The following is a 72089-nucleotide window of genomic DNA, read 5'->3' on the forward strand; positions in this document are numbered from 1 at the left end:
GCAGTGGCCCAATGGCCGTGTCATCTACTGTCACCTTATTGGATCAATTGTGGGAGTTTGATCATTAAAAAAAACGATAATTAAACAGCGCGTCATGACAATCAGTAAAAGTCACAGACTAGGTCGATCCATGTGCTGCTGTCCTTGTGCTGGTTGTTCTACTTTATTTTATTTTTTGAAGAAAACGATGCAAATTCGGAAGTAGTCCTATTTTGTTTTTCTACTTACGTGCCGTGCTTCTGCGTCTCCACGGTCCCGGTCCATCTCCGCACGCGGTGCCGGTGCCGGCTGCACTCTCCGGTAACGAGTAGACATAGAAGCACAACAAGTGATTTCACCCAATAAGGCATCATGCGCTGCACGGAATTCCACAGGTGAGTCCGAAAGCTCCGTTCAATCCACAGCCTTCCACAGACCGGCGCATTGTCGTCTCAGTGACGAGCTGCGAGCGCGAGAATGGTGCTGATGAGAGTCATTGTGCCAAGAAGATGGAGAGTTATAAATGAGCCTGATAAGAGTTCACTGCACTTCACGATGGCTACGCTATACCGCGCTACCGCGTCCACACGACCTGCTCTGGTGGAGCGAAAGGGTGGGAAAGTGGTGGTCGTGCGTCCTTGCGCTTACCCGTGCGCGCCCGTCCGTCAGCAGTGCGCGCTCGAAGGGCGCCTCCTACCTGGCAGGCAGTGCGTGCGTATGTCTGTGCACGTGCCCGCGCGTACGGTCCGAACATCTGCCCAGCGAGGCATGCAAAACGGGATTATATTGGCAGTAAAAAAGTACATTGTGATAGGCATGACATGCATTTCATAGGGGGGGGATCATGTGTGCATGCTGGAAGTATAGCTTATATTTTAATGGTTAAAACAATTATAGGCCAATGCTATTTTATTGATATGTTATCAAGGTTATGGTGGGGGGGGGGGTTAAGATTGCAGCAATGATGCAGCAATGGTTTTCCTGCAGTAGGGCTAGTTGAGGAGTGAAGCTCTCAAGTAGCCTCTCAGCAAGACCACTAGTTAGGAGACGGAGTGAGCATGGCAGATGCGCATCCCTTTGAAGATTTACTGGCTGCCCCTACACATGTGTCGTATTTCCCCGGAACTGTGTAGCCTTTGAGCAAAGCACGGCTCATCAGGGATTTAACAGTGTTCCGCTCTGGCTCAGCGTGAGCTGGCTCCTTGGCAATGTGTCAGAGAGCATAGCATATGTAAAAAAAACGAGACAAACCCAACTTTCTCTAGGACTTTCTCTCAATGTTTTAGCAGAGGAAGATTTTGGTTAATTTCAACATGTCCTCTCTGTCCATAGGGTATTTTTTAAGTCAAATTAATATTATGCATTGCATTTTGGATTTGTAACCTACAAAGGCAAACAGTTCAGAATAAATGTTTTATTTCATAAAAAAGGGAACAATCTGGTCACATCCCCTAGATGTATACTCCAGGTCATTGTCATAATATATGATGAGTGATAGTTCTGGCAATGCCTTGTTACACACAGAGGAGACAACAGGCTGAGGTCATGTTGTGTTCATTGTGATTCCGGTGTTGTATGCCAGAACCATCACCACCACCACCTCAAGTATATCTGGCCGACTCCCCTCCCTCCCTCCCTCCCTCCCTCCCTCCCCCCTACCTCCCCTTGGATGGAGGGCTCTCCATGCCAGTGGGGGACCAACCTACTCCTCTCACCTCTGTGCCATCCGCATTCACTCAACGGCAAATTGGCTTCACAAACAGCCTCATTTCCTGCCAGGCGGCCGGCTAATACATCATGCATGGTAGGAGATGGGAGTGTGTTTGTGTGTGTCCATGGTAGTGGTAGTAGACTGCTGTGGGGAAACACATCTTCACCTTAACTGCTCCTTTACCACTTCTCCTTTCTCCAATCACATCTCAAGGTTGCAGAATATATAGGCAGTTTCCCCCTTCCCCACAGACAGCACCTTGCATTGTTCTAATTGTCTTGTATTATCTGTTCTGTTATTCTTAAGCACTTTGTAACTTTGTTTGGAAAAGGGCTATATAAATAAAGTTATTGTTATGTTCCCTAGGGTTTAGTGCATAGCACGATGATATTGTTTTAGGCCAATTACGCGATTTCCGAGCACAACCAAACCGCTTGTCATCTGCGAGAATGTCTAAATGTCAGACGACGAGGGGCCGTGGAGAGGGTGGTTAGAGGCGGCCCTTAAAGCCTTCCAGGTTTGGATTCTCTCGACCTAAAGGTTTGGGACAAACCTCTTTGAACAAATTGTGTGAGCACAGTGACACTCGAATGCCTCCGAGAGGCTTCTGGTTCTGCCGACGCCCCTTACAAGAGGACAAAATTACATCAGGAACTAGCAGCAGTGATACGGCAAGAGTCAAGAGGCATTCCGCTCGGTGACTGTAGATAACGCTGCTTGGAAATCGAAAAAATCAACAGAGAGGTTCCGGACCGATACGCATGTCGGATTGGTCCGGCGATGTCAGGCTAACCATCGGGAACAGTGTGGTTAACCTGACGTCTGAATCCTAGCCTTTTGAAACTAATGTAACTTTTCCTTCACCCTTTGGCATAATTGCTTGTGAACTGTATTGCCAGACAAAACACTTGCAGTACAATCATCCATTATGAAATATAATATCTAGTATAATCTATCTATAAACATGAGCCAACAGCTGGCGCCTATGCCGGTGTCGATTCATCTCCAGCGGCTGTGAAGGCTCATCCTTTGACCCCGACGGCTCCCGCGACGCATTAGAGCCAACAAAGGCAGAGAGACCGGCTTTGCTCTCATTAGAAATGCCACATAAGTTCCATTCACTCCCAGGACACGCCGCACTGAGCGGCATCGAATCCCAGGAAATAAAACCGAGTCACAATGACAGGTTGTGTTAAGCTCTCACTGCGGGAGCCTCTGGTATTTCACAGTCGTAATATGGAAGGATGGGCCTTTTGTTGTCCTCACAGTGGGGGACCTTGACAGCATTTAGCAGGGCGACAAACACACTTGATGAAATGGGTTAACAGCTTATAAAAGGTCGCTCTCGGGGGAGCCTGTACTTCAGACATACACACTGAGACGGCGGTTTACATTACATCAAGACCCATCTATGTTGACTTGGCGTGATCCTGTGTGACACTCATTATATAGAGATCTATTGGCAAGCCATGCATCATGATGGCATCCACTCTGTTCCTTGAAAACAAGGATTTATGAATGATGGGCTCGGTAAAGTCATAAAAAAAGTCAAAGTCATACAAACTTTAATTTATAGTGGGAAACCACAACTCAAACACAGGCACCGGTAATAGACTGATTCATATTTTTTCTAGGAACAAGTGCCATAATGACCATATGTTCATTATAAATTTTAGAGAAAACTATTTTCTTTAAGCGACTCATACTTACTTCATTAGCATAGAGTACTTACAAGCCAATGTGTGTGGAGCCTGCCAAATGGGCTGGGTGTTGGAAACGTGTTAGTCCCACGATACCAGACGATTGAGATCTAGCCACCTACCAATGATCAGGGGATTTCTAAAGGCAAGTGTGTTGTTTGAAAGGTGGCGAGAACGGCCACGAATAGATGCAGCGAAACAAGTTGTAACAGGGAGAGAGCTTTTAATTAAAACATTTATTTTTTTATTAGTTCCAACACCACATTATTTGATTGAATGCTGTTTGTTTTATTGGGTCTGCAAGGAAGGTTATTTTAAACTCTGTAGTTGTTCCATCCGGGTTGAGAAACCTGGGTGATGGTCCTCAGTCTCCAGTTGAACGAAGCATTTGTAGACTGACCTGTGAGTGGATTCAACCGGTAACTCACATGGGTGGGACTAGCAATACCTAGTCTGTCCTGATACGTCTCCACAACATTGCAGGAGAAGGGCTTGTGAGGCTAAGGAACAAGACCAGGACAGGAATGAACCAACCTACAAGGGGGAGGGGGCCAGGAGGAAAGACCAGGGAAGGGGAGCAAAGACGGACGTCCGAGTCGGCCACACTATTCCTCCTGGAGGGCGGTGGGCCGTCCCTCAGTCATGAGCTGTTCCACTGGGGGCAGACAACAGAATCCATCTCTGCCAGCGGGGAGAAGAAATGGATGTGATGATTCCTGTTATGTTGGTACTTCAAAAACAACCAGACACTTAGAGACACGGGGATTTTAGATTAGTTCAAGCAAACCCAGGAACAAAACAACGCTGTCAAAAGAGAACATTGAACTCACTCGACTGGAAGTGCCAAAATAGCAGAGCATGAAAGGGTTCAGATCATCACGACGACTGAAACAAAGAACGATTGAAGTTTATGCCGCCGTTGCTACAGCATTGAACTTCCTTTTTGAAGTCAATATGCAGCTTAACGCATACTTCCAAGTGGCTCAGGTATAAGTGCACTGTATTATCACTTGGCCAGTTCGGTGGGCAAAGGCTGCTTCAGGACCACAGCCCACAGCACACCCAACAGGGTGATGTAATGCAGTTTATTGGCTAAATAGGATTTGCATGAAATATACCATTCAAAATTAGTCATTTAGTTTAAAACTATCAACACTCCTTTAAACAAAATAGCCTAGCCTTCCAGCCTTTCTTTTTGCAGTGAAACAAAATTACCTCCTGACTTAAATCCGAGCAGGAGAAGGAGGTATTTTGATAAGAACCTTTACTTGTTTGCTTGTTAAATGGGTCTCTGGTAAAGGTTAACTAGCTGGGATACGACCGTGTTTAAAGGAAAACACGCTACTTTATTTATCATTTCTTATCAGAAAAACCCAGCCGTTTGTGGAATTAATTCGCTTCCTTTTTTCGTCTCTCTCAATAAGCAGGCGTTGCACTGAGCATGGAAGTATCGCTGGTGAGGGCCTCCAGGAATCTATCTATTTGTTTATAAATGCAACATATTATTCCACCACGCATGATGGTTAGATGGATGTATTGTTCAAGGAAGAGAGGATGCAGTGCATTTTAAAATAAGGTCAAACTTTTAATGCAATTCTAAACACAGATCAGCACAGATGGAATCCTTGGACGTGGGGCTGCCGGTCCCTTTCACATTTTCTGTGACTGGCAATCACCAAATTCTGCAATAGAAATTCCTGGAAAGGTCATTTTCTGAAGTAATTTCCATGTGTGGGGAACTTCCCCCCCCCTTATATTTCCCATTTGTAGCTAAATTAAATAACAACGAAAAGCAACCATATGAGCTGATGATGTGGATTATAGTAATTATGATGTCCTGCTACGCGCCAGCAAAGCTTTCCATTTTACAATTTTATGTAAAATGTGTTTCGGTAAATCACAGATATTTACGGTTTTCCTATAGAGCTACACAAAATCATACTCTTACTTCTTCAATAACAATTTAGTGTAAAATCCACCCGTGTATATACCCTCCACGGAATCCTTGGCCTCTCCCTTCTAAGTAAGATGCTTCTGTAAAGTGCCTTGGCCCCATGCACAACAGTCCTCCCTGGGTATGTCAGACACTAGAGACGTAGACTGCCAGACCTGGTGAGACACCAAAGCCATAGTTCAAGCCAGAATTCTGCGATAACAGTTCAAGTCAGTTAGACTCTGCGTTGCATTTTCACTGCAGCCATCTCTTTTGTCCGTAGCCATGAAAAGAAATGCTGAATAACTATATGATCCATCCACCACCGCCTCCAATCTATTTAAGAAAGGAGAATGCCCTATCACTGCCTTGACCTCCCTACCCCTTACACAACCGCCTCTGGTACTTAACCTGCAACCTTTCTTTGACCTTCCTCTCCATAGAGTTGATGAGAGAATACGCTTCATTAGAGTGTTGGTGGATAGCCATCATTAGCCTAAACAGCAAACCACTTCGAAGAGGAAGCGTTGTGATGTCATGCTGCCGGTTTAAATAAGGACTCTTGTCTGTGTATTTTCATTTGATCTGAAGCTGTGTACACTTTTATCGTGTACTCAAAAGTAGACACGCTTCTTCAGAAAATGTTTGTTAAATAGAAATAACACACCCAGAGGTGAAAAAAAGGCAACAAATAATGAAAAGGATCTTCTTTCCAAAATGAAAGCGTTGACAAGGAAATCCCTGGGATTCACCTGGAGCTGCTGGTGGTGGTGGTGGTGAGGGCGGAAGGAGAGTGATATCATAGGACAGGCCTGCAGGAAACCAGTTCTATATTAATGTTAGGTAAAATGATGTGACATAATGTGCACAAACACACATGCATACACATAGACACAGACAGACACAGACAGACAGACAGAACCACACATAAACACACACAATCAATCAATTTGGTGTTGTGTACGTCCTATCTTTTGGTAAAATGACATGCACAAATGTACAATGATACAGAGTAGTATCTGGAACACAAGATTAGAATTTCAATGTATTTCTCAATGTAGCCTCCCTGGAAATAGATTAACCTTCAATGTGATTTTGGGCTGATTATAGTTTGTTTTAAAGTACAAAGGATCAAATGACAAAGAACTTAAAAGGAAAATACTGTGTGATTTATGAAAGATGTCAGCATATTGATTATCTTCTCTTACTACTGATCATGATCTATGTTTCTTATGCTCACAAGAATCTTAAGCATTCCATAGACCTTTAGCAGTGAATTGCTTACTGTGATTTATATTTTTTACTTACTTGCTTTCTCCTATGCTAATATATTTAATAATGCTTATCAATGTATTAACTAATGTTAATTAATGGTTACTAGACATGAGTTAAGTGCTAATTAACTGTTAGTTAGCTGTTAGTTAATGTTTATGACTGCATGTTAAGTCATGTTAAGGTGAATTGTTCATTATAGGGCCCTAATTGTAAAGTGTTATAAAAATATGTTTCCTTTGTTCTAACTCTATATTTAAAAGTGAAGAATAGCCCAAAAAATTATTTCATCACATCAAATAAAATAACTAGTTTACTTTAACACACAAATACATGCATGCACACGCACACGCACACACACTGTGGCTTGCTCTGGGTGTAATTTCCTACCTTTTTAACATTCAGCGGGACAATTAGATAGGGAATGTTTGAAAGGCCTTGCTCTCCATCCGGAATGACTAAAGCTACTCGCCTACCACACAATACCAACATGCAGCAAAGTGCAGGCACTTAGAAGCCATCCGTAGAATTGTATTTGGCACATCAGTAGTGCCTCTGTGTTCCACCCTTGCTCGCCCCTCCTGATGGAGCTTTTAGTTCTGTGAGTAACCCGCCAACACAGGGTTCTGCCGATCCACAGGCCACACACACAGGGATTCATACAGAAAAACAAAACAGTGATTGTCTAAATCCATTATCCTGTTTCTTTTTGCGTCATTGTGTCGCTGCGTCACCCAGCCCTGTATGCCAGTGGCCGCCATATCAGCATTGGGATTTCCACTGTTCAGTGGGGCGTGTGCAAACATGTGAGAATGATTAAAGTCGATTGAAGAGAGCATTAAATTCCTTTGAAAAATCATCCCACTTTATTTCCGTCTAAAGCAAAACAACGGGAGAATAATGCATTTTTTCTCATTTCTATTGGTAGTTGAAATCCCTTTTCCAAACAGATTGTTTTTTCTGGCTCGCTCTCTAGACAGAATAATTGTGTTATGGTACATCATTTATTCATTGTTTGCACGATTAATGAATTGTGTCCTATAACATAATTATCCTGTCCAGTTGAATACAGAAACTACACTGCCTAAACCTTGTTTTACCGTCGCCAACTAGAAGCGGCTGACCTTTCTGGTGAACCAGACACCAGACAGCCATTAAGTGACCACCGCTTGCTCTTCAGTACACCCATCTACCCCTCACCCTCCGTCAATGACCCCCACACAGGCGTCCATCTGACAGGCTGGTCTCCCTCGACTGGGAAGTCAGTTGGTTGGATTTAATCCAACTTTATTGGCAGGGCATCCAGAATGTGTCCTAACCTACATGAGCATCGTAAACAACATATGGCAGCTCAACCCCCAGGTCTTCTACAGTAAAAATATTGAGTACATCAATATTTGTACTTTTATGGGAGAAGTTGACCGTGGGTTTAAAGGAAGTACAAGCATTATCTCACAGACATGAGTGAAATAAGTGTGGATAAAAAGAGTCAAGGATGGCGTAAATTCCCAGGGACATCCACCTGTGGGACTTATTCACACCTTCTGCTGCCACTCAGATTAACTTTTTTTTCTAAAATGACTCCGAGTCATCCCCTGAAGTGATGAACCTCTCTGTTTCTGGCCCACCCCATCCTGACAGGAGGAGACTTCACTGATACTGACTTATATGTTAAGGTTTACTAGTTAAAGTTACACTCAAAGTCAAACAGTGTCTGCTTTATGAATGTATTCCACAGTCAGGTACGGGGGTATTGTTGTCGATTGTTGTTGTTATTTTTACTTATATATATGTGGTATAGGCATTTGTTTTCATTGATTAGACTTTGTTACTTTATTCAAGATTGTTTTTGTCACACATGTCAACCACCTCGAGCCATTGATCACTGGCAGACAATTTACTCTCATAAATACATGAGGATTATAATGTATTTCTTTATATCGGTTTAGCTGCTTTCACATATGGACGTACAACCGTCTATTATCCCACTATTCTCTCGACGGGCCTTATATGTGAATGACATATCCTGACGTTGGACCTCCTGAAAAAAGACTACACCTCAGGTAGTATTTTAACCGGCAGAAATGTTAATTACCTTATGTGAATGAGCAGTAAAATCGGCATTCAGACCAGTTGAGTGGGCGTGTTGATGACGCTTCGGTCTACGTTTGCACGTCAGTGGGTGGTACCCGCACCCTAATCGATAATCAGCCTGCATGCCTTTTGTTCGCTGAATGGTTTAAAAAATATTTAAATGTGGCACTGCTTTTCAGAGTCATTTGTGGTGGACGCTAAATGATAGGTCTTATCGTAACCCTCAGAGTACACTGTAAAAAATAAAAAGTGAATTCAACTTGAAATTTCAAGGAAACTGTCTGCACAGGATTTTTGGGTTTTCATGTCAAGTCAAACCACGTTTTGAAGAAAATATCACACAGTTGTGCAAACTTAATTATTATAGTTGTATCAGCTAATTTCAAAGTTGAGACAACTACGTTTTTTTGGTCCAAATAACTTGTCTTTCATAACAATGAAAGCTTCACAAATCTAGTTGTACACACTAATAATTCTAAGTCAATATTATATTGAATCGTTCATGTGTAAAAACATCCATTTTGAGTTTTTCTTACAAAGGAAATCCTATTAACAATTACACAAACAGACAATAAACCAGCTTTTTCATTTTAAACCATTTTGCATGTTTATTTTTCACCATGAGGGTAATAAACTGCTTTAAAACTTAGGATACCATAGGATTCATAGGATCCCATATGTGACATGCTGGCTCTATGCATGCATATATATGCATGCATAGAGGAGGAGGAGACCGGGGGAGACCACGCTGTTTCAAAGTGTGGCGCAAGTCAGTATAAATGAAAGTAACCAAAAAGGTCATGCGAAGATCAGTCCATGTGTTAGAAACAAAGGACCAAAGGAAATCAAATGCCTGGAGGAGGGAGAAGCCAGGTCTGTTGTCTGGGCAGGCTCTATATACTGCGGTCCTGGTCCAACCTACGCCTGCCGACAATCTCCTAATTAGTAGGGAGAGAAACACAGGCATACAAACAGCAGGCGCGGGGTCAAAGACCCACCTGGGTCGTCACATCCCCCCCTTAAAACAGAAGCCCACCTAGATGGGATTCTGTACCAAAGAAACAATCAAAATAAATCAATCAATAACCAATCAATCCAAAACAAGTAGAAACAACCAAAAACAACAAAAACTAAACCACCACCAGCTATCTCCAACCAACATTCATACACACTACCACTCCTCTCGCCCACCAGTCTCCCGACCTCCTGTCCCACAGCAAAACCGGGCCCGAGCACTTTAAGATGGACAGGGGAGGAGTCAAATAATAACATGCATGAAATCAACCACCTATTCCACCACCTCCGGGCACTAACGCATGGGAAGTTGGAACCATAGGATTCAATTCTTATTTGTTTATTTTGCCAACTCAGTTTATGCAGTGAGATCAACTTTTAACCAGAAACGTTTGGAAGTTAGTTGAAACAGCTCAAATAAACAGTTTACAGTGCAACTTGTAGTTTTATATTCACTCAATGTAAAAATCCTTTTAAGACCAGCAATTTCAAGTTATCGTTTTTTACAGTGTACACATCATACAATAAATTACAATACATGAGTTCACAGCTAGCCTGCACGCGTATATAGAAAACTTAATATAAAACTTAATATGAAAAATAAATATAAAACTTAATTTTATATTTATTTTGTTACAACTTTCCTGCTGTCGGCTCCCAGACCGTAGTTGAGTAGCACAGGGGAGACGTTCCCTCCAGCGCTGTTGGATGTTCTCTCGGGGGTAACGGCAGTGGGTCTGCTTATAGGTTTGAATATTGTCGGAAGGAAGCGGCCACCGATTCTTGACAGGCTGGGTACTTTATTCTCAGTTTGACTAACTTTACAGTACACGTTTGCACAGATACAACCGGACTTGTTCTTTACTTCACTAAACTGACACACGCTACCACTCGCTCTCCTCGCTCATCCACTCACTCTACATTTGTCCCAGTGTTTGTTAGATGTGAAATTAAGCCAAAAAAGACGCTCTCTTCCTCCGGCAACAGTCGTTCGCGAGCCTTTCTTGTTCGTCGTTTCTTCTATTTGTCTCTAACTCATGGTACAATCTTTCATCGATCAATGCGGATGTTGTGGATGCAACGGTATATATGATGCATCGCTGCAGCAACATTTTAGATGATCGCGATGAGTTCTGCCCATTCTACCTCCGTGCTGTCTGCGGTCAAACCAAAACAAACCTCGACCCTACGTCATATCCTACCTCTTGCAAGCCCGCCCCCCTAAACCAGCTCACGATCAAACCTCCTGATCCACAGGATCAGTTAATGTAGAACTGAAGTAGGGGACATGGGAGGGGCCTAATTCCTAGGCCCAATGCAGTGTTTGCATTCATGTATTGATTTGTCAGTACATGAGTTATTTGCAAACCAACTCAGGTATTGTCGTTGCTGTTACAATGGATAAAGAAGTATTTATCTTTAAAATCCTTTTCTTTCTTGATCTCTCTAATTTTGAGAATGTTGTGTTTTATATATAGCGTTATACAGTGTTGTAATGTAACGAAGTACAAATACTTTGTTACTGTACTTAAGTACAATTTTCACATATCTGTACTTTACTTTGTTATTTTTATTTCTGACAACTTTCACTTTTACTCCACTACATTTCCTAAATAAAATGTGTACTTTTACTCCGATACATTTCTCCTAACCATCTTCGTTACTCGTTACTACAAATTAAAATCAGAAGAAGTTTGAGTTGGTGACGTAATGTCCGTTTGTTGTCATGTCAACCGCCAAGCGCGAAGAAGAAGAAGTCCCGCTTGTCCGGGCATGTCACATTATTGATGCCACCATGGAAGCACCTGCTGCAGGCTCTGCTGCTAACGTTACCACTCCGGTAGCAGATGACGAGCATCTCGACTACAGTGGCGAACTTGGCGAACTCCGTGGTGGTGACGAAGATAACGTTAAACACCTGTGGCCGTATTTGCAAGAAATATTTTAACCAATATATAACCCTCTAATTCACTTAAAAAAAAAAAAAACCTTTACTTTTACTCTTACTTTTAATACTTAAGTACACTAAATGTCAGGTACTTTAAGACTTTTACTCAAGTAATATTTTAAAAGGTGACTTTAACTTCTACCAAAGTCATTTTCTGGTAAGTTACTTGTATTTTACTCAAGTATCGCTTTCAAGTACTTTATACAAGACTGGCGTTATACAACCGGATAACGCTTTTGGGGTGGGAGTCACAACACCCTGTAAGGGGATAATGATGTTGGGGTGGTAGTGTAAGATGATAATGATGTTGGAGTGGTAGTGTAAGATGATAATGATTTTGAGGTAGTAGTGTAAGATGATAATGATGTTGGGGTGGTAGTGTAAGATGATAATGATGTTGGGTGGTAGTGTAAGATGATGTTGGGGTGGTAGTGTAAGATGATAATGATGTTGGGTGGTAGTGTAAGATGATGATGTTGGGGTGGTAGTGTAAGATGATAATGATGTTGGGTGGTAGTGTAAGATGATAATGATGTTGAGGTGGTGGTGTAAGATGATAATGATGTTGGGGTGGTAGTGTAAGATGATAATGATGTTGGGTGGTAGTGTAAGATGATAATGGTGTTGGGGTGGTAGTGTAAGATGATAATAATGTTGGGGTGGTGGTGTAAGATGATAATGGTGTTGGGGTGGTAGTGTAAGATGATAATGGTGTTGGGGTGGTGGTGTAAGATGATAATGGTGTTGGGGTGGTAGTGTAAGATGATAATGGTGTTGGGGTGGTAGTGTAAGATGATAATGGTGTGTGTAAGGGGATAATGATGTTTGGGTGTGTGTGTCTGGGGGGGGGGGTTAGCTGGAGGTAAGTTGCTTCCACTGTGCAAAGTGTCTGAAGACAGTTGCAGCAATGCTCCAGGACATGTGATTGGGGGTCCTTAAAGTACGGCCGCCATTGTCATTCCACCAGTGCTGTGGCTCTTTCACATTGAGCAGATGGAGTACAAAAGTAAAATTGTGATTTCCTTCATCAGCTTCTTCCTTCATGTCTGGGGGATCTCAAGCGCGGCAGAGGAGAACTGTCCTGGTTACTGATTGCCTTCAGCACGATGTAAGCATAGCAAAGAACCCCCCCCGCCACCCCAATACACACACACACACACATGTATCCGGCAAACTGGGACATCGCTGTCATCAGTTCAGGCAGAGCCACCTGCAGCACGGCATCGGGGAGCATGGTCAGACTTAATGCCCGTCTTGTGTTTGACACGGCCGGTGACCTCTGCTTCACGCAAGGAGCACATCTCGCCTCCACCGATTCACAGAAATAGTAACAGGAAGAGGAGGTAGCGGGTAGCTCGCTCCGTGATGAATCCCGATATCTAATCCTCCTTGTAGTGGTCTGGGAAGGAGTGACCGTCACACACACCTGGCATCCACATCGGTTTGTTTAGCTTCACCCGCGAAACACACAATCTGTCAGGTGGAACACGACTGCATTGCGGGATTGAAAACAGGATTTCCTGCGGTTGTTTCCGTGCCAAGTGCAACAAGGCTCCGATGGTGGAGACGTTAAGGCACGTCCAAGCAGTGCGGCGTCATTAACATACATCAAATGTCAATTCTGCTTAAGGAGTATACCACCAATTACTTTGTTGTGCTTCCATGGGATTTGCGGTCTGGCATTAATCCTGTTTACTTCCTCTGGAGTTGTCTGGAGTGTGTAGGGGTGTGTGTGTGTAGGTGTGCAGGTCTGTATGTGCGTGTGTGTGTGTAGGTGTGTGCGTGAGTGTGTAGGTATCCGTGTGCGTGTGTGTGTGTGTGTGTGTGTGTGTGTGTGTGTGTGTGTGTGTGTGTGTGTGTGTGTGTGTGTGAGAGACCAGATTTGTGGCTGCAGCAGACTTTTCTTGTTGTTCCTACTGAGCATTTGCTTTGCATTTGTATGCAGACCCAGGCTATAGCTCAGTCACCAAATAGCACACGTTCAAGTTTGGCCACAAGCACTGTTGTACCCGAGCACTCACAAGACTCCTGCCAAATTCATTACAATCCTGCTGACAAGCAAATATACACACATGATTTCATTTTCCAGCAAACGCTGTTCAATGTCACATTGGCCACGCAGAACTAGACAAATCCATGCTTTCCAATAAATAAGATCACACCCGTTTTCAATATCAAGATGATATTGTCACCACCGCTTATGTCACTACATCCCATGGATAAGAGCCATCGTTTAGTGACGCGCGTTTAGCCTCCTGAATGTACGCGGTTTGACCTTTTACACGCGTTAATCTCACTATTAGTCCGCTCACATCTTAAATGTCTTCCAGACACAGCAGGTCAACAGACAGCATCTGTCGACATCCATTCGACCGATGATCTAAATCCTTCGAGTTTTAAAATCGGCGTTATACCACCTTATTTACTTTCATGTTTACGGCGCGTCGCGTTAAGACGAAGAGAGGGAGGAAACCGACATAAAACCATGTCTGTGACGGCTTCTGATTGGCGCTGGCACTCGGAGGGACTCGGCGCTCCGAGTCCCTCCGAGTTAAATATGCTAATAGCTCGCTTGCACGAGTACAGGAGCACGCCACCACCGCCGCCGCAATGTCGCACAGATTTTTTATGGCGTTCACAAACAGCGCTGGCACTCGTCCGGATGTGAACACTCACCTCCTCCTCCTCCTGCCCCTGCAGAGCCCTCCCATCCAGATCCACTCTGCGCCGTGCTTCACCACCATGACCATGATGATGATGATGAGCATCATGGGATGAATAGATACTGGGGCCTGCATAAAAGAAGCAAGGTGGGCCTGTGGCACGCTGGCAATTCTGTGGATGTTTGTGTGAGTTAAGAGGAAGAATGTGTGTGAGCAAACTGAAACCCCCACGTCTCCTCTGCATTGCTCAACATTTGGGAGACACACAAACACACACCCACACAAAACATCCATCCACACACATGTGCAGGCACACACACACACACATACAAAACATCCATCCACACACATGTGCAGGCGCACACACACACACACACACACACACACACACACACACACACACACACACACACACACACACACACACACACACACACACACACACACACACACACACACACACACACACACACAAAACCCTTCCACCCATACCAATTCACCAAACCCATGCAGCCACCCATCCACCTCCACACTTAAACACAGACCCACACACACCCACACACACACAGGGAGTGTCACCCCCCCGACAGCGAAGGCCTCTGAGGACCCGGGTGGCCGTGTCACCCCTCACCCTTTGAGCTGCATGTGTGCAGCAGAGCAGCAGATCTCCTGGGTGTTCTCCCAGACACACGGGGTTGACAGCCTTCATCTCTGTGCCTCCGTATCTAAAGCTGAGGCCAGCCCATCCCGTATGAGTGGCGGAGCCCGGGGCGTCTTTAGAGCCAGACGCTATATAAAAATAGAATATGGGCGCATGGCAGGGTTGCACAGGGGCTAGCACTGTTGCCTCACAACAACGGGTCCTCGGTTCAGACCTTGCTCTGTTCTCCAACTTTCTGTGTGGAGTTTGCATCTTCTCCCTGTTCTCACGTGGGTTACCACCGGGTGCTCCGGTGTCCTCCCACATCAAAGAAAAATGTTTTGTTAATGCCATCCGTCCATGTTTGGTGCCCTTGACCTAGGCAGAAGCCCCGCATTTGGTCCCCAGGTGCGGCACTGTGGCTGCCCACTGCTCCTAATGCTCCCAGTGATGCTAGTGATGCTACTGATGGGTTAAATGCAGAGTCCTCCATTTCCTTCGGGATCAATAAAGTATTAAGAAGATATCAGTGTCACGATTAAGGGGATATTGGTAGCGTCTGGGGTCTAAGCTTCACAAATGTAAATGTTTTTCAAAAGGGGGAGGATTCCTCAGGCGTACTTCCCCTTGAATCGTCTTGTACCCTACACATCCCTTAAGAAAATAACAACAAAAAACTAAATAAGTAAATACAACATTTAAAGTTATGCAAACTTTATGGATTTCCACGATGTAAGCTTGTGTTTAAATGGACTTGCTCCTCAGCCTCTCTGTAAATACATTAAGAATCTACAGAGCTGCTGCAGATCCACCAGAGCAGCTTCAAGTGGCAACTGTAAAGTTTCATTTTTGTTCCACAACACCCATTCTAGTGACGGGTGTTGCAATTGAGCCTCCGCTATGAGCACTATGATACTTGCATTGGATAGCTGTTCTCAGTTTGTCTATGTACACTGTATCTGTCCCTATCAAATAAACCATAAATAAATAAAATATCTAAAAAAAAAAAATATGTATGAAGGTTATGAGTCAAAAACATTCTTATTTTAGAGTTTGGTTCAGGAGCTGACAGACCCCACAACAAGATGACCCCCTCTTCTCCAGACTATATGTGTGTGCTGTTGCACCAGGGACAGTGTGTGTGTGTGTGTGTGTGTGTGTGTGTGTGTGTGTGTGTGTGTGTGTGTGTGTGTGTGTGTGTGTGTGTGTGTGTGTGTGTGTGCGTGCATGCGTGCGTGCATGCTGGATGGCTGGGTGGAGGGGTTGAGGACCAGATGGGGAGCACTCAGCCAGAGCGGTGGCTTTTCAGCCAGGCACTGGTGGGATTATAATTCTACACATGAAATTGTCTTATGCAACACATTGTAGCGCAGTTGGACACACACACACACACACACACACACACACACACACACACACACCAGCAGCTGTTACACAATCCCTGTCTGACCTGGTAAGGAGACACACATGGGAACACGTACACGCAAGCATAGACACTTAAAATGCACTCAGACACACACACACACACACACACACACACACACACACACACACACACACTTGTAGAACACATGGTGGAATACGATGGTAAGCCCATGGCAGAAAGCCCACACACGTGTAATCTTAACATGTTAGGACAACAAGCTACATCCGATTTGTAATCCATAGGCAAAGTAGATAATTGCCTTGGACCTCCATAGCAAACAATACGATATTTTCACAGCGATTTTCCTATTTGCACTATCCATGTTGATGGTTACATCATGCCTAACCACCATCCTCCAACCACTGCTCGATCTCCCAGTTAATGCAGGTTGCTCAACCATAGCATCTTGGACGGCTGTATGTTTAATCTCCATTCGGCTGGCGCAATCAAATCTTTAAACCCCACCCCTTTAGGCTTCGTGCCTTCATTAAACAGCGTTGAGGCAAGAGTTCCAAAAATGATAAGACAAAGCGCAAGAGAGGCGCAGAGAAATTGCGGTCGGAAAATAGACAGGCCCTTGAGGCAGATGCTGCCAAATGTGCCACATTGAATGATATGTTTGGACTTACTTCAGCACCCGCCAAACTGAATTGTTAAATAAGAGACGGCTGTCCATGGTATACTAAGATTGTGGTGGGCTGGACTCTTGACAAAAGGCCCGGGATTGTCCCAGCCCAGCCCAGTACTTACACAGTACACACTAATTCACCGAGATGGGCCAGCTCTGTGTTCTAAGGATGCGTAACTCTGAAGCTGCGAGTGGCAGCCCGTCACAGCTTCTCTTAACCGCAGGGGATTGATAAAATAACGTCTTATCCCATTTTTCAGAAGGACCCATTGAGACAGGTTTCAATTCACCCTGGACTTCCCATTTGAGATTTTCTGCTCTTTTCAAACAGTTGACAGCTTGCACTGTTTGCTTTCCATCTTAGCCAGGCCTGATCGCTCCAGCCAACCATCTGAAGTTAATGTTGAACTGATTTGTGAAATAAGGGTTTCTACACTCTAAAATCATGCCAGACAATCTCCAATATAGCAAACATGGGCTTCAATGGGCTAACCAATTTTGACAAACGTAATAATGATCAATCCGATCTGTTGTCTACAGCACAGTTTTATAGTCTGATCAAACTGAATCACCTCTAGCCTTAACATTTATTGGATTGTGTGACTTTTGAACTTTCACACCAACAGTTTTCAGCCAATCAGTTTTCAGCATTTCTACGGAGCATGTGGATGCACCTGTGGCGGAGCTGTGATACCGTTGTGTACCAACATGTGATTGACAGGCAAGATGGATTCTCTGGGCAAAAATGAGCCCGCGGCCACCTCTAAATGGTCTCACTTAGAGGCAGGCGTACGCTCACCTTGAAACAGATATTCTCACAGGGCCTTTTATCTCACTAAAGCCTGATGGATGGCAACAGCATTTGGTACAAATGATACTCCAGTTATAGCTCTTAAACCTCACCTACAGCGCCTTTAAGGGAGTCAAGGTCAGTGGGTGGTCGGTGGTCTCAGGGTCAGCCCCCCCTCTTAGCCTAGGGTCTGTAGAGATCCATACCCTAACCCTAACCTGGACATAGGTGACAGTAAGATGGACCCCCAGACCACGTTGGATGCAGGGGTGTGGGGGGATGCAGGCAGGGTAGGGGTGGTGGTCCTGTCTGGCCCTCCCTCCCTCTCCCAGGCAGACCTGCCCTCCGTTGTACTGAATGACTACGCTAATGGTCGCTGTCAAAAACAGTGAACAGTTGAGGTTACTCTTCTTTTTCTACATGTAATTGGCATTCCAAGTCTAAAATAATACACCACCATCAACACACACACAGACACACACACACTATGGGTGTGACAGAGCGACAGAGACGGATCGTGAGAGAGCAAAAAAGAAAAGGTTTGAGTGAAAAATAAGTGGTCCACTTAGGGTTGTCATGTTGACAACTTGGAGGTTGGGAGCTCAGAAAACACTTAGAGCTGCAGACAGTGCACTTGGTGGGCCGAAAAGTTTTGTGTTCGAGAAAATGTGCAGACTGGCACAACTGTATTTGTATCCGTCAACCTGGACCAAATTACAAAGAGGTTGACAAATTGATTTGGACAGGATCTGTTTATAATTGTTCCGGAATCACTTCCGGAATATTGTAAAATGGTACAGGACTGATGGAAAAGAAAGCAAAAGGTTTCAGAAGTATTGAGCTGTCCTAGTAGAAGATACATTAGCCCAAGGTCGATAGTGATGCCAATGCGACAACAAAAGCTGGAGTGGCATTTGTAAAGGAAAATTAATGAAACAAGATGAACGTTTGTATTATAACAATCCAAAGTCATTTAATTATTCGCTAAATAACTCTTGACAAAGGCACATAAAATGTGCATGTGACCCAAAAAGGGGAGAGTAGAGTAAAATAAAAAATATTTTGTGAACTTTGGTCAACTCTGGCTTCTTGTGATTCTTGAGTTTCCCGTAGAAACCTCTGTGTGTTAATGTCAATTACATGGTGTCGTGTACATGCGACCACAGTGTGACGAACCCAATCAACGACAGCACAGCCCGACCATCCCTTCCCTTTCTTCTACAGTTACATTGACACAGATTCTCTGCCACCACATGTACACGATGTGTATAAGCCTAATGCATAGCTAGTAGGGGTGTAACGATACACTTAAGTCATGGTTCGGTATGTTTTTCGGTACAGCAGTTTTTATTATTTTATTAAACTATTTGATTTTGATTTGATTTATTAAATTGTATCAAACAAAGACACTAACAGAGTGTGTGATAATCAATAAAAACATAATTCAAAAAAAATATATTATATATTTTTCTCTCCGTACGTACCGAAATGAAACGTGCATCGAACCGTTAGACCCGTACTGAAATATTTTGGTTCGAATACGCGTATCGTTACACCCCTAATAGCTAGTCTGCCAAAACAGTAATCACCATTCATGTATTGTATGTGCACAAGGACAAACATGAAATGATGCCATTGGCCACTGTGTTCACCAGTTTGAATGGAAGCTTTGACTGAAAATACGCTGTCATGAAAAATCAATAAATACAAGCAAATACAAAATTAAGAGTAAACCGTGCTTTCCTGGTATGAAAGAGTCGATTTCTTTGTATTATATTAAAGGCATAAAACATTTTTTTCTGGATAAGTGTTGAAAGTGTAACGCAGAGCAAGGTGAAAAACATTCCTTAGTTCAAACACAGGATTGTTTTACTACAGCGGTTCTATTTACAGTTCTGCAGAACCATCTTAAATAAAGTCAAGCAATACCTCAGAGGGTCCCTTGTGAGTATTGCACATCTAGTTCTAGCCTTACCTCGCTCCATTGCTCAAACCATAAATCAATGGCCAATTGGAACAAACGAAAGACACCACAGTCTTGAATTGTCCAATCAGAGTTCAAATACAGATATGTATTATTGTTGTTGTTGATGATGTTGTTGTCTGCGGGCACAGTCTCAATGAGGGTTTCCATTGGCTGTTGCTTGCTTGCTCCGCCTCCTCTGACTTAAGAGCTTGCGATTCTTCTGAACCTCCACACGGACATCAAAGACCTCTTGAATGGCTTTTCTAAAACAATGGAAGTTGTAGTCGATGAGTCCTGAAGGAATAAAGAAGTAATAGCTGTCAGATCATTATGAATAATACAAACGGGATATTGCCATCGCTCTGTCCCTATGGTTATAAATGCAATATGTATCTGTACCTGCTCGATTACTCTTTATCTCTGTGCTTTCTGTTGGGATTTAATAAAGCATACATTTATAATTCACTACAAATTCAATGCGTTAATGCAACTTGTAGAGAAGCTGGCAAAAGTATTTTAATTACAATATTGTTAAATTATTCAAATAGTTTATTTAAAAAAGGACAGCTACAGTAGTATGATTATGCAATTATAATCCCATCTCTTTACGCACCTGATTTCATCCTTAAAAAAGTAATTAAAATGCCTCCCTATAGATGTCATCATTCTGAATATCAAAGGACCCTGTGTGTGTCTCTGGTTGGACCATCGGACCATATGTGATAGATAATACAATCCAAATCTTTGGGAGACTCTTTATTCTCAGTCTGTGTGATCAGCAAGAGGAAATGAAACAGACAGGGAACTGAAGCTGAAGAATGTTGTGACATGTTTGATGTCAGAAATAACACGTATGCCATGTGGAATAATAATGATTTCCCCTTATGCTTTTCTACAAAATTAATGCCACAAAAGTTGAACAATAGACAAGAATGCTATTCTTGGGGGGGAAAGTTGTATGTGAATAAATACTAAGGGATGTATAATACCCATGAAGCCACCTGCTGATTTTGTGTAAACTAACAGCATCCGTGATGGTGTGCGCGTGTGCATTGGTGCGTGTGTATATGTGCGTGGGCTGTGCCCAAAATCACTTTGGGCCCAGCGTTACAAGAAAAGATACTGAAACTAGCAGACACTCTGGCATATTTTACTGACTTACATATTACACAACTGACTTGGGAGGTAGAATTCCTTATAACAAAAACACTAAGCCTTACAACATGGTAACTGGCTTCCTGGCTGTCAGTGGTGTTGTCTGAAGTTGGAAAATTGTTAATTAAATGAAGTTTCAGAAGAAAACCACATTTTTAAATGGGCCTGTGACACCTTGACAGGCTATGTTGCGTAGCTTTAACATCAGCCTGTGCTTCATCGATACTGCTGCTACTGTTGCATCAGATTTGAGTCTCTTCTGCGGTACTTCTGGCCTTTATGGATGACAGGTGAAAAGGTTACATTTGAATGAAGTACAAGAAACGAAAAGGGAACATGAATCAGGGACCTTCACCTTCCAAATTCAAAAGAATATTCAATTTGGAGGAGTTGTTTTATGCAAATATCTCTACAGTTACAGCCACTGACTTGGCAGCAATTATGTGGGCAACGCTATTAAATAGCACTGAGCTACCAGTGATCATCTCATCTGGATTATGTGTATAGATCAGACAATAAATGAAACAATTTCACAGTATTATAAGAGGTTATTTAGGTTCAAGTACTTTGCAGTGACTTTGCAACGATGCTGTCTTTATGCATTCAGTTTGATCTACATCTATTTGTATATGTTAACATGTACGGCCATAAAACTCTTTTGATCAACCTCATACAAAAAATTTCTCTGAAAACTAGGGCTGTCAAATTAATGCGTTAATTTCGATTAATTAATCACAGAAAAAATAATGCGTTAAAAAAATGTACGCAGATTAATATATATCTCTTATATATCTCTTATATATCTTTTTTTAATTTGAGTTTTTTTTGGCACATACAGTGGAAATGTTATTAATTTGATCTTAAAATGCAACGTATGTTAATGAAAGACATGTTTTAAATAAAACAGACATTGAACTTTAAAGTCTATTATGTCTATTATTCATTGAATCACTCATCTGCCATAATTTATTTGAATTAAATTATTTGGAAATACTTTCTCGGCAAAATGTAGGTATGCGACTAATTTAGATTCATTAATCACAGAGCCTGTAATTAATTAGATTAATTTTAATTGTAATCGCTTGACAGCCCTACTGAAAACAATAAGACCATAAGAGACCATAACAACAATAAGAGAAATCTATTTCCATATTTTTATTGTGATTATAGAGGATGTGCACGTAGAGCACACGCACACATTGAAAAATAAGCTATGTCAAATTATGCCTCACCAGATGTATCCAAAAATGTAAGACCATTTTATCAGAAAGGTCCCCAATTAGCTACAACTGTCAAACACACATTCGATTCGAACAAGAATAATTTCAATTTGACCAGATGCCTCAGACTCACTGCGGATGATTCACCTTAAATGGTGTTCTTAAATAGTTCCGCAACAGATTATAAAGTCTATTGTACATTCAATCATTGTTCACAAAATTCACAGCAAAAAGAAAAAACGAATAAAAGAACAAATCCCCAAGAAAGGAAACCTCATTGCAAATGAGCCAGCTGCCGTCCCCGGATGTGTCCCGGATACTTCTGGGTGCGTAGGCAAAGGAGCTCGCACACCACAGGTAGAGGGATGCTGCGGTGGAGGACGCATGCCACAGATGTGTTCAAGGGGTTGAGAGCAGGCTGAGGGCCTTTGATCACAACTATGTGCTCGCTGGGTTTTGTAAAGAGGGAAAAACTGTCACATAAAAAAAGGAAAAAAACGTGGTTATGAAATATGATGCCCCCGAGACACAGACACACACATGCACACACACACGCACACACAAACACATACAGGGAATCCGTTTTGCCATACTTTTCAAAGACTTGATACCTAATTATAGCCATAGAGGACATTGTCATGTTGTACTACAATGCATTATATGTACAGCTGGCTCGCAAAATGTATTCATAATGTTTTAAGACTGCTGCATGCTGCAGCTGCATGCCAAAAGCATCAAATATGCTCTAATGGAAAAGTCAAGAATAGTTGCATGGAAATCATGAAATTATTAACGTCAGATCTGTCAAACTCTACTTTCTAGTATAGGAGAATACTACATCATACATACATTTGACTTTTGACATTCTTTCCTAAGAATACGATCAGGTGAAATAGACACTTAAAGGAATGATTTATTGAATTCCAAATTGTTGTCACATGAGAAAGGATCATCAATTGTATTAAACCATGAGAATCGAGGGGCCAAGATTCTGATTGGTTCTGTTTACCATAAGAAAATGGTCACATATATACAGAAATGACAAATCATTTACAAAAGAGTTGAATTAACCAGAAGCCTTTTAGATAAGATGGGAAACAAGACACAAGAGATGGCTGGACATGTAGTGTATCATTTCTGATAACTCTTCTTAATGTGCATTAATTATCATACCAAGCTAAAGCCATGAACGGTGCTGAATGCGTTGCAAAAATATCCTTAATACTTTTATCCAAATAAATCCTCTTGGCAAGGGCAAAAAAACATTGAACTGTTATACGCCAGCCTTGTTTACCCTAGCTCACCACGTCAATCATGGCCCGCACTTTTTCCACCAATTCATTCAACTCCTCAAAGAACATTCGTCGGATGTAATAAGTATTATAATCAGCCTCGTGGCCACGAAGGCTATGTTTTCACCCAGGTTCATCTGTCCGTCTTATTCAGAGTCACAACACGACAGCAAAAATGGAAGTGATCACCCGTCAGGCGTCACCGTTTGACTAAGGGCTCATACACACCAAATCAGGCGTTGCGGCGATTACCACAAACTGCCGTGGCCACGCGGGATGATCAGTCTCTCTTCCATCATCAGCGGTTGCTTGGTAAACAGCAGAACGCTACAAGGCTAACGTTACACAGTAAACAAGGCTCTTCTTCCAGTGTGTTTGCTGGCCCAAGGGATCGGCCACCACATCAGGTTTCTTTTCACTAAATAGACCTCTGAAGAATAAGTCCCGCCTCCGAGGCTCCCAATTCCCTCGGTCAAATATCTATGGGAAATAACACTGCGTTTTTGAATGATCGTACATAACAAACTCTGTAGGTGATGAAGAAGTAAAAGTTGTGTCATGTTTTGAACTACACACTTGGGAGAGTCGTGAAGTCTGCGTAGATCCGCGTTAGCATAATGCTTATTCATAATAGTTAATAGTTATAACTACTTTAACGGCACCGACAATCCAAAACTTCAGTGGGAACTAGATGGAAAAAGTGTGTATTTCAAAACTTGACGCAGCTTTTACTTCTTCGCCACCTACAGAGTTTGTTATGTACGATCATTTAAAAACACCATGTTATTTCCAATAGACATTTGACCGAGGGAACCGGGAGCCTCGGAGGCGGGACTTATTCGTCAGAAGTCTATGTTAAATTGTTTCAACCTCAGCGTGCGAGGAGCGGCTGTGAACCATAACCAACTAACTCTACCCTGTCCAACGCTGAGGCTAAATGGTTGGGTGAGTGGATGGACCCCCTGCTGGACCCCCTGCTGTACCCCGACCCAGCCACTCAAGCCTCTCTCTGATATGGAGGTAGTTCGGACACACAAAGGATGAAGCAGAACGAGATCACCACAGCACTGCAGTACGGTGCAGACAGGAAGATTCTGTTATTTACATCACCACAATAAAAACACTTTAAATTAGGCCTTAAGAAATGGTTGAAAGCAAACCAACGTTGTGAACATTTCTAGTCATTGATTCTTGTCTCTGTGTTTATTTTCATCTTATTTCATGTTTTTTGTTTTTTTGTTTTTTTGTTTTTTTGTTCATTACTCAATTTTATTACTCTGTATCACTGTGATGTGTGTTTGGGTCATTGTCCCAACTCATTACATGTTGTCTTTTAATTTGATTTATAACATCAACTCCTGTCCAGGGACAACAGATGTAAATTAGCCTTGTGGCTATAATCTGGCCCAATTATATATTGTGCATTGTCCCTGTCAAATAAACGTAAAATAAAAAATAAATGCATACCACACACACACACACACACACACACACAACTGAGATAACTATGGAAAACAGGATTTTATTTATTTAAATCCCATGACTTGTCTGATCCCAACCAGGCGGTCTGAATTGTCATCTGTTCAAGTGCTTATCTCCACTGTTATGTGCTACCAACACTGAGAGTGAACCGTTTAAAATCTGTTCCCAGCATCTCCCAACGCGCTCTAAAAGGGGAAAGCAAGAGCATGACACGAGGCCTCTGTTCACCGTGGGGATTAAACGTAAAGTAGACGTTATATTGCTTCTTGAGTGTGCCTTGTGTCACCTCCAGCTCTTCGTGTTGATTAGATTAGTAGAGCTGGATTCAAAAAGTACCAATAGTGCAACAGCGATTGCATTTGGGTATTTTGGTGAGATACTACCACAGATATCTCTCTCACTCTAATATTTAATAACGCTAAGGAAATAAATAGCTTTTTCGCCTATTCTTAACCACAACCCCTAACCTGTTCCATCACGTTATAACCTATTAAATACATGCTGTTACATGAGGTTATAGTGCCCATTACATCTTGCTTATGTGATTAAATGCACTGTCACAGGACACCGATGTAAAGTGTAACTGGATTATGTTACATGTTTGATGGACAATATTCCATCAAACATGTTACAAAGCGCTAGACTGCTCTGTCCCTTCAATTCAATATCTATTGCTTTATTTGTGGATACCTGCTGTTGATTCTCCTCAGCCTAAATTGTTAGTCCCCTTTGATGAAAACATCTGCTAGATTACTTAATGTAAATGTCATACATTTGTGAGAGATTTAATTGCCACAAATAGCCCATGCAGGAGAAGCGAGTCAAATATCAAAAAAATATATAAAATGAATTTTCAATGAATTTTTTATTTTGATCCGTCAAATGTGGGCCATTCTCCACCCGTACACTTGAAAGTTCTTACACAAGCAATGCATAAAAACTTGGTGAAAAATTAAACGTTTGGAGGACATTGACGGATGTGGGTGATGAAGGAACACAGCTCTACATTCCAGTAAGAAAAAGAAAATAAGGAAGAGGCGGGAATTGTGCTAAAACATGAATAAACATGTTCTTGACTTACAGCACCGTCACAAACTCTGAGGATACAATAGACTCCTTAAGGAACAGAGAACCTCTTCAAGATGAATCGAGGCTGTCGGTTGATTGAGTGTGAAAGAAACACACAGGCCGATGCACCGTGTTCCCTGAGGCCTGCCCTTAGGTTTTCCTCTCTCTGACAGATTCACACTCTGTTGCTTCCACACAAAAGGTGCAATGTGTCTGGAAACGCTTTGAAGGGTCAGTGTCTGCGGAGGTCAAAGCGGCTCCTCTGAGTGCTCAGGGCAGCAAATGCCTCAATCAATATCGACGCCGGCCCCCCTAGGAAATGAATGGCGGATCATATTGCAGGGCGTTTCGGAGTGAACACGCAATGGCCACTTGACAGTAGACACTGTTGATGTGTCGACCATCACTGCCATGAGACTTTCAGAAGGAGACAGCGGAGGAGGACTCAACACAACTTTGGGCAGAGGGAGGAAGGGGGGGAGGGGGAAATGAGGGGAGATTTATTTTGACCCACTTTCCTTCTCTTACAGGTTCCTGTCGGCAGCTCTGTAAGCTACTCAGTATGCCAGAAAAGCAGAGTAGGATCCACGGTGGTTTGCCATGGTGTTGGAGCACTGGGTCTCCAAGAGGAAATACTTGTTGCTGAATAACATATAAATATATAAACTGATTTACTTACCAATTACTACCATCACACCTCAGGGGCAGCCCTTACCAGAGACGGTTGCTCTGCTTGGTTATCAGTTACCAGTCTCCTGTACCTGACACCCGCCGATAGAACATGCAGGTCTGAGTAAATGCAGGAGTGGATTCACATTTAACAAAGACAAGGTAAGCATAACATGATGCTGTATAGACTGTTAATTAACACCAGGGGCGGAGTGGGGCACTAAAAGCCACCGGGAGAATTCTGACCGGCCCAGCCCAGCCCAGGTCGCGGACGAGCGCTGAAGTAGAATAATGATGTATAACGCATAGGCCCGGCTTACACACGTCTTGCGGCAGCAAGACGTGGGCTGGTCCACCTGAACTCGGTGGCTAACCGGCCGACCGGGAAAACTCCAGATCGTCCCGACGGCCACTCTGCCCCTGATTAACACCCACCACATGATGAGGAGACATTAAAATAATTCTGCTTTGCAGCTCTGCAGAGCTGCTTCCTTTGGCAGCAGCAGGGTTGACAAAGTACACAAACCCCTGTGTGCACACAATACCTTCCTGACACTGCAGTTACACACACACACACACACACACACACACACACACACACACACACACACACACACACACACACACACACACACACACACACACACACACTCTTAGGAGCTTGTTCATTCCCATGCTATGTATTTTGCAAGGTCCTGGTTGACAGTGAAATGTCATAAAAAAGATATTAAGGACCAAATATTAAAGCAAGGGTAGGGAAATTAATATAGAGGCACTTTTTTCTTTTCCTTCATATTTCTTATTTCCTATTTGACAAACACACTACCTGCGCACATTCTGCCTGTGCAGGCATTGCGCATGAATTCACCCATTACGCATGAACCGAGTTTTCCACAAGGCTAAGCAGACCTATTGCTAAAGTTAGCAAGCTAGTCACGCATTTTGGGGGAGCAGGTTTGGAGTACGCCCAACGGGAGGGGTGGGATCTTTTCGGTAGGATACCTCAATATTCTGGCTTACTCTAGCTGGTTTCTCTGGTTTCTGCATACCATAATTCTAATGAGTTTCAGCCATTGAAGTCCTGCCCTCAATGTTCAAAATATGGATTGTTTTGGCTACTGGTTCCAAAACAAATGCAGATGCTCCGTAGTAGACAAATCGACACCCTTGACTTGACTGTTCCAATGGATGCTGTCTTGTATTATCTATGATAATGACTTAAAAGCAATCAAATGTATGTACTATGTATACTTCAAGTTTCAACAAAGAGCTTAATCCTTTCAATAGAAAATAATGATAGGGATACAAGACAGATCAAAGTCATATCGCATATCACTCAATAACAACATCAAAGTCATGAAATTACAGGTATTACATTGGCTCTCAACAAATGTGTGGTTTAAACCATCAGGTTATGTATTTATAAGTTATAGTCCCAAAATTGACTTGCTGCTTTAAAAACACAGATTGAATGCACCTTTTGAATGATTGAATGATTGAATAATTTTGTAAAAATAATCTTCTTGAACCCTAACTAATCCTGTTTTGCCTACAATTAAAGACTTGAACGATGGCCTCTGATTTTCCTCATAACAAATAGCTACTGACACTAAAGTGGCAGCCTTGAAGAATTTCCAATTTATGAATGTCTTTTAAGGCACTTTCTATCGCCCAATGAGGTAACACAATGGCTATTGAGCTTACAGAACACGGAACAAAGCCCTTGCATTTGCAGTGGTATGAGTGTTACAAACTATGTGATGGTTTTACCGCTGATTGCCAAAGGTGTCGTCAAAGTAATATTAACAGAACTTTCTTTGATTCATCTAGTTGTCATTTTTGTCGTTGAGCTGAAATGTGACCGACATGTCAACATGCTCTTCTATGGATTACTTTACTTTAGGGATTACTTTAATTGCTGCGATCCAGGGCTGGGTGTTGTATATCAGTACTTGTCTGTCTCAATTAAATCACAGGCTTTTAGAGCACATTGTACTTTTGTAATATGACCTATTTGCCAGTAAAATAGGTCATAAGCACTTACCAGTGAGTATGAATGTTATTCTTTCTGGGTTTGATTGGATCATGACATCATTGTAAGGCTTGTCATGATATATAATTAGTTGACCATTAATTCCGCATACTGCCGCAGGTTGTTGTCCCAACAAATCTGCAGCTGCGGTTGTGTTTAATCCCTTTGAAATATAAAATAACGTATACACCACACCACACTGTTGATGTGGTGAATAGCGTGATGGTGTGTCAATTAGCTATAATTATTGCCTATCACATTCAATAATTATATATGAAAATAACACCACTATGAGGCCGAACACAGAGAGGACATCCACTGCAGAGACAAGAATACCAGGATGGAGACGAATACAGAGAGGCCACCCAGATAAACACAAGACTTCAAGGATGGAGACAACACAAAGAAGGGACATCCAAACAAACGGTGGCGGGATTGAGATGAAAACAGAGGGGCCATCCAGACACACATAAGACTACCAGGCTAGAGACGGACACAGAGAGGGACAGACGCCGCAGAGGGGGAAACAGGGCACTGCACACAATGTGTGTTCTGACCTTTCCTCTCGAAGCTCTCCTCTCGCAGGAAGCAGACCATGGCCAGGAACTTGGTGACCTCCTTCAGGTACACCACAGTGGTGTTATTCAGACGGATGATGGCCATAGAGTCTTTGTCGTAAGGCGAGCCGACAGCTGGATCCTCCTCGGCCAGGCTAGAGGGAGAGAGTGCTTTAAATGGTAAATGGACTGCATTTTTCTAGCACTTTTCTTACCTGAGCCTGCTCAAAGCGCTTTTACACAGAGTTCCTCACTTTCATCCATTCACCCACTGACGGCGGTGTCAACCGTGCATAAAACGGCCAGCATGTCTGGAACCGTTTGGGGTTGAGCTGCCGGGGATCGAACCAGAAACCTTTTGGTTCCTTAACCACATTTGTTCTACCTCCTGAGTAACTGGCATCATGTAGGATCAGAAGCTCAGGAAAAGGAGAAGGAGGAGGAGGAAGAGGAGGAGGGGGAGGAGGAGCAAGGAGACAAGTTTGGGGCGTGGAAGAAGGAGGAGGTGGCGTTCGATAAATATTGGTACAAGGGAAACAGGAAGGATAACAAAAAAGTAGGACGGGCCGTCCTTGTGCACAGAAAAACTTGTGGTTTCACGTCCACCAGAACCGCAGCGGTAAAGGGACCACGAGCAAGAAAGAGGAGGGCTGATTATAGAGAGCGGGAAATAGAGCAAAGGGACGCATGTAAGAGGTGAGAGAGTAAAGCCCTGAAAGAAAGGTAAATGACAGGCCATGATGAAAAATGAAGGAGACGGGGAGGAGGGGGTCGAGAGGGATACAGAGAAAAGATCAGACAGAGAAAGGGGGGGGGGAAGAGAGAGAGAGAGAGGGAAAGAAAGAGAGAGGGCTAGGTGCGTCGGTGGGAACAGGGAGGGTTTCCATTGTTGGCCAAAGACCAGGTGCCTTTGTTCCCTTCTTACTCATTCTGGTGGTTTGTTCCAGTGCTTGTCTACTCTGAAAAACCCACAGCACAAAAAGGAGCATCTTTATTCCATGCCAAACTTCCCTCATCTTGATTAACATTCATCCTTTGTTTTAAAATATCCTTTGGGAGAATTTAGTATTTAATCATTTGGAATTACCATAAATCCAGATCCAAAGTCTGATATCATCAGTCATATATATATATATCTTTATATTCTATATCCTAAAATTCATTTTGTTTAAATCCTAAAATTTTTGCATACATTTTATAAATGCTTCTAAATTAACTGCATGTTATGCGGTTAATGTAATGCTAATGCAATGTAATCCATGCTAATGTAATTATCAGAAATGTCCTATTCGTGTAACTTTTTACTTTGTTTTGTTTGGTGACAGAGAGGCGTTCGAGCCCAGCGCTTTTCATACCACGCCACTCACACTATAATAGCTCTTTAACCAATTAAGCATGGAACACAAAACTTCATACTCAAGCCTCTAATTAATGTTGCTATCCCAGCTGTTTTGGCATGATATAGATTGCAGCCCTCTGTTCAGCAATCTCAGCCAATATGGTACACACACACACACACACACACACACACACACACATACACAACCTTCTCATCGGGCTATGGAGGGTGGACCGTTTGCACACACAAACAAACACATCGGAATTCAAACAAAGGCAGCGCCACACAGGTGTAGCATCAGATGCCTCTGAACCAAAGGGGCCAAGGAGATCTATATGTTTGCAAATCTAATTAAACGAGTGATGAAGATTGAGTCAAGGTGTTTCAAGTTGGCACAGCTCTATAGAGCAGCATAGAGCTGCCGCCTGGGCTGAACAAAAAATGTATACTAATGGCAGACATTCAGGTATGCACTGCCAATACTATTTGGCAGCGAGGCTGGTTTGAAATTGCACTCATCTATAAGTTCCTTAAAGGCTGAGTGTGGGGCTTGAATATTTACTCACTTAATATGTTGAGTGACCTAGTTTAGACTGAAGTGGAACCCAACGGCCTGTCGCCCCAACAGGGCTTACGCCTGGTCTTAAGCTAAGTCTGTCGTAACTTGGCGCTCCAAGTCCGACCTAATAGTGACGCCGGCTGCACCGTCTATGCTAAAACTTTCTTCTCAGTGAGACCGGGTGTGAGTCCTAAGGGAGTAGGCATAAAGACTAAATCTGGGCCGTTCCTCTAGTAACAATACAGCCACACAATGGCGCATGTCATCCATCATATTTACGATCAGGGGATACAGATGGGAGAGAGTTCTAGAGACAGAAGTGATCCACTGGAAATATAGAACAAAGAAGAGCTGTCTGAGGCGTTTCAATTCTGTTGGAGGGAACTATTTTAACTTATTGAAGAGCTGTGACCGGACATAACGGCATGACCCGCGTTAGAGCTTCTAATTGCATTTTGTTTTTAAGCATAGCTCTACACATTTTGGATCCCAATGTCCATTCCGTTGCACTTTCTCTTCCCCTGATCCTCCATTATGTTGCTGTCAATTAATAATAATAATAATAATAATAATAATCAGCTACAAATTAGCAAGACAGTGTGAGATTGTGAACAGTGTATCCTAGCAATGCACACTGCTAAGCAATAGCCATAGTGTGTGGACATTCACGTGAATGTGCATCACCGAGACCGGGCGTAGTGAAGACTAGGCGCTGGTTTGATTAATGCAACCGACTTAAAGTCCACTCTAAAGACTGGTCTTAACAAAGACCGACTTCGCAGTTGGGACCAGGCTTAGTAAAGACCAGTTGGGCAACACACTCCAGGGTGTCAGTCAGTCAGTCAGTAGCACACACACACACACACACACACACACACACATGCACCCTTTAAAATGACCACGACACTAATCTATGCGACAGCCCAAAACATATTGGAGTCAAGAGGTGTGTATTGTGAAATGACTAATTATTTCCATCATCTCCATGCAAGAGCATACTGCATTGTAAACTGTAGGTAGAAGAGGGTGATGTGGTGATAGGAGGGAAGCTGCCCTAAGGTTAACGCTCTGGCGCAAACTGAACACAGCCTTCAGGACAGAAAGACACATAACAAACTGAATAAGATCTAAATAAAAACAATCTCTATTCAAACTGATCTTGATTTGGAGTACAGAGAATTTCAGAGAGATTCAGAGAGAGATTTTTTTCCAGCTGCAAAGCATATTCATCCAAGGTCCACACGGATGTAGAATATGAATGAGGGGTTCATTCCTGAAAGAAGGCTTGTTTATGTCAAGCACTATGACGTCTTTGCTTTGGAGCCCCGCACCTGTTCCACTTACCAATGACTATCAACACACGTATGAGTTCTACAGTAGGCAAGTGGTTGGTTGAATATTCCCTTGACAACCACTTTGGGGAACAGCTTTAACACGTTGATAGATGCATTATCATGAAATTCAAAAATTTGAACTAAGAAAAATAATTGTTGAATAGTTTCTGAATCTCTTCCGATGATATCCACTGGGCAGCAAGGTTGACTTTCAAAGGATGTTAAATACTTGAATACGTTCTTTTGATTCTACCTTTCCTTCATATTCATCCCTCTTCAAATATCTGGCATAAAGTATCACCATCTTTTCAGTTTGTCATATTTCATATTTCTTTTTAAATCCAGGACACAAAAAAAAGAAGAAGCCTAATTAAATCCAATTGAGATCTTGAGACTCTAAAAAGACCCCTGGCATCAATAGTCAGTCAGTTCAAAATCCTAAAAACGTTAGCATTAGCATTTTTTGGCTATGAAAATGTGTTCCATTGCACTCAGCATGATAGTACGATATTGCTCATGGCATGTATTTATTTACTGTGGTGTTCAGGGGTGTGGCCTGGCATGGGCTAAAGACAGGGGGGCGTTGCTTGGCATGGGCTACAGATAGGGGCCGTGGCCTGACATGGGCTCTACAGACAGGGGGGCGTGGCTTGGCATGGGCTACAGATAGGGGCGTGGCCTTGAGGCGGCTACAGACATAGGGCATGGCTTGGCGGCAGCCAGACAGGGGGAGCGTCAAAGCAGGACATAAATACTGTTCTCTCTCTTACAGTGAGGTTATTATGATGTTTTGTCAGTGGAGGTTGTTCAGCCAAAGCTGCAATCTAATATTTGATCAACTGCCATTTAGTATAACTGCTGCAAATATAAGTAGTACAGCAGAGACTTGCTACTCCCTCCAAAAGGGTTAAGAGAAAAACTCCAAACTGTCATATTCTGACTATGTTATTTAGTTTCCATTCTCCACCTGTCCACCAGATGCCCTTAGACTTTTCCCCTCGCTTCCCAGATCCCGCCGCTCCCGTTTGCAATCACTTCATTCCCCTAATCGGAGCGTTCCTGTCAATCACCCAACCTGCACCTCATGCCCTGATCTGTGGGAGTGTGTGTGGATGCCAGCTGGTTGAGGCCGCCTCACCTGGCCGAGTCTGATTGGACTCTGGGGGGGGAGGCTGCACACCTGTTGCACATTGCGTAATCAGTGTCCCCAGGTTAAACCAGCCGTCCCCACACGCACTGGGGAACATAGACATTATAAAGAGTAGACGCCGCATTGGCTGCTGGACGCAAGAAATGCGGCCACCATCTTGGACCAGTCATACTCCTAGTTGCGTAGCAGCAGAAGACATGAAGATGCCAGAACACTGTGCGGCATATTCCTGCTCAAATTGGCGGACCATCGCAAATAGGGCCCGGGGGATTACTTTTCAGGAGGAGACACAGTTTGGCATCGACAACCAGACTTGTTGTCATTGGTTGTGTCTGTGTTTCAGGTTAAGGCTGCACCAGCACCACATTACCAAATTCGCCTCTCTTGAACTGCAGAAAGGGAGCACAAGAAAGAAGCTGCAAGAAGATGCAAAACAGTCCTCTTTCAGGGGTTTTAGCTCATACAAAAACTTTTGTATATATATATATATATTGTTTAAACTTATTAAATAGCTGAATCTGCCCCTGTTTCTGCTTCTCTATCATATTTATAGTGTGATTTGCAAAATACCTCATCATAGCCTACATCACATATCATAGGGTGACCAGGGGCCTCATGTACAAAGACTTGCGTGGATTTCTGACTAAAACTTTGCGGACGCCAAAATCTGGAAAGCTGCTGCGCACAAATAAATCCGGATGTATCAATCCTTGCGTAAGCACGATTTCACGCAGATTCTCTTTGTACATCCCAATTAACGTGAAATCGAGCGCACATGCACGAGCCCGTCTCTCCACCCAGTCTCCTCCCTCATTTAATATGCTAATTCGTATAAATAGGCCTGCAGTAGTGCGCTCGTTAGGAGAAAGGAGAAAGGAAGAAAAAATAACTTTAGTGAATGCGAGGTGGAGGTGCTGATTTCAGAGGTAGAGGCCAGAAATAAAATCTTGTTTGGCTCTCTTCAGCACCAAAAGCACCAAAAGCACCAAAATCAGCACCAAAAGCAAAAAACTGGCGTCAATGAGGTTGGGGCGGAAAGCCGAACTGTGGCTGACATTAAAAAAAAGTGGTCGGACATCAAGGTGGACGTAAAAAGAAAGGTCTCTACCCACCGGAGAAGCGTGGGTCAGAGCGCAGCGGGGCGGAGTCTGGGAGCTCGCCCTATTTGAGCAAAGGGTGGCAGCTGTGATTTGGGATCGGCTCTTTTTTGACAAAAAAATCATAATAGTCGCGGAACACCCGTTAATTTTGAATGCGACCATCTTCTAACAAGGCCAACACTGCCATTGTCAACCTATCGGCACATTTTGCGCATGCTTTTATATTCTCATTTATTTGGATGCATGCTGACGATAGGTTGTATCCATACACCCAATGTGTCAATAATATGTAGGGCTACATAATTCTTAATTAGCCGACTGGTTCATTGATGGATTGATTTTAACTAACAATGGCTTGTGCTTACTCCACTCAACATCACATAATAATATTGCAGTCAAGAATTTCACAACAAATGTGTGAAGAGAGAGAATATGTCATGCGTGGTCCGGAAAATATGTAACGTTTAATAAACAAGCCATCACTGAAAATAATATTGCTGGGGCTTCCTTTTAATTCCAATATTGACAATTTAGTTTTATGGGTCTGTTTAAGTTTAGCCTGACAAGTTATTGTTGTCGAGACGCATAATGTGACACTGTTGTCACATTATGCGTCTCGACAACAATAACGCATGATTGAAGCGCATTTAAGATCACGCATTCCGACGTTCAAATCCACTTTGAACTCGCCTCATATTGCAATATTACTTCATGACTCGTGATCGCGTAGGCTTAATGTTGTTGCGCTGCATTGCCTCTATGTGCCGCCAACTGACAAAATGCAGCAGAAATGTGCGTAAGCCAGGCATTTAGTTTGCGTGGAGAACCGCACTTTCTCACGTCAAGTCAGTCTTTGTACATCCGAACGTTTGCGTGAGAAGTTGCTTACGCAGCTTTTTTGTGCGTAAGCAAGCTTTGTACATGAGGCCCCAGACGTCCCCGTTTTGGTTGCCTGTCCCTGGCTCAATACAGAAAAAACTACCTGTCCCCGTTTTGTTTTCGAAGACACTTTTTTCAATCAGATTGTTAGTCAAACTGGAAATGTCTCAGTTTTTCCCCCTTTTCGGGGATTATGTTCCCAGTTTTGATTTATATCATATATCAGAATATTATATTACTGTTAAGCCCACTATGAATATTAAAACAAGCTGAACCATGTGTCCTGTATCATGGCTACATGTATGACCTTTGCAGCAAAAAAACCTGTGTGAAAATCAGTTTGGTCTTCAGTGAGGTATGATTAATTAAAAGTGCTGACAGTTCATTGCACCTGCCAAACAGATTACACTGAGTAGAGCGGTCGACTGGTCCAAGATGGCGGCCCCACGGCTTGTCAGCGCCAGTAGGCAGTAGTGGTCAATGCGGCGTCTACTCTTAATTATGTCTATGCTGGTGACATCTCCTGGATGGCAGTGGAGCACCCTTGCCATGTTCAGTATCAAACCGTTGCAATAAACCTGATTTTTGACAACACCACCCTGTGTCCTTGGTCTGGAGGAGCCCAAAAAAAGTCCCCTAGGTGGAGTATAGCATGGACATTTGCTATAGTCTCTCTCCCCATATTAACCAGTTCACTTCCGTCATTCCCTTGTTGGGTTTGTTATATTTGTCATGTCCTTTTGTCATTGTTGTTATCAAGTTTGTTAGTCTTTTCTATGCCAGTTCAGGGAACTGAGATGTAGTTTTCTTTATTAAAGCCTTTTTGTCACATTCCCAGAGTTTCGTCTGCATTTGGATCCTGTCCCTTTATTTCCTACTGGCCGATCCACTGAATGAAACACGTATATGCTCTCAAACTCTTCACTCTTGGCCTAATACACTCCTCAGATCAAACACTGCACTCCATTCAGGCCGATCTCAATACACCAATCTGACATAACATTCAATTTCATTAATTTTTTCCTCTCCTTTAGATACAAGAGCAAAAAAAAAAGAAACTGACGTGTTTCATTTATTCATCCATCTTCCCTTTTAGTCTATTCCACTTTTTTGTTGTCGTCCAGGCAACAGGATATCTCTCATCACAGACAGCAAGGGGAGTGAGCCATACACCATTCCACTGTTACCATATCCGTGGGTGCGTGGGTGTGTGCATGCATTTCTTTTTTTTTTAATCATGATTTAATACACTCACTGGCAGTCCCTTCAGCAAAAGAATAATAAAGGACGAATAAAGAAGACAGAAGTTGTTGAAGACAATGAGATTGCTGTAAGGCTTCCTATGGAACACATCGTGTTGAGCAGCACGCGCTACAAGGCTGGGACTCGTAGCACTCACGCTACACAGGAATTCAAGAGGTTTACTTTAATGGGCTACCTTCACTTTCAACTTTTTCCCAGCACTTTTCAAATAAGTGCATATGGGCACTTTTTTTCTTCTCATTTGTCACACACACAGGCTGCACATCTTAACACATCCATCTCACAAAAGTTGCCGCACAATCTCGTTCTGCACATTGTCCAGACAAAAAGCGAACAAAAAAACTAAAAACAATGCTGCCTTTTAATTGGGTGAAGGTTTTCGTCTTCTGGGCATTGGCAGAGGTCACGCAGTATGGGGGATGTCTACTGACCCAGCCAACTGGACCTAGAGGGCAGATTAGGAACCCAATTACATCCTCAGCTTGGGTGAGCTTGGACTGAGAACATTGTCTGTGTGCGTGTGTGTATGTGTGGGGGGGTGGAAGATTGTGGATCAGTGCAAGTTTACTCAAGACTTACATTTACCCAAAACTCACGCATTCGGTACGCATCTTCGAGCTCTCATCATTCTGCTCATGTTCCAGAAGAAAGGAGTCTCATAAATACACGCCCCAACCCCCCACCAACCAATCCATCCCCACCGAGGAGGCGGGGGGGAAGTTGCAGCCTAATCTCCAATCCCTTTTCTCTGGTGTTTTGTATTGATGACAGTGATCAATTTCCTTAGCCATAGCCATGATTATACAGCATGTGCCCTCTGTTGATCAACACGGCACATTTTATTAGTAATATATATCTATAGATCTATAGATATATATATAAGAAAATAAATAGTCATTATGGTCGGTTCCACTATAAATGGAAGATAGGATCATAAGGTAATCTGTAGTTAAAGGCATTTTAATTTCAGTAGGGCAAGGCAGACTCCACCTTCAGTGCAGAACACTCCCAATTGATGTCATGGTTATGCTTATATATTACTACATGGCTTTGATAAATACTCAATTCTGATTAATGGTTAATTATGGCATTCTGTGGTCTGTTATTTAGACCCAGTTCTGATCATAGACTCTGTGTTGTCGGACACACAACACTTGTGGTAAATTATTGATTTCTACAGCCGTGTAATAAGCGTGAGAATGCATCAGGGTTCTGCATCGCCCTGTGGGGGTTATTTTTCCCCCATAATGAGAGGCTTGTATACACTATCCCTTACAAGTGGTTCAACAGCCAACACCCACTCTACATACTGTCGTCCTCATATGTTTACATTTACATTTAGGGGATTTTGCTGAAGCTTTCACACATTCACACACCGACGGCGGAGTCAACCACGCAAGGCGACAGCCAGCTTGTCAGGAGCAGTCAGGGTGAGGCGTCTCGCTCAGGGACACCTCGACACTGCTGGGAGGAGCCGGGGATCGAACTAGCAACATTCCGGATACCAGTCAATCCGGTATACCTCCTGAGCTACTGTGGCCCTTATATGTTTACTATTTATTTATTTTATTTGATCCCAACATTTATGTGGAACATCAGCCAAAGCACGTCTGCATGTAAAAGAGATGCTACGGCAAAACAGGATTGGCCTTTACTCATCTTTCTCGACTGATTTTGACGGGAAACGATAGACGACATACAGGTGGTGAACTCTGTGGACTGGAGGCCCAGGTCGGCCTGGTTAGCTTAAAGGGGTAGTTCGGAATTTTGGACATCGGACCTCATTTCCAAGTGAGCCAGTGTGTTATTTATCATTGGAGACCGTTTTCAACATGATTAATTCAGTCCTTCTAGTTGCAGAAATCGCTGGTGCTAGGTTAGCGCAAGTCAAGGGGAACTGCTAGCCTGCCAATAAAAACAGTTTTACCCACTCCACAGTACACCCGAGGCAAACCAATTATAATGCCAGACTATCAATGTAAATGTCTGTGTTGATAGAATAATGTTAGAAATAAAACTACCCTTGCATTGCATTTAGTTTATAATCCCTGTAGTTGGAAGCAGGCTATGGCAGAGGCAGACTGATATTACCTGGAGTGCGCTTCTCTGTTTACATTCTGCTGTAATGAATTGGCTGCTACACCAGAGCAAAGTGAAATTCCGCGGCTGCTGAGAAAGTAGTCCCTCAAAATGTAATGCGATCATTGCGATACAAGGATAGTTTTATTTCGAACATTATTCTATCAACACAGACATTTACATCGATAGTCAGGCGTTATAATTGGTTTGCCTCGGGTGTACTGTGGAGTGGGTAAAACTGTTTTTATTGGCAGGCTAGCAGTTCCCCTCGACTTGCGCTAACCTAGCACCAGCGATTTCTACAACTAGAAGGACTGAATGAAACATGTTGAAAACGGTCTCCAATGATAAATAACACACTGGCTCACTTGGAAATGAGGTCCGATGTCCAAAATTCCGAACTACCCCTTTAAGGTGCTCCTGGGCCAATCACTGGAGTCTACCTCACTTATGCCGCTTTTCCACCGCCAGTACCAGCTCGACTCGACTCGACTCGCCACGCCTTTTTTGCGTTTCCATTGGCAAAAAAAGTACCTGGTACCTAGTACCGGGTACTTTTTTTAGTACTACCTCCGTCGAGGTTCCAAGCGAGAGGAGTAGGTACTTTTGTGTGACGTAAACAGGCTGCTGGTAACTGATTGGCCAGCGGCTGTAAATGGGAATAATCACTCAAAGTTAAGTTGTGTCCGGCGTGGTTGGAGTCCACGAACCCGCTCCCGAGGGGGACACTGATCAGCGTTTCGCCGTGTGTGTCGCTCCTTTCCCGGGGCTAGAGTTAGGCTGCGCGTCGTTATGTGTGTCGGGCGTGGATGTGTGTGTCCGGCGTGGCTGGAGTCCACGGACCGGCTCCGGAGGATCAGCGTTTCGCTGTTTCGTTTCAGTGTCGTTCCTTTCCTAGGGCTCGAGTTTCGCCTCTATCAACGTTACCGTATGACAACAATAGACGCGCAGTCATTGCGCTTTTTATTTTATTTTATTTCCCATCATAACCTTTCCCGGGAATCAGGAAATAGTCTTGATCAGATTCAGATTTCCCGGGAATCGCGTCTCCCGTGATTAAAACCTAATGACGACCCGCCCATGGTGGAGAGGTTCTTTTCTACGACCCGCCCACATTGAAGAGGTACTTTTTTAGATGGAAACGCAACCAAACCGAGTTGAGTCGAGGCGAGTCGAGTCGAGTCGAGTTGGTACTGGCGGTGGAAAAGCGGCATTAAGGTACTGGTAAGCATCTATGCGCCGTGCACTTCACAGGGAATAGAAAGATAGAAAAAACAAAATGCGATACTTCAAAGGGAATGTGAACAAAAACACAAAAATGAAATCCTAAAATAACAGCAGTGTTCTCCTTCAAAGGCAGAATTCTTAAGGGCAAAGGCGGCACCTGGTACAATCTAGGTTGAACATGTAACTAATAATAAAATGGAATACATACGATAAATATCAATATTTGGAGAAGAGAAAAAAGTTCCTTTCAAAATGACCTTGTAAAAGGACATAAACAAACACAACTACACAATATCAGCCAATCAGAGCACAACATGTGGGATACCCACAGGGAGGGGGGGAGGCACACACACACACACACACACACACACACACACACACACACACACACACACACACACACACACACACACACACACACACACACACACACACACACACACACACACACACGGAAGCAAGAATATGAATATTTTGGTCTGTGTGTACCCAAGTCGTGTTGTCCACATTTAAAGTGTAATTTTCGAAACATCCTCCTACAAGTGTAGCAGGCTCCCTCAATGCCAACTGAGTGACCCTGTTTACCTGTACCTGTCCGCTCCCCTGATTAGCATAGGCTAATCTTACAATAGTCCTTTGAGCCGGATTGAGTTTGCTATCACAACCACTTTAGCAAGTGTGTGTGTGAGAAATATATACATACGTGAAGTTCCATTACATTACATTGTTTTCATAATTAAGGGAAGCAGGATCGTCAGGATAGTGGTTAGGGGCGTTTGACCCAACAGGTTTTGGTTTCGAACCCCCTGGGTGCCATTGATCAAGATGCCTAACCTGCTCATCCCTGACATCATTGTATATGGCAGAAAAGATCACTGTAAGTCACTATGCATAATAGCTAAATGACTAAGTGAAGAGTTGACAGGGGGAGTGATGCACCTTGTAGAGCAGATCTTAAACAATGTCCTCAAGACATGGATGTGTGTTCAAAGACAATTAGGATTTGATCTCTCATTCCCCATTCATGATCTAATGAATGTGCATTCACGGCTGTCAGACCAGCGCTGAACACGGGTGACAGGCAACAGTTTGGGGCTTTGCTTGTGATCTGACAGCTCCTTGTCTTTCATACTTCAATGTGTCCAATTATGCCATTACGCCGAAAAAGGCCTATATCGTTTCCAAAAATAAAGTTGCAAGGGGGAACATTAACACGTAAATAGGTTGTCGGGATGCACAAAGTTTCATGGATTTGAAAGTGTTGAGTGGAATGCACGCCGACCCCCCACTGTAACGCCCCTAGGGCAAATTAACATTGGGGAACAAAGCTGCAAGTCAGTGTTGACAGCTGCTCCAGCGTGCAGCTCTAGACCTCCCCATGCTGCAGACAAATTCACACTAAAGAAAGATCACACTGCGCTCCAGACGAGTGGGGTCCAGAAACAAAATGTTGACCACCGACAAATAAAACACACACACACACACACACACACACACACACACACACACACACACACACACACACACACTCACCCATAGATGCAGGAGATGTCGATGACCACGTCGATCATGTCGCAGCACAGCTCGTAGGTCTGCATGTCTACGGGGGAGCTGTCTGTGGCGATGTAGATCTTGCTGACTACGTCAAACAGGAAGGCCTTCTCGATGCCAGAATTCTGACCACCAAACACAGCCCCAAGCAAAGACTTTTCAGGCCCATGGTGACCATCCGAAGGGGGATGGGGAATAACTAAAACAAGCCTTCCTAGTTTGAAATGTGCATGAAATGTGCATGTGTATTCGTGGGGTTTGGCCTGCTGATGCCCCCCTTATTAGAATACAATTATAATTGTCCCAGGTGAACACAACGACGAACTATAGGTCATTATGTTGTCCTGGGTGGACCTCTTGTATAAACATTTGTCGCAGAGGTGTAACAGTAGGAACGGAAACAGTTGTAGCTCATTAGCTTAATTGTGGGTCTGCAGGCATGCCAGTGGCCATAATTAACATCATGGGATACGGCCATGCGTCACCTAACGATTACGCCCCTATTATGAATGCCTAGCCACAGTTATGTGTGCTATCTGTCTGACTGTGACAAGCACAGTGAGTTTAGCAAGATAAGCAAGTTGTCTGCTTTTCACCCATAGTTTTTCGGTTATATATGTGCCTGTTGACAAGTGAAATCTGTGATTTGGGAAAACCTGTCACTTCATTCAGGGCTACTATTACTAGAACAGTTATATTGTTTAATTACTGTTCCTTAGAGTTTTCCTCGTTGTACCAGTCGCTTTCACAGAATTCCCTAAAATATAACCATGCCAAATTATGTTTATTTTTCAACAAAAAAGAGTGCATGACAGCAACACATGTTTTTGTGTGAATTACGTAACGAAAATACAGCTTGAACAGTACTGTTATGAATATTTAATTGAACTTGTTTTACTGTTATGCAAATCTTCATAGAAAACCACTTGAATAACAATGTGACAAATAATTACAGTTGTAGTATGTCTTGTAGTATCCCTTATTTACATTTCCTTTATAATCTAAATAAGGGATTGAGCAACTATTTAATAATTTTGGACATTTCCTGCATTTATTAGAATAGAAACTATGGAAAAAGAACTTTCAGGAACTAAATGACCAGAACAATGAACACACAGCATACCATTTTGGAAAACTTTGTAAGTTGTATTCTTCAATCCAGGCACATCAATCCAATAATCTTGAAAGCTAAGCACGTGCCCCTTTCCTTTCTTACTTGATGATGGCTTTGTGAAATGGATTGCTCAAATTATTTCTTACTTAATCCGCTATTGAATTACCACTGAACAAAGGTCAGCCCCTTTTCACACCGGTGTCATCGTAAGACAAACACAGGTGTCACTCATAACACTAATGATGGGTCTGCTTCTTTTACCGACCAGGGCACGGGGGAGACTTAAGCCGTTTCTCAATTCGCGTTCTCGTGTGTTCTCGTATACTTGCGTTCTCGGTAAACGTCATCAGTGGTAGCCCAAGCACTGTTCCAATTCCAAGTACGCGAGAACGGGAGTACTGTCGTAAAACCCGGAAGTGTTCTCGATGCGTTCTCGATGAGGCCGTTCTACCGAGGACGCATCGGAGGTGACTCGTGTGGACTTGGGACCGTTAAATATCCCAGAATGCATCATCGAGTCCGCTGCTGTTCCAATTGCAGGTGCGTACTCGCGTTCTCGGAAGTCTGTACTTGAAAGTCCGGACTTGCCAAGTACGTACTTCCAAATCCACGAGAACGTAGTCCGCGTACTTGGTATTGAGAAACGGCTTTAGCCTCACTAGGTTAGTCTCCTGCCCGCACGCTGGTGCAATAAAGGAGCAGACCCATAATTAATGTTACAGGGAGAGTGAGGAACGTGACCATGGACGTGCAACAATGCCTGGTTAGTCTGACCCTGCAACTCTTGCACATCACTGCCACCTCCTGGCCACCCTGCAGTACATCCCCATCACGGCCGCCACATCTACACTCACTATTATCCCTTTTGAATAAAACTGCTTCGATAAAACCTCAAATCTCCCTATTCCAGCGGAGGGGTTTATTAATATATATATATATATATATAGATATCATACTTACAGATATGAAGATGTTGAGTAGGTTCTCCAGTGTGGGCAGCTGTGGGATAAGCTTCTGCACCACTTTGCTGAAAGCTTCAAATATGGAGTGGTCATAGATGCTGGTCAGATAAAAGCTGTGTGGTGGCAAAACAGAAGAGATGTGAGTGAGGATAAGTCGGATGAATGAAAATGACAGACATGATGCTTTTTGCTGCGCGTGTGTGTGTGTGTGTGTAGGACTTAAGTACTGCATCTTATCTAAATGAATGCTGTGTATTATGTAAGTCATACATAGGGATGGTTTTACAAATAGCGTGCCGTGTTTGCGTGCATGCATGTGTACACACAGTTAATCCGTGACGTGTTTGTGTGTGCGTGTGATGTTAGAGATGGGAGGGGGTTTTCTATCAATGACACTGGGTCAAAATGTCTCTTCGTAGATGCATTTGAATCCACCTCCCTGCATGATGCCGACTCAGATCCCCTTGTCTGTATTTAAACCCTCTCTCCTCTCCTGGTAGTGATGCATTCTGCTCCCTCCAGCCATTACTCTCTAAACACACATCAGTAGTCAACACCAGCTATATTTCTTCCCATTGGTTCCTCCACCTGGTAGAGGTGTGAGGGTCTGCACCTCTACCAGGTGGAGGAACCAATGGAAAGAAATATAGCATTAAATAGATTGCATACCTAGAGTGAAAAAAAATTAGATAAAGCAAGATAAGGATAAAGAATAAAACAGTGGGTGAGGCCCTAGCTTATTTTGCTCACACTCTCTCTCGCTATTGGGGAAGAGATAGCAAGAGGTCAAAGAGTTCAAATGTTTCTGGAAAACATGATGAAAGACATGATCAAATTTAGAATCAATTAAATAGTTTAAAATGAACAGGTATCAACGGAATCGGTAGGAAAGATTTGCGCAGGATGATATAAAACAAGAGGAATACAGATTGATATGATGGTTCATGATTATCATCAATACTGAAATACTACATTTAAAGTCGCAATCTGTAACTTTGAGTGCCTCCCGGTGAGTAGTCGGAAGACTTTCAAAATAAACAAAACCTCAATAACCATGTTCTGTCCACTCCTTCTGTCTTGCTTCCTTGCTGTGCAGCCGTGTGACGTGAACCAGCATAGTGCAGCTGGCCGGGCGGTGTGGTGGTAGGGGCCTGGGAGTGTCGAGCTGGAGAGCATTTCTTTATTTGTAGAATATCAGTTATAGGATGTGATTTTAATGATAACATTATTGAAGTAACTTTTCATCAATATTTACTACATTTACGTCCAGGATATTTTAAGCTTCAAGCTTGTTGAAATGTTACACATTGCGAATTTAAATTTGCTTCAAAGTAGGGCTGCAACAACGAATCGATAAAAATCGATTACTAAAAGCGTTGGCAATGAATTTAGTCATCGATTTGTTGAGTCGCACGATTATTAATACATCACTCAGGCGCAGAACTGTTTACAGAAGCCGACGCCGACAGGTCCATGCTTCATGCGCGCCCACAGCGAGCCTTCCGCGGGCTATAGTGTGAGCGACCACTGCTTGTATTTTGGACATGAAACATGGCAGAGGTGGAGGAAACGGTTCGACCAAAATCTTCCAAAGTGCGGGAGCAATTTACAATGCATAAAGCTAAAAAGTGTGTTAGTTGCAATCTTTGCAAAAGCGAAATGGCGTGGCACGGAAGCACCACGGTGATGTCATCCGTGACGAGGAAGGGGGCTCGACAGCAGGGTTAAGTCAATCAATCAACATATTTTTAGGCTTCAGTGAACTATGCTATTGCTTTTATATATAAATAAAACAACAGTTCAAGTTAGGCGCGGAGTGATACAGAACTCCGTAAACTGAATGGGCGTCATAGCTGTGTGTATACGCTCATTATACCTCACTTGGGAACCAATCAGATCGCTTGATTTAAGCCACCCGTTTTATAATACTCCGTATCCGTAATCCGATCTGTAACTACGGAGACCCCTCGAGCATTTGCAGTTCTCCGTCGGTATGTCGGATACGCAATGAAATTCTTATATGCTAACTACTAACCATGTAAATAGTGTTAAATAAACTTCTAAAGCTTTCAAAGCAAATCTTATTTGGTGTTTTATTGGTCCTTAATGTGGAAAGTAAACAATGTACAAGTAAATAAGGTGCAAAGTCAAACCGGGAAATGTGACATTGTGTGACGTACAGCACTTTACGCAGGACTATAAATCTACCTAGTAGCCTATCTCCTGTTTCTCGTTTGGTGTTTTAATTTATTCGTTATCCAGCTTTACAAGCATGTAAGCGTAACGTAAGCGTTAGCTGGTTAATTGTGTGTGTGTGTGTTACTTTATTTACTTTACACTTTTAAACAACTGAAAACCAAATTTTGTGCAATTTATAAAAGAAAGGAGCCTTTTCATTTTTGTAGATATACATTAATGTATATCATACTTATGTTTTAAGATTTTTTTTATAATTGAATATTACTTTTAATAGCTCAGGGACGTTAGAGCAATAACCTGTTGCTTTTACACTTCAGTCTGCACTGTGAGTTTGAAGTAATGTTCAGTTTTTGAATAAAGATGCGGCAATTACAAATGTTTCCTTTTTTTATCCGATTCATCGGAAAAATATTCGACTAATCGATTTTGAATAAAGATGCGGCAATTACAAATGTTTCTTTTTTTTTATCAGATTCATCGAAAAAATATTTGATTAATCAATTAAAATTAAAATAATGTTAGTTGCAGCCCTACTTCAAAGAATCCTGTTTCTTCAAAGAATTCGGTTAATTTGAATCTTTATCTAGCGGTGTAGCGACACATTTTTGTAGTCGCTTCTCTAATTTGGACTGTTTGCTCCGATTGTGCTACTTCAAAGTGTCGTCGCTAAGCACTAAATCTAAAGCTGCGTTCCAAATCGCATACCTCTTCTTTTACTTGTAGTACGTACTGCAGCTACCCTTACAAAGCACATACTGTTGCACACAGTATACATACAATTGTGACTACAGGTGATTTCACTGATAAGCACACCTGTAGTGCCACCCATTGACTTCTACGGGCTCAGGCCACTTGACGTATCTTCTGTTGCGGAGCAGAGGATTGTGAGCAGAACAGCCTAAAGCACGCTGGCTTGCAAACTGCGAGATGCGACCAGATGTAGTACAACACCATGGGGTTTTTTGCATACTGCATTTTCCATCCTATGTATTAGGCCAGTGGTTCCCAACCTTTTTTGACCAGTGTACCCCTTGAGCTGGTGTCCATGTGAATAGTACCCCCTCTCTCGTGTGTGATTATTCGCCTTAATGTGTACTTATATTTAACCCTTTGTCTTTATATCTAATCCAACTGCTCATTTAAATAATACAATTATTGTGAGTGAAAAAACATACCTTTTATTTAGTCACAGGACCTTTTAATGAGACACTTGCGCTTGCTTGTCTTTCATTAGCTTTGACAGTTCTGGGGGCAGTGTGGCAACAGCCGCCACCAAGCTGCTCTCCACATTCAGTCTGTTTCTCTGCTTGGTTTTGATGTGAGTCAGGGCTGAGAAGGTCACTTCACACATGTAAGTTGATCCAAAAGGCAAAAGTTCATTCAATGCACATTTCCCCAGCTCTGGATATTCCTTTTCAACTTCACACCAAAACTTAGTCAGTGACTTTTCAGCATGTGCCATCTTCTGCACACGATCAACAGACAAATCCACCAGGTTTTCCTGCAGTCTGGCAGGAAGGCTGCTGCTGCTCTCAGTCCCTCTGAAGGGGTTCCTCACCCATTCCAGTTGCTCTGACTTTTCTTCGATGTCATGGAAGTACTGGTTGAAGTCAGTTTTGAATTTGGAGAGATGTGTTCTCATTATTTTGACTATAGGATTTTTTTCAGCATCAGTGGTGGCAAGATGGGCATCAACAAGTGGAAAACAGCTCACATCTCCATTGTCACATTTGTTCTCCCACAAGGTGACTTTATGTATGAATCCATTCACTTTGTCATACATGTTAAGTATGTGTGAGTCCTTGCCTTGAAGTGACAGGTTGAGGTCATTCAGCTTGGAGAAGACATCTGCAAGATATGCAAGGCGTGCAACCCAGCCTGCGTTCTCAAAAACAACCGCAAGAGGGTTTAAGTGCTCTTTCAAGAAAGCAGATACCTCGGCGCGAAGTTCGAAAAGCCTCCGTAGGGTTTTGCCGCGAGACAACCAGCGAACGTCCGTGTGAAGCAGCAGCTGATCGTGCTCTGCCCTGCTCTCTTGACAAAGACTCTGAAACAATCGGTGATTCATAGGCCTGGACTGAATGTAATTAATCACCTTAACTGCGTCATCCATAACGGAACTTAACTCAGGGCTCATCCTTTTGCTTGCGAGAGCCTCCCGGTGGATAATACAGTGATTCCACTTGATTTCGGGGTTCATTCAGATGGCGTGGTCATTAATAATAATAATAATAATAAATTTTATTTGTAAAGCACTTTTCATAAAGTTATCTCAAAGTGCTACAGAAACCAAAAAAACAAAATAAACAAAAGACTAAGAGAAAAATCAGACACGATTAAAATCAGACACGATTAAAATCAGCAGAAGAAAGAATAGCTAAAGGAGGAGAAGAAAGTGCAGAAAGAGAATAAAAACATCTAGGAACGACCTAGGAAAGCCTGTTTGAATAGAAACGTTTTAAGCCCTTTTTTAAAGGCATCGACAGACTGGGGTTGTCGTAGGTGTTCAGGGAGGGAGTTCCAGATGTGGGGGGCAGTGGAGCAGAAGGCTCGGTCTCCCATGGTGCGGAGTCGTGTGCGGGGCTGATGGAGGAGGTTGGTACTTTGGGACCGGAGGTTACGGGTGGATGAGTGAGGGGTAAGGAGGTCTTTGAGGTATTGTGGGGCGTTGCTGTAGATGCAAAGGTGGCTGATGAGGGCGATTTTGTATTGGATTCTTGAGGTTATGGGAAGCCAGTGTAGGTTCTGAAGAATGGGGGTGATGTGGTCGTATTTGCGGGTTTTCATCAGAGTTCGGGCAGCACAGTTCTGAATGAATTGAAGTTTCTGAAGGTGTTTGTTGGGTATACCGATGAGCAGGCTGTTACAGTAATCAAGCCTGGAGGAGATCAGGGCGTGGACGAGTTTTTCAGCATCAGAGAAGGTGAGGAATGGGCGGAGTTTAGAAATGTTCTTGATATGGAAAAAGCAGGTTTTGTACAGATGTTTGATGTGTTTTACAAAGGTAAGTTGTGGGTCCAGCTTCACACCGAGGTTGGTAACTGAGGTAGAGAGGGGGATGTCTTGACCAGAGAAGGAGATGGTGGTTATGGGTGATGACTGGACCTGATGAGGGGTACCAATTTGTATGGCTTCGGTTTTGGAACTGTTCAGCTGGAGGAAGTTGTGACTCATCCACGCCCTGATCTCCTCCAGGCAGTTGGAGAGGGCTAGAGTAGGTGATGATGAGTGGACCGGGGTTGAACGTAGGTTGGGGTCAGTTCGGAGGTACAACTGAGTGTCATCGGCGTAGCAGTGAAAAGAGATGCCGTGCCGGCTGATGACACGACCCAGTGGCAGCATGTACAGGATAAAGAGGAGGGGTCCTAGGACAGATCCTTGGGGGACACCGCATGTAACAGGGGCTGTTTGGGACCTGGCAGAGCCCAGGCTGATGTACTCTGTCCTGTCGGCGAGGTATGAGGTGAACCAGTCCAGTGTGGAATGATGGAGACCAATGTCGGTGTGGAGGCGGCTTAGGAGGATATGGTGGTCGACAGTGTCAAAAGCCGCTGAAAGGTCGAGAAGGATGAGCAGGGAGGGGGATCCAGAATCGGCAGAGATGAGAAGGTCATTGGTGACTCTCAACAATGCTGTCTCTGTACTATGGGCAGTGCGGAAACCAGATTGGAATATTTCAAACAGTGAGTGAAGTTGTAGATGTTCCTGTAGCTGTGCGGCAACAGCTTTTTCAAGCACTTTAGACAGGAATGAAAGATGGGAAATGGGCCGGTAGTTTGAGAAACATTCTGGGTCGAGGTTGGGTTTCTTCAGGAGAGGCTTGATAACGGCAGTCTTGAGTTTGCAGCCACGCCATCAGTACAGATGTGACTGTATGACTTCCATTCCAGATCGTTATCTTTAAAAAAGCTGTCAATCAACTGAAATATTTCTTCGCCGGTTGTCTGTCCCGTTAGCTTCTTGCAAAACAAAATATGTTCATGTATGTCCGACTCTTCTTTATAGCGCACAAAGGCCAAGAGCTGAGCTTCCCCACTCACATCCGTCATTTCATCTAACTACAAAGCGAACTGACCTGCTCTGTTCATTTTATTGACCACCTGCTCAACAATATTAGTGGCCATATCATCGATCCGACGGCAGACTGTGTTGTTTGATAATGGAACTGTTTTCAGAGCATCTGCTGCTTTCTTGTCCAGCATAGTTTCAACCAAAAGTATAGCGGCAGGGAGAATCAGATCTTCGGCAATTGAATGTGGTTTTTTTGACTTAGCCACAAGTAAAGACACAGCATAGGATGCCTCCAATGCTTTGCTTGACACACTTGCTGCTTTCTTTAGTGTAGTCTGACTTGATTTGAAATCAGACAGTTTTCGTTTCAAAAAGTCCTCGGTCTTATCTACATTTCCCTTGTGTTTAGTGCTCTGGTGCCGCTGCAGATGGGCTGGTTTCATTGAATTATTTGACAGGACGTCACCGCAAAAAAAGCACTGAGGCTGCGGTGGATCAGACGTAGTAGTAAATCCATACAAAATGTATTTATCGTTGTACTGCCGGTGTTTGGCAGTGGTCTCCTTTTTTCACTGGGCTCCCCTGTGCCCGTGTCCGGGGCGACGGTTGAAGTAGCGGTAGCTGGACGTTTACTCCTGCCTAGCCATGCATCCATGTTTACAGTCGTTATGCAGCTAAAGTTTGCGAATTGCGCGCGACCGCAGCAAGAACGTGAACCTTTTTTTTAAAGCGCAAACGTGAACTACAGACGTCTGAAGCATTGGTCTGACCTCGCCACTTTTCAGTCTTTTCATATGATGTGCATTGTAGTGTTACAATCACTGTGGATGAACTGTTACTCGTGGATGCGAAAATAGACTTATAGGCTTAATAAAATTCATAATATAATTTTATTCATTTTTTATTATTTATTTTATATATTTATTTTTTTGTGGATACTGTAGGCTAATTTATAATCTTTCTGTGTACCCCCTGCAATACCCTCGCGTACCCCTAGGGGTCCGCGTACCCCCGGTTGGGAATCACTGTATTAGGCCATACTAAATCATTTTAGATAGTATGGTAGTACGGGTGTTGGAACGCAGGCTCTAAACGCCTAATAAAAAAAGGTAATGTACTGTACATAAAGAAACAGGTAGTACCCCTACATGTTGCACAGATGAAGATTACCATGTGTCCTAGCAATTTCAAAGAAAAATACATTTTTTCCTCATTAAGCACAGGTTTTCCGGAAGTTGGGTTTTTCCTCATTGAGCAGTTTTTCAGATTTTTTTCCGGAATGCCCCAGTTCAACAGAAACGCTGCTGTTCCGTTAAACCAGAAGCGGAGTGGCGGGCGCGTGGGCCGCTCACCTGAGATGAATCCTCTCCAGCCGCGCGTCGGCCAGGTCGTCATTGGCCCGCTTGCGGATGTCCCCCTGCTTCTCGATCTTGTGGTCGTCTGACAGGCCGTCCACCTTGTGTATGAACACCTCGAAGTGGATGTCCGGGTTGACCTTGTAGGCCCGGGTCACAGTCAGGTGCAGTCTGCTCAGCGCCTCCACGTAGTCGTCCTACAGACAACATCGAGGGGGGGGGGGGGGCGTTCATTGCTTATCAAAAAAAACAGAAGGTTGCTAGTTCGATCCCCGGCTCCAACTAGCTGAGGGTCGAGGTGTCCCTGAGCAAGACGCCTCACCCGGACTGTTCCTGACGAACTGGCTATCGCCCTGCGTGGTTGATTCTGCCGTCAGTGTGTGAATGAATGGTTGTAAGACGCTTTGGATAAAAGCGTCAGAAATATCCCCTAAATGTAAATGTAAATGCATTGGCATTACTTGCAATGATTAACCCTACTACTAATTGGTAGCAGTAGTCATAGTCATAATGATCATTGTTATTATGTTACGAATAAAAATTTCAATAGTTAGTATGCTGTTGATGCCAGTGGCGGACTCGGGGGGGGGGGGGGGGGAGGCAAGTGCCCCCACTTGTGCCTCCACGCTTAAGTGCCCTCAAGGGTGGCGAAAACGAGAGGAAGTGCCTTATTGGCTGCCCTTTACACATGCAAAAAATGATGGGTGCCCTCTAGGTTGCCCCTTTGCACAGCAAATTATGATTATGTGCCCTCTAGAGCAAGAAAATTAGATAATGTGCCTTAATGAGTGCCCTTCTAGTGCCCTTCTGCCCGTCTGGTGCCATGGTTGAAAAAGTGGTGCTTAAGTGCCCTCTAGAGTGGTGAAAACGAGAGGAAGTGCCTTATTGGCTGTCCTTTACACGTGCAAAAAATCGAGTACCCCTTAGGGTGCCCCTCCATACAATCAATTATGATGATGTGCCCTCTAGAGCCAGAGTTTAAAGTCAGAATTCTGACTTTAATCTCAGAATTCTGAGAAAAGTCAAAATTCTGAGATTAAAGTCAGAATTTAGACTTTATTCTCAGAATTATGACGTTAATCTCAGAATTTTGATTTTTTTTCTCAGAATTCTGAGAATAAGGTCAGAACTCTTTTTTTTTCTTATGTGTGGCCCTAATCCTCTTCCGTATAATCTTAATCAGATGAGGACTATTTCATCATACATGATGCATCATTGCTTTTTGTGCGCTGGTGGGGCCCCATGTTGTGCAGAATGTGCCCTTTTTATATTTTTGAGTCCGCCACTGGTTGATGCCAGATTAATGGCAACATAGGCAAACAATAAATTATTAAAGATCCCATGGCATGCTACTTTATGAATGATATTTATATAGTTGTTAGTGGGCCCCTAATACAGTACTTGAGGACTTTCAAGAAATTCAGCCCTGGTGCAGAATTACAGCCACTACGAGCAGTATAGCTCGTAGTAGCTCTATAGCTAAATAATATCATATTATACATAGATATCTATATCCTATAATATATATTATCACAGCCAAAATCTGTGTGCGCCTCCAGACAATATTATGAATCTCAAACGACTGCGTCGGGTTCTCCGACGTCTCTGGTACTTCCACTTCCACATCAATCTGAAGTAGACTGAACTGCGACATGGAGGAGAAAGGGATTGTTGCCCGCGATTGTCTCCCGCCTTTCCCCCAATTCCTTCTCAACCATGGCCGAGATAACCCCCAGTACGAGTCTCGTTGTGGAAATACCAGAGACGTCAGAGAACCCGACGCAGTCTAGTCTTTTCACCAAATGCAAGCTTGCCTTATTGTGTTGCGTGTTATGATGACATGGTGTGTGTGATGCGTGTTATGATGTCATTATGACATGGCGCCATAACACCAACATAGAATGGTTATCTAAATAACAAAGAAGTGTACAACACTTACACTTACAGTGTGTGTATTCACACACACACACACACACACACACACACACACACACACACGTGGCGCTTGCACGGTCGTAGCTCATTGTCTCATTGATGGGCCAAATTCTCTGGGCGGGCAAAGCAGAGAAAGGGTAGGTAACATGTCCCTGTATGTCGACATACGGCATACGGGGAAAATTCCAAATCAGTCTGTCTGAGCTTTGTTTTTTCAAAGGCAGAGCAGGATACCTAGTGCTCGTTTTACACCTAACGCCATTTCTAGCCATAGATACATATATATAACACTAGATGTCTCGTCCGCGGTGCTGGCCAATGGAGTCGAATGTCCGCACTGGCAGCCATCTTGCCACAGTTAGCTCGCTCACCCATAACATTGTGTTGGTAGTGGTACATGTACTTTTTAAATAACTATAACTTGCTCAATTTTCAACCGATTTTCAAACGGTTTGGTTTGGTATAAACGTCATACTTATGAATAATTATGTTATGTTCTAAAAAAATAGAATAATCTAAAATAGGTACAAGATTTCCCTTTAGTAGTAGTAATAGTAGTAGTTTGCAAGAAACCAAACCGTTTGAAAATCGGTTGAAAATTTAGCAAGTTATGGTTATTTAAAAAGTACATGTACCAACACAATGTTATGGGTGAGCGAGCTAACTGTGGCAAGATGGCCGCTGTGGTATTTATGAGTAGCGTTTACTTAACTTACTATAAATGATGAAACGGAGCTTCGCTTTATTGCTGGAGAACTAAACAGAACTCGCGCCCAGGGCATCACACCGGTTGGCGCTTATACTACCGTAATGATGTAAGCAGTACGTGCAAGCTTATGGTAAACATTAACATTGATTCAGACTACTGGCGTGATCTGAATATTACAGCCGCCAGTGCGGACGTTCTAGACTCCGTTGTGCTTGGCGAAATTGCTAGACATTTTCATTGTACATTTCATACAATTATACACACAATTCCTTGCTTCAGTTTAACATAATCCCCACATTTCCTTGTTCAAGTTTAATATTGTTTTGGTAGTTGGCCATCACTTTGATTCAGGGAGCTTTAGGTCTGAACTTCAAGTCCTGTATTCAGATCAGGACTTGCAGGGTGACAGGGGAAAGCTGTGTGATTTCTTGGTGTTCCTTAAAGACATGGAGTTGGACAGTGCAATGCCTCAGCTTTACAAACTGTTCTCATTAGTGGCAACAATTGGGGCTACATCTGCAGACTGCAGGTGTAGAAAGGAGCTTTTCCTGTTTAAAGCGGCTCAAGTCCTACACCCATAACACAATGGGCCAAGGCCGTTGAAGCAGCCTAGCTCTGCTGGCCATTGAGAGGACACTGGTCAAGTCACTGGAAAAGACAGCTAGTTGGTATGACATAGCATTTCCTTGAAAAGGAACAGAGAGGATAATTTACATATACATAAATTGACAATTTATAAGATGTAGGCCAAAAATGAGCTTCCCCTCTTTGAAAGATGAGCAGCCGCCACTGGTAGGAGCATAATTATTATCATTAATGTTTTTGAATCCTATTCTATTATTGTTTTCTATGTGTTGTGGTACCCGTACATTTGCAACAAAATGTACACTTGTTAATGGTAACAGAGAATGTTTGCTTTGAAAATATAAGTGATGTATTTTTCATGCAAATTAAACCCTTAAAATGAAATCCAGGAGAGAAAGAGTGCGAGAGACACACACAAACGATTCCACCCCAAGCCATGTCCGCCATTAATTTAGTGTTAATGTGAATATTTGGAGGCGATCTACTACTACAACTAATTCCCCAGCACACATAGACATACACAGCACAACCCAACCCAACACACACACTCACTCATTATCTGAGCTCAACAACTTGACACACTCTTCTACTGGCCCTTGACTTATGGCCCTGTTGGGCCCCCTGCAGCGAACTGAGGGAATTTCTGAGTGACTTCACAGCAATATTTATTATCAAAAGAACTGTGTGTTTGTGCAGTATGTGTGTGTGTGTGGGGGGGGGGGGGGGGTACAGAGCAGCCTCGGGGCTTCAATGCAACTCTGAAGGGAGCTGCAGTGTCTAACATTTCAAACCCATTTCATGGGAGAGTGCAGACAGCAAATAAAAAGAAACACACACAAACACACACACATATTAGCACATACAGACACGTACAGTCACTCTCAATCACACACACACACACACACACACACACACACACACAGATTCAAACACACTTCTCAAACAGTTCTGATGTTGTTGTTGTTTTTTATAGCTTTCGAGCTATAAAATAAAAAGACGACATTTTCTGTGTGATAAATTATGAATTCAGTTACAGTGATTAAAATATACATTTGGGAAAATGAAAACGATTGACTAAAATAATTGTATTATTTTAAATATTAAATATTATTAATATTAAAGTGGACCTCTCAATCTCACTTTGGTGCCACCTATGGTCAATAAGTGGTAATCGTTGCCAAAGAGCACACCGACCCGTTTGTAACATACATTACACTGCAAATACAAGGGCTTTCTTCAGTGGGCCACAGGCCCATCACCACTGCTCTATCAGCGATAGATAGTTACTTAAGACATATTTACAGGAAAATCTCAGAGATTACCACTTTAATATAAGATGATAAAATAATAATTGTAATATATGTGGGGTCAGATTGGCTCAGGAGCGGCTTGCCTTGTAACAGGAAGTTGCTAGTTTGATCCCCAGGTCCTGTGTCGAGGTGTCCTGACAAGCTGGCTGTTGCCTTGCATGGTTGACTCCGCCGTCGGTGTGTGAATGTGTGTATGAACCGTTGTAAGGCACTTTGGATAAAAGCAAGATTCCCTAAATGTAAATGTAATGTTTAATAAAGTTGTTATTAATCTCACCCTAGCCAAGCCTAATTATCATACGTTTGTGGGAATACATATTATATTGTTAACTAACTTTCACCCAGTTATTTGATCAGAGTATGCATGAATCTATTTACATGCTGTGAATGCTCGATCTCAGCTCCATTTCTCTTTAAGTAATTGTGTTGTGCATTTGCACATTGGAAGTACTCATGGTAGTCTTCATCCGTGCGAAATGGGTGGGCTCTAGCTTGTTTATGTACATTAAGCCTTGCTAAGCAGTTGGTAAGCAGGAAAAACTGTGCTTAATGAGGAAATAATAATATTATAATAATAAGCGGGAACAGTTACCAAAGAGATGATAGCACACCACGAGTGATAGTTTGTTGTCCAGGCCGTCATGTACAAATGCATCTGAAACATCCCCATGCTGTGCCTGCCTTTCTTCTGATTCTACGAGTCCTATACCATGCATTTCTTTTATTAATATGATTCGTGGCCATATAATACATCCAAAAGCGATACAAACAGGTGCCGTGCGGATGCTACGTCTCCTCTGATTCTTGGAGATTTTGAAATAATGGATGTGGTACAAATCTGAAATTAATGTACGTATGGGCGCGCATATCGACCGGGGATCTCTCGTAAAACCGACCACCAAGTGTCATCAGGCTGAGACGGCTGTGAGAGTGTTGTGCCTTCCCTGTAAACAAATGAGTTTTATAATGTAGACGCACTCGGAATTCAGAAATTGTGAAAAAAAAAATTTGCAAAATAGAAACATGCATCTCTTGTAAACAGCCTATTTCATGCTTTCCGCTCCTTCGTCACCTGCGAGTCGATGACAAAGATTAGCGCACCGGTGCCCCTGAAGATCATCTCGTAGTCAAAGGTGGGGTCGAAGAAGTCAATCTGCCCGGGGAAGTCCCAGATCTGGAAGCTGACGAAGGAGCTACTGGAGACGTCCTCGCGGCAGATCTTGTTGGTGCTCTCCAAGAATAGTGTCTCGTTGGGGGACATCTTGTGGAACACCACCTTCTGGATGGACGACTTGCCGCTTCGCCGCAGGCCCATCAGCAGAACACGGGGCTTCACCTCCCCGCTCAGCCCCTCGTTGAAGCCCAGCACTAGAGAGAGAGAGAGAGAGAGAGAGAGAGAGAGAGAGAGAGAGAGAGAGAGAGAGAGAGAGAGAGAGAGAGAGAGAGAGAGAGAGAGAGAGAGAGAGAGAGAGAGAGAGAGAGAGAGAGAGAGAGAGAGATCACCCACATGAGACGCACACATGTATACGCACACACGCACACACACACACACACACACACACACACACACACACACACACCTACCTCCTCTTCTCACACATTGTCTTTTATTGTATGTTTTATTATATATATTTAACATATTTTTTAGTATATTTATTAGAATGTGGACCTTTTTACTCTGTAGACTGTTTTACTATGTTTAATAATATATATATATATATATATATATATATATATATATATATATATATATATATATATATATATATATTTTTTTTTTTTTATCATTGACTGAGTGAACCGTCCAAGAATTCCAATGCCCCTGTGCACCTGTACTTGGACAAATGGCAAAATAAACACTTTCACTTGAACTTGAACTTGAAAGTACATTTTAGACTCCATGCCACTCAGTTCAACCCAGTCGTTTGTGTTAAAAGCCAACCATTTGGCGTCTGAAGAGCACATTTAACACACAGCTTTCGGTGCTATAATGGCCCCGAAGAAAGAGTTCCCCTCAACAAACACATCCACAGTGTCAGCGTTTGTTTCTGCCGTTATTCTAAAGAGCTCTGAATTCTGTGTCTAGGTGATCTTAGTGTGCCGGTTACGGCTGTGTGATCCATATCCCTATCCTGCTATATATAGATCTGAATTTTGCCCGAATTGTTTGATTGTTGTATAAGCCTAGTATAAGCCTAGTCTATGTATATGTATAGTTCTATGGTTTGTTTCAAATATGTTTAGACCAATCATGTTTCTGGAGAATTCTGGAGAACACTGTAGAATTGTATTAAAATCCCCTTCAGAAAGCTTCATCCACCTGCGCCAATGAGTTTTCTTTGGTAGAAACTAAACTGGGAACAAGGCCTAACTTCACCCCTGGCTTCACCCCTTTTGGTTTCCAGCCCAGACTCTGCTGTCTCCCCTCAGAAGTTATTCTATTACATGGATGGACTACTGGATTCAAGATTACCAGCCCATTAATATGAGAGATGTCCTTTGAATTAAAATATTTAAGTTGTTGTTTAAACATGACAGTTATAAATTGATGACCCATAAATCATAGTATATAATTAATAACAGAACTCTTGTGCACACACCGTAGATAATGTCACACAACAAAGCTTTATTTTGTTGTAGTGGTTGTTTGTAAATCAAAACAAACTCCAATGTTGTCATTATGGCTGCATGATCAGGACAGATCCTAAGTAAACATTTTAGAGAGAGACAGAGGGACAGAGAGGGAGAGATCCATACGAAAGGTTACAGTACCGGTAGGTATAAATATATTATTTATATATATAAACAATTGTTTAGGAATGTAATTATGTAGTTATAGAGATATGAAAGAATCTGTCGACATCATTCGGGCCTATGTATCCCCTGGGTTTCACTTCGTGTGGAGGGAGCAGACAGACAAGCAGACGGAGCAGACAGACAAGCAGACAGACACAGACACAGGCACATTTTCGTAGGCCTATATCGTGAGCCAACATCTAACTTCGCGGCACAATATTCTCCCAATGCAGACTAGGACGCAACAACGCACTCCGGGACTCCCATAAGGTTACATTCAGACGTCCAGTCGTCCTACGTCACCGTACTACACGTACATGTAAGACACGAAGGCAGGCATGGATAGATTAATAACAATGTATTTAACTAATAAAAAAACACAGGAATTGTCATTCCTATGTTTTCCTGTCATGCCATTCCTTCACTACAGCCGTGCTGTGATCGCTTAAACACTATGTAGCCGATAGTGTGCCCTCTTGTCGACAGAGAGACTATGTAGCCGATACTGTGCCCTGTTGTCTACAGAGACTATGTAGCCGATAGTATGCCCTCTTGTCGACAGAGAGACTATGTAGCCGACAGTGTGCCCTGTTGTCAACAGAGAGACTACGTAGCCGATACTGTGACCTGTCATCGCCAAACAACGGGCTCCTGTTCTTGTCGTGCAGACCGTCCACCCACCTCCGTCCTCCGAGCCCCACTCGGGGTTCCCCTCCGTCAACGCGCTGAAGTCGTCGTCGTCGTCATCGTCGTAGTATCCCATGGCCATGTCCTCGTTGTTGTCCTTCTCCCCCGCTTCCCCACAACAGTTCGCAACTCCTTCGCTTGTCATGGCAAATGTTTTGGAAGTGGCACGCGCCGCCTGGCCAACTTTCCAACATTGCCATCTGATACGCGCGAGCCATGACTCGTCGCGACCTTTGACCTTTCTGCTCTGCCGCCCCCGCGAGGGAGGCAGTCCTTCTCGCGCGGGACGACTTCAGTAGAACACGGTTCACCCACATGTCGCTCTCGGGGACCCCCGTCTACGGTAAATGTCACGATCTTGAAATTGTCGTAAATTATTCATTGTTGAATTAAAGTTTAATATTATTTAAAAAATCTAACGTAATGAATGGTTGGATAATATGCTGATTCCAACCGGTGTTTTGATGAGGCCTAATTGCAGCCAAGGTATTTATTTACGGCGCAGTGTTTCAGAACCATGGAGAGGGCATGGGCGTATCACCTACAGTATATAGGTGCTCTTTGGGTGCAACACGCATACAGATAAAACATATATAACAAGCAATCCAAAATACCAACAAAATAAATGTTGGTGAAAATAAAAATAAAGTCATACTACTAAATAATGCTAAGTAGGCCTATTTCAAATAATGATAACCAAACCAACTCTTGATTATAACTTGACAGTTGTTAATTATGTTTCCTTTGGATTAGAAGCTGCGTGTCTATTATACCAACAAGTCGACAAATGAGGGGTCAAATTATTAGTTGCCTACACATTTTTTTTAAATCAAAACCATGTGCATTAATGTAACCTAATATGTTGTAGGCTGCAAAATAGAAAACAGAATTGGCCTATCTATCAAAGTTAGTAAACACCCTGGGCCAGTACTGGATTGGACATTTTGATTTGCGAATCAGCACTACAGAAAGATATACAGCTTGAGAAAATTACAATAAGGAACAATATTTGCACACTATCGGCTACATAGTGTCTAAAGTGATCACAGCACGCCTGTAGTGTAGCGACATGCGCTAAATGGCCATTCCTGTCTTTTTTATTTGCTAAACAACCGGTTAAAGACAACTGGTCACAAGGCTTTTCTGCCATCTACTGATTGTCTAAGTCTCCAACATGTCCATAATTAGACTCGCTACGTAGGCCTATAGGCTAGTCATTTCACGGTACAGTCCCAAATGTTTTATGACAAAAAAACAATTATATATATATATCAGGGCCGTAATTATAATATATATTGGGGGAGGGGGACATCCCCCCCAATATTCAAATATGCTGAGAAAGTCCCCCCCAATATATTGATATAAAATATATTTTTAAAAATGTGCTATGCTACGACAGGCAACCACGCACCGCCGTCCGAAATAATCATTAGCAAATGTAATCATAATCATAACTAAATTTAACAAATTTTTACTACCGGTTTTAGTATTACGGTGTACTGCAGTTCTGCGTGTGGTTTGTCTAAGTGGGTTGCCGTACCCCAGCAGAAGCCGTTGCTCGATTGCTGTGGGTAGGTGCAATGTCAAACACTGTACCAACGATACTCTATTTCATTACTTTCAAATGTATTAAAAAGTGGAAAACTAGAATGTAATATGAGTGTCACGTAGGCTATATCACTGTCGATTGTGATAGTTTTTGCAAAATGTTATGAAAATTATAATTTTATGAATGGTTATCGTCTCGCAATGTTATGCTAAATTCCTGTCAGAACGTTAGCTAGCTAGCATACATTCTGTGCATTAGCTAGTGAACAGCACATACATTTTGAGCATATTCCACTCGCTAGCTTTGTGTAAAGTTAGGATCCATTGTTGATGGGACACAATAATAACGCTTCACTTCAACCAGGACTTGCATGAAAATGTAACGTTAACGTCAATACGTTATTTTGCGCTGGAACTGTAATTGTGGAAATAAATTATATTTTGCTAAAGCGTGTCAGTAATTGCATGGAGTGGAAACAAACGTTTTTGTTTTTTTTGCTTATTTTCTGTCATAGGCAAAATGTTATCGGTTTTGGTCGAGTAATTGATCGTTAACATTGTCGATGATCGAATAAGGAAATGTCTTAAAATTGACAACCCTACTGTATAGCTGTACTTGCTTATGATAAATAGCATTAATTATTAGTGTTTGTTTGATTAAAGTGCAAACAGTTTTATTACAGTCAGTGAGTGTCATTATGAGCAAGAGGAAGGGTGGCAGTGACATTTGTCCGTTTTTTGGGCAGCCTCAGAAAAGAAGAAAAGTAAGTTGAGAGCAGGGAGAAAATGAGTACCAGTCAGATGATAGAAGTATACAGTAGTACAAGAGATGAGTCAATGTTTCTTGATATAATAATCATTGCCATTCAGATCAGAAATTGTTAGTAAGCCATACCTGAACATCATGGCAAGAAACACCACTTGTTTACTGATTATATGTATTTTATGTTCAGAGTGAAGAGAAAGAGCATGATGATGCCGACAGGGCAGGGAGAGCAGGTGACATAGAGGTGAGTGAGAAAAGGAATATTGATAGTTAAAGTGATACTGCAATCAAAAACAGACTTTTCCAGTTAAAATCAATGTTGTGAGTTTGAATATGTTCATGGAGCGCTATTTTAGTCTGAAAGTCTCATTTGTTACGTCACACACAGGGTGAGGGAGGGAGAGTAGGGTGGGATTGGGTGTGGCCACAGCAAGGCGTCGTAGCTTAGTCTGGGGTACTGTGCAGTTTTGAATATTGTTAACATGATTACGTGGAACCATGGTCATATAACCACACCTACCCACAAGTTCCTGTTCAAATTGAAGTGCTAAAAAAGATCTTAGCAGTATTTTGACCGAATACAATGACATCACAACAGTCTAATCCTAATGTCTCCTGTGGGGTATTCCACAAAGCCGGTTTTATCACTTATCACCCAGCTAAGTTAACCCAGGGTTAGCGGCAACCCTAGGTTTTCTGTTCCAAAATGAACACGGTATGTAAGTTGCTATAGAAACATATGCTCTCAATCAAACCTGGTCGGAGCAGGTGTTGCGCAGGTTAAGTTTGGAAGATAACCCGGTTTTGCTCAGGGTATTTAAACCCGCGTTTATCGCAGCTTTTACATGTTCACAATGGCATGCCCTTTTGACGAGAGGCCTGTTGATATCGGAGCGCAAATAATTTGTGCAATTCACAGAGAGAGATTAATTAGACCACGGCTCGACATATTGTCCTTTCCGGATGACTTTTTGCTGGAGGGATATTGTTTTTCACGTGATTCTTTGATATATTTAATAGCCTTCTCCAACCCTACACTGTAAATACAAACATGGGATTTAATAAAATATAATTAGTGGACCTAACTCAGTTTTTATCAGCCTGTTATTAACACTTGTTTTTACTAAGTTGCTTGTAATTTGGGGCTGTAAACGTTGAACTCCTCAATATACTTAAGGTGGATTAACTTAGAAAAAGTAAGTTTTTGAAATTTTTTTTTTTTTTTTTTTCCAACTTTTGCACATGCTCAGATCAGTCCTCATCTAACGTTAATTGGCACTTTGTTAGGGAACATGCCTGTGCAAGCCCTGGGCCAGCTGGATATTGTTGTAACAGTAGTCATCGTTTTCCTGATTATTGTGCTTGCTACACTGATTTGGTAAGTAACTATTTTACCGTTGTGCAAACCGTTTTGGTCTTGTAATTCAGCACCAGGAATGTGCTTGCTAGTTAGGGATAACATTAGCTAAAGTTAGCTTAATTTTAGCCTACACCACGTGGTTGCAACTTGGCCGACAAGGGTAAAGAGTCGGCGCTAATCGTTTTAGCATTTTCCATTGACTTAGATGAAACGGTTAGCATTAGCTTTTATATGCGAAACTTTTCAGCTAATTATCAGCTAACCCAGTAGTCTGCTAAGTTGCCTTGACTAATCAGCTAACTAGCAGACTAGGTTATATTGCTGCTATATTGTATCTAAGTTTAAATGTCTATGTTTTTAAATAGTTGCCTTAAATTGTATTCTTTTAAACTGCCTCCTATTCAGGCTCAAACTGATGGTGACCAGTCCACACATTCCACAATCCCAGCAGTAAAAGGTATTTCAACCTAATGTCTACACATTGAACAATTAATCTCAAACAATTAATATTTATTTCATGAGCTGGATGAGCTATATGCTTACATCAACACAATTGTATTACAACAAAATAAAATCCATTTATAAAGCTGACCCCACACTACAAGATAAATGTCCCGATATCGGGGCCGATTTGCCCCTTACGAGAATCGGGGTGGCGTTCCCATGGCAGCCGAATCGGGACGAAAATCGGCCAAGATTATCCTGTCTGCCGTAGTGTTCTAAGATAGAATCTCATAAACTTAAGACCTCCCGATCTCAAAATCGGGGTTATCCAACATGTTAGATATTTTCGGCATGTTGAGTGTGTAGTCAACATAATAGCGACGCACGCACACACAAACACACACGCAAAACACACACACGCTGACCCGAAGGTGCTCCATAATGCCAAAGCGCATTCAATTCTCACTTTTCAATTTTCGTTTCCAAATATTTATTTAAAAACGAAAATATCTGTTTTAGTGCGTGTGTGTTAAATTAAATGTTTTTATATCTTAAACAAATTCCGTTGCAAATAGGAGGCGCGCAGCATCAATATCCTAACACAGACACATTTTGCAGATTGTAAATTGACATGATACATTGTAAACGTTAACAATCCTGCTCTATGCTCTGTGATATTTTGTTTATCATCATTTCTATTAACTTCTGCGAGGCGCATAAAGTGGTCATAGATCGGTCGTCTGCCCGTCTATTGCGCGTATCACACATGAGCAGATCTTGCACACAACGTCAGTCGTGTCCCTTGGCTGTCCTATTTGTTGTATATTTGTTGATGTTGTTATTGTCATGCGTGTTCTGGTTATTTGCGCATGATTAAACATGAGTTTTTATATGGCGATAAAACAAAGCTTTGTTGCGTTTTTTTCCCTTCTTTTTGAAGTGGGGATCGGGGGTGCGCCAACCCGGTTGGGACGTAAAGGGGGTGCGCAGGAAAAAAAGTTTGGGAACCGCTGCTCTAGACCATCTCTTGTCTCTCGATCTCTTGTCTCGTGCTGGATGACGTAGCCTACACGGCCGAGAATCGGATAAGATTATCCTGTAGTGTGGGGTGTTCCGTCTTGTGTTCTAATCTTATGTCGGATCGGAGAGCAAAAATCGACTGCGAGTGTGGGGTGTACTCCGACTCACACTACACTACACGATTTTTTTTAACCAAACTTTTTTTCCTGCGCACCCCCTTTACGTCCCAACCGGGTTGGCGCACCCCCGATCACTTCAAAAAGAAGGGAAAAAAACGCAACAAAGCTTTGTTTTATCGCCATATAAAGACTCATGTTTAATCATGCGCAAATAACCAGAACACGCATGACAATAACAACATCAACAAATATACAACAAATAGGACAGCCAAGGGACACGACTGACGTTGTGTGCAAGATCTGCTCATGTGTGATACGCGCAATAGACGGGCAGACGACCGATCTACATGACCACTTTATGCGCCTCGCAGAAGTTAATAGAAATGATGATAAACAAAATATCACAGAGCATAGAGCAGGATTGTGAACGGTTACAATGTATCATGTCAATTTACAATCTGCAAAATGTGTCTGTGTTAGGATATTGATGCTGCGCGCCTCCTATTTGCAACGGAATTTGTTTAAGATATAAAAACATTTAATTTAACACACACGCACTAAAACAGATATTTTCGTTTTTAAATAAATATTTGGAAACGAAAATTGAAAAGTGAGAATTGAATGCGCTTTGGCATTATGGAGCACCTTCGGGTCAGCGTGTGTGTGTTTTGCGTGTGTGTTTGTGTGTGCGTGCGTCGCTATTATGTTGACTACACACTCAACATGCCGAAAATATCTAACATGTTGGATAACCCCGATTTTGAGATCGGGAGGTCTTAAGTTTATGAGATTCTATCTTAGAACACTACGGCAGACAGGATAATCTTGGCCGATTTTCGTCCCGATCGGCTGCCATGGGAACACCACCCCGATTCTCGTAAGGGGCAAATCGGCCCCGATATCGGGACATTTATCTTGTAGTGTGGGGTCAGCTTAAGATAATAAAAAGAAATGCATTGATTCCTATCTTGTGACTTTAAAAAAATAATAATTCAGTGCACATTTAAGTTCAGTCATATTCTCACTGAAATGAGCAGATGTCTAATTCACTTTCACATATTTCAAAGCAAATGAATCACAATTTTGGAGTAAGGAAAGTGTGTTAATGTTTTGAATATTTTTGTTTGTTTCATGGTGCTTGATGCTAAAATTATCTTTTCTTTTTTTAAGATCGACCAAGCAGATCAAACCCTTCCAATGCAGTGGACCTGTAAGTACTGCACATTTTGTACTGAAACGAGAGGCCACTTACTTAAACATTACCGCCTAAAACATGGGTGCCACACTCGGATATCACCACTCCCATGCCTTCATAAGGAATGCCTGTGCACGTTTAAATCTTTTAATGCACTCAAGGTACACTTATCAACATGGCACTCTCAAAAGGATCTAGGAAAAGTGAGTGGAACTGCATTCCACTGTCAGCTGTGCGACTTTGTGGAGCCTTGCACTGAAGCTTACTTTTTCACCCATTTGCGAAGACATTTGAAGCTGAAGCAAAAGGTTACTTGTCCATATCAAGGCTGTAACTTTCAGAGCAATGTTTATTCCACCTTTAATGCACACAAAAGCAAAGAGCATCAGATGCACGATAAGAAGGCATTCAAACCTGAAATTGTTTCAGAGGATGTACCTGAAAATCTTCCCCCTAATCTGAATGTTCAACCTGAGGATAGTGTCCCTGAAGCTGATGATGTTGAGTTTGAGGTTATGGAGTTCAGCGAAGATGTGGAAAACTTGGAGAGTCAGTTGGAACATAATGTAGCTGCTCTTTTTCTGAAAATGTCATCAATTCTTAACATCTCTGAAAATGCCCTGCAAGAGGTTATAGAGCAGATCAACCAAATTTATTTGCTGTCACGGCCATTGTTACATTCCTCAATTCAAAGAATACTAAATCAGCATTGTGGAGATGTCGATGACTCTTTAGTGAGTGAGATAGCTAGAGTAGTTACAGAGAATAATGTATTCCTGAAATTCACTTCTACTGGGGGATCATTGTCAACTGCTAGCAGGCGAACATCATACATTTTAAGAGAATTCTCTGTGGTGGAGCCTGTTGAGTTTCTCCTAAAAAACGACAAACAGACAGTTGTGTATGTCCCCATACTAAAGATGCTGCAGACATTACTAAGCAATGCAGACATTTTGGATAAGGCCATGTCAAATGAGACAAATTTGTCACAGGGATACAAATCACACAAGGACGGTTCTCGCTTTAAAGACAATTCTCTCTTGACAGAGGAAGAGTTCAGGATTGCTCTTTGCTTGTACATAGATGATTTTGAGGTGGCTAACCCCTTGGGAACCTCCAGAAAGAAGCACAAGCTATGTGCCATCTACTGGGTACTTGGAAATCTGCACCCTAAATATCGCTCCTCTCTTCATTCCATTCAGCTTGCTCTGCTTTGCAAGGTCACCAACATCAAAGACTATGGTTATGGTGAAATTCTTCGACCTCTTATTCAGGACCTTGTTTCTCTTGAGCAACATGGTGTATATGTTGAACAGTTAGGAGCCAGCATAAAAGGCACTGTGTTATTTGTCGCAGCAGACAATTTAGCTGCCCATTCTTTGGGAGGGTTCTTTGAAAGCTTCACAGTTAGTCAGATGTGTCGATTCTGTATGGCCAAGCGGGAGGAAATACAACACAAGGAAGTGCGGACAGGCTCATTCCAACCAAGAACAAAAGAAAATCATGACAGACATGTGCAAGACGTATTGCAGGATTCTACCATGGCTCAACAATATGGTGTGAAAGGAAGCTGCCCTCTTAGTGAAAGCTTGGAACATTTTCATGTTGTCGATGGTTTCCCGCCAGACCTTTTGCATGATCTTCTGGAGGGCGTTGTTCCAGTCGAACTGGCCTTGTGCTTGAAGGCACTGATATCAAAGGGATACTTCTCACTTGAAACCCTGAATGTGGCTATTAAACAGTTTCCGTATACATATGCAGACAGAACAAACCAACCCCAGCTCATTGCAAAGAACTTTTCCTCCAAGGGAACAATTGGAGGAAATGGTCATGAAAATTGGTCACTTCTCCGACTACTGCCACTACTGATTGGTCATCACATTCCTGAAGGGGATGAAACATGGGAGGTTTTAATGATCTTAAAAGATGTAGTGGAATTGTCAGTGTCCACAAGCTTTACAGAGGAGTCAGTGTACTTTCTTGATTGCAAGATCGCAGAACATAGAGATTTATTTCAGAATGTTTTCCAGAACGTAAAACTACGACCAAAGCACCACTACATTGAGCACTACCCTCAATTAATTCAAACTTTTGGTCCATTATCAGATGTGTGGACAATGCGTTTTGAAGGAAAACACAAATTTTTCAAAAAAGTTGTGCGTCACGCTAACAATTTCAAGAACATAGCCCTTACTTTAGCTGTCAGACACCAGAAAATGATAGCCTTCCATTTGGCTACCAACTCCTTTTTCAAGCCATCTGTTGAAATTAATAAAGTAAAGTCTATGATGGTTGCTTCATTTCCTGAAAATGTGCAGAACTGTCTCTATCACAGGAATGCTCAGCAGAACACAGTCCTTGTAGCATCTTCTGTCTGCATAGATGGCATAAAGTACAGTGCTGATATGGTCATTTCGGTTGGATCTTGCTCAGGGCTCCCAGATTTCAGACAAATAGCAAGGATTGTGGTGATCAATGCAGACATATTATTTGTCTGCAGACTTATGACCTCATGGTATGAGGAGCATCTTAGAGCATATGAGCTCTGTAGCAGCCATTTGCCCACCCTCTCGGTCACCCAGTTGTCTGAACTGAATGATGTTTTCCCCCTGTCACTTTACAGAGTTAGAGGCAGACAACTTGTTACACTTAAACGGTACATATTATGCTGAGTGATAACACTGAAATCTCATGCAAATTTCTCCCTTTTTATCAGGTTGAGTTATCAAAATGGACCAAAGGTTATTGCTGAGAGTTGTCATCAATGAAGATGATATTAGGAAGTTGACTTTAAATGAGAGGCCGGATTCCATTGAAGAATTAAAAGTGCAACTGAAGGATAAACTGCTGCTGCAGTATGACTTTCAACTGCAGTATGAAGATCAAGACTTCAATAATGCCCTTTGCAATTTGACTGAAATAGCAGATTTGCCTGAAAGAGCTACACTAAAAATCATCCCTCTTCTGACTCTCCATTTAACAACCCTGTCATCACCCACCGCAACATCAGACACTGAGTGCAGCTCAGCAGACACTGAGATCCTGTCGACTGCTGGAACATCACCGTTGGCAAGAACACAACAATGGCCAGAGTTTTTTAACATACCCAATTTCTCAGTTGATATTCAGTACAGACTTAGACAGGGAGATTTTGCCTTTTTGAAAGATGGAACACGTATGACTCCATCACGAGATATGAAGCATGACATACTAGAAAAGCTTGCTGAGACAATGTACAGTTTCAAGGCTTATCCTAAAGATGATGACATCAGCGGTGTTGCAAGAGCCCTGATTACCAAACACCCCTGCCTTACTGAGCCTGGTCCTCAGAGATGGTATGGCTGGAAGAACAGCCTTAAATTTAAGATGGCCAACTATCGCACAAAGCTTCGAAAGGCTGGATGTGAGGATGTAGCAGTCAATGGGGGTAAAAGAAGTAAAGGCAACCCAGAGGGAGAATCATCAAGTAAGAATATCAAACGGCCAAAAAGAGGTGAGGCAAATTATCTGCCTAATTTACCTGAAGGACATGATGAAACAAGCCTTGAAAATTCCAGAAAGGTTCTCACGGAGGAAATGAAGAAAAAACGACCAAATAGCACTCTCATCTCACAAATGATGGATCAGACATTCCCACTACGCAGACGAGAGATAGTAAAAAATGAGCCTGCTGTACAGATCATGGTTGAACGATGGCCAGCACTCTTCACAGAGAGACAGGTAAGCTACTATTTTTGTCCTGAATAGTGCCTTAAAGGTTGAGCTTCCCCAAAGGCTGCATTTCACCTTCCCAAAGTTTCCAACCAATCAAATAATGCCAATCAAAACACAACAAATTCAAACTGTGAGGCCAGACATCTCTGGTTAGAAAGTAGTATATGCACTAGTCTGATTTTTTTGAAAATAGTATTATATTTTAGCAAGCTAGAAGTGTACCTTGTCTTTCTATCTTGTTGTATAATGGTTGCTAGTTTTCACAACTGTTATAAATTGAACCCCCCCTCCTCTCTATGTTATCAGGTATTTGCTGAGTTTAATAGAATTGCCAGTAGGAATCTTGAGGGAAACTTCTTTGAGGCTCTGGACCAGCACACCCCACGTTTCATCGAACTCTTCAAGTCAAAAAAAGGAACTCTTGGACAGAAACTGACCGAGTTAATGCAGCACATTAACTGGGTGGTAAGTAATTTCATTTGACAACTTTTGAGTAATCCTTAGTATCATCTATTTTGATGACACTAAAGCTCTACTTTAAAGGCCTGTAAAAATTAGAGCCTTCTTCTCACAGATGATACAGACCAACCTATTTCACTCTGTCTGACTTGTGCTTGTGCCTTGTAAATTTGTCTCTTAACTTATCTTTTCTATCTCTGTATCATTAGACACCAGACGTGACTGCACTGCGCTCTGTTGTCCTCAAAGGTATTCCCATTGTAGTCGGCGACGACTCCAATGAATTCTACAAGACATGCATTGTAAGTACTTGCACACAAAAAAATGGTTTGGTCTGCATTTATTGAAAAATCATATCCAGTACTCATACAGACGTACAACAAAGATGTAACTCAGTCTGCAATACACAGTGAGGTTTGTAAGTTTTTTCTTGATAGGTATGTAAACACCCTGTAATTAAAACTAAAAGTTACCACTTAAACCTTATGGTCATTGATTCATTTCAAATCTCAGGAGCAGGAGTCCAGAGTGAAAAGTATGTGTCAAATGTACAGACATGTTGTATATGCTATGTATAACATTAGTTTATTCCACATATATTTATTTGGCTACAGTGTTGCAATGCAGCAGCAATGCTTATTTAGAGCTCTACTCTAGCAAATACTTAAACATCAAAAATGAGTGTTTCCATAGGAAAAGCAATGGGTAGCAAACATAACTTGCTATTCTAAAGAATGTGTGCTTCTTCTGCAGGATACGGCGAGCGATGAGGCCCTAGCATCCACAATTGGTGTGCTGACTATTCTCAGTGAAGATAGTCCTCAGCAGGGTCACAGCTCAGTGCACCTCCAGCCCATCTCCACTGCCATCGTACTTGAGGGAGGTATTGTCATGGGCAATATTAAAGACTTGCCTCAGGCAGTTTGCCTGTTATTTGGGCTTACATATGCTTTGCATTTGGATTACCCGAAATGCATGGCAAATACATTCAAATTCATTCAAACAGTAATGCTTGGATTGGGAAACAAAACCCTCTCACCAAAACTGCTAACTCTGAAAAACATTCTACTGGGTTAGACCAGTGAAGAATCATCAGCTATCAGATAGCACTTGGTAACCTTTGCAATCATTATTGCACTGAGAGCACTATTGCACTATTGTTAATTATCATTATTGTTATGAGAGAACGGTTAGATGCTTTGTTGAAACTGTACTCTTAATTGTTATGAGAAAAGTTCCAGTCCTGTCCCAGCAAACTTGTACCAGGGAAGCTCTTACAGTGGTGGCAAGAGTCCCCCCATGTGACTGCAAGAGTTGATTGCTCAGTGTTTTAAAAACAGAAGAGAAAATAATCAAGCAAAGGTTGTGCATTGTTTACATTTATGCTTTGAAAACTTTTAATGATGTTCTAATGTCATACAAATACTTAATATTTGTGGAGAACCAAAAGTGTGTGTGTGTGTGTGTGTGTGTGTGTGTGTGTGTGTGTGTGTGTGTGTGTGTGTGTGTGTGTGTGTGTGTGTGTGTGTGTGTGTGTGTGTGTGTGTGTGTGTGTGGTTCAGTTTTGATCAGAAATACACTGATATTTGAAATATTAATGTCGAATAAGAATTGCACTAGGTCCGGTTGGCTTTACCAGTATAGGTTCACAGTCTTGTGAGGAATGTTTTTTTTGTGCAAGGAATTGACACAAATGTGATTTTATTTTGCCTTGTCCAATACGCAAACCGTTCTGCAGTTCAATATCAAACCACAAGTTTGTTGTTTGAACTAATGTTTTATACTTGAATGTATGAGAGATTGATATTTAGTGACAGAAGACCGTACACTTGAGGCTGAACAATAGATTAAATTCATATTGCTATTGCAATAGTGTAACTTGCATTACAAAGAAACAGTATGGACATTTTAAAATTAGTTTCAAAATACATATTCAATACGAGAAAGGATAGACATTAGTTTATTGATTATTGTAAGGTCATTACATAATTGTTTTAAACAAAACAAGCAAATATAAGTTTTAAATTGGATAATATTTACAATAACATTGGAATTAACAGCTAAAATAATGGCAATATCAT

At 42.4% G+C, this 72089-nt stretch overlaps 2 protein-coding genes across 5 annotated transcripts in view; both read right to left on the reverse strand.

Moving 5' to 3' along the window:
- Positions 1–503, reverse strand: part of LOC311362429 (gamma-aminobutyric acid receptor subunit rho-2-like) — a 19222-nt gene extending 18719 nt beyond the window's left edge. The window contains exon 1 of the mRNA XM_084482265.1: positions 229–503. Within this exon, the coding sequence (XP_084338391.1) occupies positions 229–353 (125 nt within the window). The 5' untranslated portion in view covers positions 354–503. The remainder of the gene's footprint in view (positions 1–228) is intronic.
- Positions 504–3966: 3463 nt separating this feature from the next.
- Positions 3967–59595, reverse strand: rragd (ras-related GTP binding D). Of its 4 annotated transcripts, XM_084482261.1 has the most exons (8): positions 59378–59595; positions 56973–57268; positions 51359–51558; positions 43795–43909; positions 41703–41845; positions 29240–29394; positions 20164–20193; positions 18767–20058 (listed from the first exon to the last, which is right to left on the reverse strand). In XM_084482261.1, exons 1-8 carry the CDS (start codon positions 59526–59528, stop codon positions 19916–19918), a joined length of 1233 nt encoding a protein of 410 aa, XP_084338387.1. In that variant the 5' UTR covers positions 59529–59595; the 3' UTR covers positions 18767–19915. The 4 variants fall into 4 exon arrangements, with proteins under 4 accessions (XP_084338389.1, XP_084338387.1, XP_084338388.1 ...); XM_084482263.1 differs by lacking the exons at positions 18767–20058; positions 20164–20193 and adding an exon at positions 3967–4071; XM_084482262.1 differs by lacking the exon at positions 20164–20193.
- Positions 59596–72089: the final 12494 nt, after the last annotated feature.

The sequence above is a fragment of the Micromesistius poutassou genome (genome assembly GCF_964030765.1).
Source record: "Micromesistius poutassou genome assembly, chromosome: 17".
Taxonomy (NCBI): domain Eukaryota; kingdom Metazoa; phylum Chordata; class Actinopteri; order Gadiformes; family Gadidae; genus Micromesistius; species Micromesistius poutassou.

What these genes read in the sequence shown, in the direction of transcription:
- rragd (XM_084482261.1), bottom strand. Translation starts at nt 59,528, where the DNA reads ATGACAAGCGAAGGAGTTGCGAACTGTTGTGGGGAAGCGGGGGAGAAG. An exon ending in TCTTTGTCATCGACTCGCAG is followed by an intron (nt 51,559 to 56,972) that starts GTGACGAAGGAG and finishes TGTTGTCTGTAG; the next exon opens with GACGACTACGTGGAGGCGCT. An exon ending in GACATCTCCTGCATCTATGG is followed by an intron (nt 29,395 to 41,702) that starts GTGAGTGTGTGT and finishes CTCTCCCTCTAG; the next exon opens with CCTGGCCGAGGAGGATCCAG.